This window comes from Pteronotus mesoamericanus, unplaced genomic scaffold, assembly GCF_021234165.1.
Source record: "Pteronotus mesoamericanus isolate MK-2021 breed Mesoamerican mustached bat unplaced genomic scaffold, CSHL_Meso_final contig_68, whole genome shotgun sequence".
NCBI lineage: Eukaryota > Metazoa > Chordata > Mammalia > Chiroptera > Mormoopidae > Pteronotus > Pteronotus mesoamericanus.
Genome location: NW_026555234.1, coordinates 14,453,454 through 14,525,542, shown reverse-complemented (window position 1 = coordinate 14,525,542; position 72,089 = coordinate 14,453,454). Strand labels below are relative to the sequence as shown.

At 40.9% G+C, this 72,089-nt stretch overlaps 1 protein-coding gene across 2 annotated transcripts; it reads left to right on the top strand.

The window, feature by feature from the left end:
• The first annotated feature begins 14,401 nt into the window (after positions 1-14,401).
• On the top strand, positions 14,402-49,946 carry SEPSECS (Sep (O-phosphoserine) tRNA:Sec (selenocysteine) tRNA synthase). Of its 2 annotated transcripts, none has more exons than XM_054582002.1 (11): positions 14,402-14,627; positions 15,447-15,601; positions 17,535-17,653; positions 17,999-18,157; positions 20,899-21,052; positions 23,485-23,587; positions 29,376-29,505; positions 29,636-29,727; positions 42,226-42,319; positions 43,939-44,029; positions 45,841-49,946. In XM_054582002.1, the coding sequence occupies exons 1-11, from the start codon at positions 14,514-14,516 to the stop codon at positions 46,094-46,096; spliced, it is 1,467 nt and encodes a 488-aa protein (XP_054437977.1). In that variant the 5' UTR covers positions 14,402-14,513; the 3' UTR covers positions 46,097-49,946. The 2 variants fall into 2 exon arrangements, with proteins under 2 accessions (XP_054437977.1, XP_054437979.1); XM_054582004.1 differs by lacking the exon at positions 14,402-14,627 and adding an exon at positions 15,012-15,149.
• The last annotated feature ends 22,143 nt before the right edge of the window (positions 49,947-72,089 follow it).

The following is a 72,089-nucleotide window of genomic DNA, read 5'->3' as shown; positions in this document are numbered from 1 at the left end:
TTATCCCTGCTGAAATAAGTCAAAATACCCAATGTTCTTTGTATTCAGAGGTGACACTGGTACAAGCGCGACTGTCAGCTGCTGTCAATCCCGGGCTTTGGAAGCAATGTCACGGTGCTTTAACTTGCTTTTCAGTTTGCTCAGCATGTCTTTGAAGCACTGCCTCGACTCATCTCTTCCACAGCTCACTGTTCAGCCAAATTACACTATTTCAGCAGGAACTCAGCTAAATACTTAAAAGGGAGTAGGCCAGCCTCCTCCTTGTTGAAGATTAAATGCTGTGTTTTTCAAAGAGTGATCTTTAGGTAGGCAGCGTCCACATGCCTGGGGTGGTTGTTACACTGTGTATTCCTTGACCTCATTCCCAAACCAATGGATTCAGAGGCTCTGGGAACAGGAGATTAGGTAGCCTAGATTTGCCCTGGTGATTCCTGTGCACTGATGATTAAGACCTCTGAGTTAACAGCTTTTACAGCCAATAACTATGTTTCAGTTGAGCCTGTTGTATTCTTTTACACACAGGGTCACGAACAATCTGCAGAAACTTGTTCCCAGAAAGATACCTGAATATCACAAAGGGAAGGTCTACTCATATGATTCAAGTCTTCCCAGAAAACTTTCTGTCCTTTAAATATTTTATGGCTCATATTTTGAAAACGTCCCACATCCAACAAATATAATTTTCTAAATGGCCAGGGAGAGCCTAAACAAAGGCAGAAAACAAATCAAATTCAAAACATTGACATACCTGGAAAGAAGGGAAAAAGCCCTAAGCTTGGCTGATATACAGGCAAGAGCCCTTCCACGTTTTGGTTAAGAAAATAAAAATAAGTGCAACAACACCTTGGGCTTCCTCCCCAATCAGGCATGCTACCAACCCTGCTCAGGGCAAACTGCGCTTCTTCCTCTGGCCACCTGGGGCTTAGAGCTCCATTTCTATTTGTATGGTTTCTACCCAATTTTTTAAAACTTGATTTTGAAATAATTATAGATTTGTAGAAAATTATTTTAAAAATGGATAGGGATATTCCATATACCCCGCACCCACGTTTCTCCAATGGGAACATCTTGCACAACTATAGTACAATATCACAGCCAGGAAATTGACACTGGTCATTGGTATAATTCATAGAGCTTATCCAAATTTCACCAGTTTTACATGCATTGTGTGTCTCTGTGTGTGAGCACATGCATGTGTGTGTCTGTAGTTCCATGCAATTTTATCACATGTGTAGATTAGTACAACTTCTACCGCAACTAACCTACACAATTGTCTTATCACCACAAGGCTGCCGGTGCTTTCCCTTCATAGCCATGCCCACTCCTTCCACCACCACCCCCAAACCCTAGCAACAGCTAATCTGTTTTTCATCTCTATAATTTCCCACAATTATTTTTCATAGCATTTTAATAACCTTGAGGCGACCTCCAACCATGCTGTGAGCTTCCTGCCTGAACTGTCCAAGTTGTCTCTCAAGGTACTAACTACTGTTTTTTTCAGAGCCTTAGTTACAAAGTCACATAGATTTTTAGTGCTCTGACTATAATCTCAATGTTCCTAAAAGCATTATTTTGACTGTACAGCGTTGCTGCATGTGTGGTTCTTTCAGCAATGTCTATTCCGTGTCCCAGCGGAAATAACTGTATAATGGCTCCAACATAACGGAAGTGTGTGTGTTTTGTTTTGTTTTTCCACAGAAGAGTCCAAGGAAGCTATTCTGTCTTGCAAGATCTCTTCTTCAGTTGGCAACCAAGTAACCCGGACTCCTCACTTTGTTCCTCTACCACTTTGATGGTTGATTTTATGTGTCAAATGGACTGGGGCATGGATGCCCAGAGATTTGGTAAAATATTATTTCTGAGTGTGTCTGTACAGGGGTTTTGGGGTGAGATTAACACTCGAATCAGTAGTCTGAGTAAAGCCCACCCCACCCCGCCCACCCCAGTGTCATCGGGCCTCGTCCAATCTGTTGAAGGCCTGAAGAAAATCAAAGGCTGAATAAGAAAACTTTTTCTCTCTGCCTGTCTTTGAGCTGGGACATTGGTCTTCTTCTATCTTTGGACTCCGACTCCAGCTGCAATAGTGGCTGAGAAAAGTTGAGACCAAAGGACATCTCTCCTATCTCTTCTAAAAATGGAGGCTTCCTTGGGAGGAAAAAGGGGGAGAGTAAATGGCTTCAGACTAGGCAAAAAATAGTGTCTGAAATGGATGCAAAATTTTTCATCATGGAATTATTTATAATGGTGAACATATTCTAACAGCTTAATCAGCCATTATTAGCACATTGGTTAAATGCATTATGATGGGTTCATACAACAGAATAAAATGCAATGTTAAATATGGTGTTTTAGAAGTATACATGGTTTAGAATGACGTCGAAAATGTTTACGATTCATTTTTGAATGTAAAAAGCAGGTAACAAAACATATATACATATGTCCATTTTTTTTAAACAACAAAAAAACAGTAGATATGTGTTCTGAAGACAGAGTAAATGGATATGCAGTATATCACAATTTTAATAGTGGTTATCCCTCTGGGAAATTATAAGTGATTCTCATTTTCTGTAATGTGTAGTTTCTAAATGTTTGGAAATGTAAAAATGTATCACATTTGAAATAAAAATAATAAAACATTTAAAAATAATATAGGGAATACTGATGACTATAAAGCAAGGATAAAAGGCACAAGGTTGAAAGGAGGAATTGGCGACCTAGATTTGAATCCTCACTCTACAGCTTATCAACTGTTTCAGTTTGGATAAGTTATCAACCTTCTGAGTCTTGATTTCCTTATCCATAAAATGAGAACACTGGAAATAAAAGTATTGACCTCACTGACTTGTCATGAGGCTTAAATAAAAGATTGTTCTTCTAGTTCAGGACGTGGCATGCTGCAAGTGCTCCAAGAGCTTAACCACTGTTATCATGAGCATTATTGACAGTAACAGAAGACTGTTGTAGAGCAACTTAAGGTCATGGGATGACATGGAAGTCGTTGAACATCATCTCCACTTCTGGGTCAAATTTCAATCTTCATAAATAAAGCCTTGCTTCTTCCTGCAAATCCACATTGCATTTCTTTCACCTCAGGTCTGTGCACTAGTCTTACGCATAAACTTTCAAATACGTTCTTTGTTATTAACACCATTCAGCCTAAACTCTAATCTCAATTTTTAAAAAACCCACCAATTATAACCTTTATGATTTTATTTTAACAGAAGATCATACCATCAATCAGCCATCATAAAAGATCACTTATAAAGAATTTGGCTTTTAAGAAACTTCTCAGCAATTATGAAGGCCACATTTTATAGAACACGCCTCCCTCGTTGCTACCACCCATACACCTGTCCTTGTTCCTAGTGCTTCCTTTCATGGAGAGGTAAGGCTCGTGGCTCTCTGCAGCCCCTCCCTCACTGCTTCCATGCCCCGAACACCCCCCCCCCCCCCCCCCCCCCGCCGTGTCCCCCAACCAGGCCTTTCTTCTTCCCTCTCTTTGGGGAATGCCTTCCCTGCACCAGCACTGATTATGGATAAGCCCGGTTAATTCTGGCTATTGTACAAGAAGAGATTTGACAATGTCTCTAACCTAGACTTTATCAGTGATTAAGATGAATTTTGGCCTCTGCCTCATGCTTTGTCTTATTTTCTTAACTGGTTCAAAACCGAGATAGGGAAAGCAGTTTCATTTCTGGCCCTACTCAAAGTTCCCAAGAAATGCGCGCGCACACACGCTTTTTCTTGAAAATACAACGTCAAAGGATAAAGGCGGTTTTTAAAATTATTCTTGCGACAGAATTACCTAAGGGTGTGACTACTAGGAAGAGGAAGCATTTGCAGCTGCTTTTGCAATCTGAATATTCAAGTTCAAATTGGTCTTTAACGCCTTCCTCAGAGAGGCCTTTCAGGTTTGTTTTTTTTCTCCATACTATTGCACTTTCACTTTGTTCTTCCTGGACCACATTCTACCTATCTGTGAACAGAGCCCTAGACCACATTCCAATGCTAAGTCCTGCTTAAGCTTGGTGTCTAAATTGGATGGGCTCTTCAGTCATATGGCACATCTCATTCAGATGACTCTATTTCCTTAGGGACAGGTTGCAGCCTCCACTACTAGATCAGATATTTCTAAAGGGCTTTGATTGAGGCTTGCTCGGTTTTGCATTCTTGTAACATCCAGCAAATAATATCAACTGGTTCTATTTCTTAAGTGCTACTATTTATTGAGTGCAGTTACTTTATATATTTTTTATCTCATACAAACTACATATTCTTATTGGCTCCTTTTTATAGATTAGGAGACTAAATATAGAGAAATGAAGTAAATTGTCCAGGGTCACAGAGCCAGGACACTGCAGACTCAGGACTTGAACCCATAATTAATTGAAACTCAGAACCTGGCCTTGTCAACATCTCTTTGTTGAATCAAAATAAATGGTTTTGAATAAGCCACAGGGAGATAATTAAGAATTGACTAAGGAGTGAATGTTTGTCCACTTGTTAGGAATGCAAATCAAGCTCCAGGGGGTCAAAAGAAGGTGTCAGGGTTAATGGGCTTCTCAGAGAGATGAGCTCAGATTTTTATTCAAGTCTATAGGTGCACAAATAGTTCCCACTTCTCAGTAGAACGGTTTCCAGGCTCTGTAGAACTGAACCATTGATAAAGTTATCTCAGGCTCACAAAAGACTGAAAAAAAATTAGAATGCTTACTTATTCGTGTCTTAAAGAAGTGACAACTGTACCAGCACAGACATCAGATGCTCAGTATAATTAATGCTTTATCAAAAAGGAAACAAAGTTAAGATGAGAAGGTTGCAGAGCGTGTTCACTTTCTGCCTCCTTCCAAAAAGAGTTTGAGGCCACTGCAAAGGGAATGGCTATTCTTAAGTAATACAGTCACCACTGAGGCATGGTGAGTCACTCTTGATTAAAATGCTGAACCTGCCACGCTGATGGGGAGACTCATACTGAGTCATCAACACTCCATCTCTCTTGGGCAATACTGGAGAAACTCTTTTCTCTCAATGTTTCCAATTGCAATATTCCATGAGAACATCAGTATTGATTGGGCTTCACTCTCTTGGTTTGGGATTGTGAAGTCTGCTCTGTTCTGACTCCGGTTAGTCACATCCCCAGCATTAGAGTTGCAGTTTGGGCAGCTGTCACAAGGGGATGACAATGCCTTAGGCTCAGTTATATATGGATGGGGTAATTGATCAGTCTTCCCATAGGTGTGAATAATGCAGGAAAAATAACATATTACCAGGTGGAGCAAATAATGCTTTAACATTTTCTTTACTTGTGAAAAATAAACTACACAATTGAGATTGCGAAGGAAAGAGACGTAAACACTTTGTGTAGCAGGCAGGGTTCAGTGCGGGGAGCAGATATGACCTTAGAAAGGAGTCATGTAAGGAATAACGTGCTTACAAAATCTCTGGGAAGTCTAGGGATGTGGGCTCTGGACTGGACCTCTAGAAATGACCCAGAATGCTGCCGTTCTGACACACCAGCAGAGCCATCTGCTCTGAGTCCACCACTAGGGCTACCCACATCAAGAATCCACTGCTGAGACTGTGTGTATGGTATCAGGAAGCCCCACTGCCTCTGGTCCCCCAGGAGGCTGGAGAATGGACTTTGAAAGGCTGAAAAGACCTCACGTCTCTACTGCGTAGCTTGCCAATGACGACACAGTTGCAAGAGGCAGGACATGTCCTTCACCTTTCAAGTCTCATGCAAACACATCTAATTGGCCAAACTTGCTTTCAGAATTAAGAATTACTCGTTGGGAGGGAGTCTGGAAAATAGAGTTTGTAGTTGTCCAGCCTCTCATAGGGCCCAGAGAAGGTGGCTGCCCCAGCCAGTCCACACTCTCCACACCCAGGGTCTTGTGGCTTACTCAACACCGTGGCAACAACTGGTCGCAACAGCAGAGATCATGGTCTCACCTTCGCTGAGTGCTCCCTCTGTGTCACGGGCGGCGCTGACACCTCTGCACCCGTCACTGCCACCCCCTCGCTCTTACTATGCCCCCTTGACAGTAGAGTGAGCAGGAGCCTACAGAGACGGTGCAGTGAGCTGCGCCTGCTTCTTTTGACTGTGTCGTCATTGGCAAGCTACACAGGAGAGACATGGGGTCTGCGCCTACAGAGGCTGGGTAATTTTGCACACATTCAGGCTGGAGGAAGAAAAGGAGCCAGGCTCTGAACTCCAGCTGCGTGATTCCCACCACTACTTGACCACTTCCTGTTATCACTGCTCTACTACCCGCTATCACTCCAAGTCCAAGGCCTCTGAAACTCTTCCTCACTCTCTTTCAAATGTCAGCAAGCCCCAGGCTCCGGGCCAGTTCACAGACTCCTGACAGGTCTCCTGCAGCTTTTCTCTTGCTCCTGCTTTTAACTGGGTATTGTAACTTTGTAACTATGTCTGCAGCTTTACTGCTTGGAGGAAGCTTTCTCTGCCTACCTGTCCTCCCACTGGAGGGAGAATTGCTTTACTCATCCCAGGGAAGTTCCGAAATTACTTTCTGCTACATCCACATCTACTTTTATTTCATCTTTCTCCATCTGAAATAGGGAAGATGAAGGCGAGACCATCGCCTTTCTGAATTCTCTGAGTCTCAGCAAAATGTAATTACCACATTTTTTCCTTTTTCTAATCACAGGAGACTTCTCTGAACAACCTAGTTACTGATTCTACTGCTCCCTCACTTCCTTCTTCCAACTGCTCTTTGAAGCTTGGCCTTGGTGTGGAAGTTATTTTGCTTCAGATTGCTTGAGCAGCCTCATTAATGAGGTTGGTGACAGCCAGATCCTGCCATGCCTTTTAAAAGACTTGTCATTTCCTCTACCCCAAACATTTTAGAACGCATGTGAATGGAATGACAAAGTGATACGGTCATTATTTGTCTATTTGCATCCCCATTGGAAACATTTCCTCAATTTAAAGTACCCTCCCCACATGAAGTATCACCTGTTCATCCCTCATTCCTGCTCTCTACTTCTGGGTTCATTCAACAACTGTCAAATGATACACCATCTTTGGACCCATTCTTGTCATTTATTCACTCAAGAATGTTTCTGAATGCATGCCATGTGCCACGCACATGCTAGGTGCTAGGAAGAATAGATAAAAAGTCAGGGTTCCTGTCTTCCAGAAGCTTCTAATCCAGTTGATTACCACAAGTAATAAACTCATTAAAAATTTGAAAAAAATCTATTTTTAACTTCAAATTAGGTTCCTACTTCAATAAGGTAGTCAGGGAAGGCTTCTTGGGGAAGTGACATTTAACAGTGAAGGAAAAGTAAGAGCCAGCCATACACGATGAGAAGGGGAAGGTCATTTAAGGCAGCAAGCACAGCATGTGAGAAGCTCTGGAGGTGGGAAAAGTAAAAAGTTTGTGTGTTCCATGGTCTGCAAGGAGGTTAGTAGGGCAGGAGCCCACCTGCTTGAGGGAGGATAGTGCTCAATACCAATGAGGGCCAGAACTTACAGGTCCTCACAAGTCAAGGTGAAGAGTCTGGATTGTGCGCTCAGCATGATGGGACAGTGTTGAAGTGTTCTGAGGCCGAGGGCATGCCATGCCTCTTGGTGCTGATTGTGGAGGAAAGTAGTGAAGGGTTGAGCCTCCAGAGCCAGACAGCCTGGTATGCATCCTGGCTATTTCCCTTGACTAACAGTCAAGGCTCCTCTGGGCTAAGGCCTCTTCACTTGTAAAATGGGGTGACGAAGGTCACACCTATCCAAAGCGTGGCTCACTGCAGGTGAGGTCCTTAAAGCAGCAGCTGGCACACAGGCTCAGGATTAGCTCATATTAGTATAAGCCAGAGGGACCAGGAGCTTGAGATGCCTTCCCTCTATCCCTACCTTTACAGCAGGATTTAGTGCTTTGAGGCGTCACCAAAATAGATCTAATAATCCCATAGTGGGTTAACAAGAAATCAACTATTTTACTAAGTATTTTACAGGGACATGGGGGATGAAGCTTTCCTCTAGTGTGTAACATTTCATTTTAAACCTCCTATTGAAAATCTGGCCTCTTCTCTCCCTCCCTGGACACTTGCTGCATATCTACCCACCCACTCGCCTCCTGCCCCCGAACTCACTTCCCTCTTGCAGTTTTCTGGGCCTCTGGACCCGGGCTCTCCCTCTCACTTCACCCTTAGTTTTTCACAGAAACCACAATTGCTTTTGCTAATAGTAGGGGGTGGGGAAAAACATATAGCAGAAAAGACCAAAAAAGCCAAAGCTTCTTGGGCTAAGATTTTATCTGGAGTTAGTAAAAGAACAGAAAATAAACCCAAAGAGAACAGAAGGAAAGAAATAATCAAGATAAGACCAGAAATTAGGAAAATGGAGAACAGAGAGTGGATTAGCAAGATCAATGGTGAAACAGTCTAGAAAATATCTGATAAACACCATTCAAAACTCAGAGTCATGGAAAACAAACAAACAAACATACAAAAACCCTGAGGAACAGTCATAATCCAAGGAAACTCAGCAGACATGATCATGGAAAGCAATAATGTGATATCCTGGAACGACACATCAGGAAAGGCAAGCAAAGTGGCTTCAGGTAGAATTGATGCCAAGGTCAGCACTAAAGGCAAGTGAGGGGCAAAAATTTTGTTGACTGTCCTGAGGTCTTGAAAGGAAAGGATGCCCATATCCCTTTGACCGAGGTGTTGCAAGGGGTAGTGCAGGGTCTAAAAAGACCTTTGGATATAAGGATGTCAGCCACAGCTTTGAATCCTTCCTATGTTTCTGACTTCGAGGGACATTGCGGATGTTTGGGTAATGGGATCTATGTACCCTCTAGGTTCTGTCCCCAGTTATTCTTTTTGGTGTTAGTGGACTTCGAAAGTCACAGAATGTCAGGTACGATGTTAAAAACCATTCTCTGGGTATGCATCGAATATAATGGGGAAGGCAAAGTTATATCCAGGGCAGACACAACTCAATTATGAATATAAAAGTTCTCTGGAACTTTAAGAAAAAGTTCCTCTGTAAAGCATTTAATATTGCAATTACACGTGCAGAGTAAGTCTCTCATTATTTGCAGGGGTGATGTCTCAGCGCAGGAAGAAATATTTTTCATTCAAGGGTTACAGTTAAGGGCTGGGAGACAGGAAAAATAGGTGCGTGATTTGACAAATAGAAAGAGGTTCAGCAAAAATGAGGGGTTTAATGTAGCGGGAGTAGACCCTATCTACCAGGAATTGATGAGGTTGACCATCTATATTTATTGAACTTGAGTGTTTAAGGGTAAATTGGGATATTGGGAGGTTTTCCTTCTTTGGAGCACCCACACCGATCAGATTTGAGGGATTTTCATTGTCTTGGTTTTTGTAAGATGGGACATTCTCTTTTTCAGTGTTCTTTCTGTTTACATTATCTACACTGTCCTTGTCAAATCGGGTGACTTGGGCCACCTAGCTATTTGATTTGCAAGATCATATTTTATTTTGGATTCTATCTCACTTTTATTCTAACCCCTCTGATTGTTCTGACAGGTGTTTTAGTTTAGGCAAAGGTGCTATTTCCCATTCTAATTTCTACTTTTGAATTAGGCTTCCAGTTTTAGGTTTACCTCCACTGACTGAATGAGATGAAAGAGGTGCTTTTACGCCCACACCTTCATTAACTCCTGAATGATATCTGAAGATATTTTCTAGTCTCTCATAAAAATCTCCCATATTTTCATCTTTTTCTGTTTGCATGATTGAATTATGGCCCAATCAATTTTATTGGAAATGTCTGGGAAAACTACTTTTAGGAGACTTTGCCCTATTTTTCAGGCCTTTTTATTTTTAAAAAAATATTTATTTTGTAGAGAGAGGGCAAGGGATGGAGAAAGAGAGGGGGAGAAACATCAATGTGAGAGAGAAACATCAATTAGTTGCCTCAAATCCACGACCTAGGCATGTGCCCTGACCAGGAATCAAACCAGTGACCTTTTGTTTTGCAGAATGACACCCAAGCAACTGAACCACACAGGTCTGGACCAGGCCTTTTTTTTTAAACCTAGGTTTGGTGTGGAAAGAGAGATCTTGTAGATCCCTTTCTGGGCCAGTCCAATCAGCCATCTAAGATTTAGCACCTGAGGTTCTGACCAACATGTGTACATATTAATGTAAGTTAGGTAACCCTGAATCACATGCACCCAAAAGAATTTTAAATTCTTCCTGAGATAGTTGCTGATCTGGTTGGAGGGTAGGGAGGGTCCTTAATTACAGCCCTTAATTCATCTTGGGTCCAAAGTTTAAATTCTACAGTTGCCTGCATACCTGGCTCATGCGAGGGATGTGTTTCTACAGGCAATTAGTATTTTGTGGTCTTCGCAGAGTTGTTGGGGAAAGGTAGGGGGTCTGGTCAAGAGGAAGAGAAGGGAGTGGTCGATGGAGGTGAGGAAAGAGAGAGATCAGAAGGATAAAGGGGAAGAAGGGTATTGGATATAGCGAGGCAACTGAGGAACAAGGAGAGGAAGGATATATGAGATCATGAGCCTAGTTTGTTGTTGCCTACATTTGCCAAATTACCCACTAGCTTGGCCAAAGAATTTTTTAGTAAAATAATTTTTGAACCAGAATTTCTTTTGGAGTCCTCTACATACCAATCAAAACTAGATTCTTAAAGAGAAATCTTAATTCCCCTCCTTTTCTAGACACCTATTGAATAAAACATTCATTTAAGTCAAATGTTCCCTAGAGCGGCCACTGAAGGCCCAAATCCTCATTGCTGAAGTTACACCACCTGAGAGCTAGGCTCCTGAATTAGGGTTGTAATGAGAACATATATAAGCAGCAGCAGTTTTCCCTGGAGGAGGAGGAGGGGATTAGGCTTGGAGGACCTCTGGAGAGCTAGCAGCAGGTAGTTCAAAGTGACTCTTGTACTCTTAGCGCCTCAGGCTCCCCTCCTGATGGATGGCCCCTCTGAACATAGACCTGACAATCTGTGCCCCATGGCAGGTGGAAAATTAGAGTAAATCCTTTCTCTGAATTACAGGCAAACTCTCAAGACCAAAATAATAATAATAATAATAATAATAATAATAATAAAAAAATAAAAAAAATCAAGACAGCAGGAACCTCATCTAGTTTTATTTGTTACCTCCCACAAAGTTTGCCCAAATACATGCCAGTTTGGAGAGAACTGCAAGCTCCTTGGTCTATAATGCCACTCCAAAAACAGGCTTCTATGGCCTGGGGCTGTGTTCCACCCTGTGGTTCCACTTCTTATGACAAACAACACTTCTAGGCAGCAAAGTACAAAACAGAAGTACAAAGGAGAGCCAACAGAGATGAAAAGGAATAACTTCATTCCACCAAGGATGCCCAACTAATGGGAACCAATAACAAAACCTGGGTACCAAACTTAGAATCAATAGCTGAGGAGCTTAATGCAAAGACAGGAGAGTTCACACCCAGCACTGACATGCCACAATGGCACAGACTTGACAAGCCACAAATAGCAAGGGACAAGGGGCCTCTGTGGGTACCTCATCTGGTCGAAGGCTGGGGCCCACGGTGATGGACAGTGAAGACCGTGTCTCAATGGAGTCTTCAGGAAAACTGTGGAAATAAACGAAGACCACTCGAATAACAGATTTTCAGAGCTTGCTGGAGAAAGAGAATTAGTCACCATCACTTACATTTGGAAGCCTCAAAGGCAGGCAGGGGAGTGGAAAAGCTCTATGGATAAAAACTGAGGAAACATTCAGCCTTTTCTGGTGTGGCTCAGTTGGTTGGAGCAGTGTCCTGTACACCAAAAGTCTGGGGGTTTGACTCCCGGTTAGGGCACATACCTGGGTTGTGAGTTTGAACCCCAGGTTGGGGTGCATATGGGAAACAACCAATCAATGCTTCTCTTGCACATTGATTTTTTCCTCTCTCTCCCTTTTTCTCTCTCTCTAAAAAAAAAAAAAAAAAAAATCAATAAATATATTTTAAAAATGCGGAAAAGTTCAGGAGTACTCTGGTTGGAGGTTGTTGGCAAGGGGAAGATGAAAGTTGGCTAACTAAAAATGAGCATCTTACGTCATTGGTTTGGGGAGTGTATATATTTGGCTATCTATGGTTTGTTCTGAGTTAGAAGCAGGTGGAAAAATTGGGAAACTGGCAGTCCATATTCTGTTGACCATATTCTACTGACCATATTCTAACTGTTCTGGGCAGATGGCTGCAGGGGTTTTTGTTTGGCCTCCTGGGCTTCTTGCCACTGAGACTGGGGGTCAAGGTTCTCATCTGGCCCTTATCCATTTGTACAGTCTATCAAGGTGAAGATGTCATTGAGCAGCTAGACTTCACTTAATTATCATAACTATCTCCTCCATGTCTCTACTTTACAAATGAGGAAAGCAAAGCTCAGAGACTATGAATAATGTATCCAAGGCCACACAACTAGTGACACAGGCAAAATTCAGACCCACAAAGGCTGGACCTATTTTAAACTACATTACATCTTGTAAAGACAATAGAATTATTCTGATACTGCCCTATTTGTTAGAAACAGTAGGTACTCAAAAATTTTCATTGGGTGAGTGAATGGATAAAAATAATTTTGGAACACTTCTTTTGAGATAGTCTCCGCAGACTGCGTTTTTTGAATCCTTCAATGATGGCATGTCTTGATGGATTTAGTTTTTGGAAACAAACATTTTTCCAAATTAAGACTGGTGAATAATGTGAGAGAATCTGCTGGCTCAAAACCTAGTGTATACATTCATTATTGAGATGGATCTTGGGATTTTTGCACATTTTGCATGTGATCAACAGGGCGGCTTTGAAGATGTTTCCAAAGGAAAAGTTGTCAAAATAGTTCCATATTTGGGAATAAGATTTCCACTTTTCCAAAGTTTGAAAGTTAATGCTTATTTTGAAAAAAATAAGCTAAATTTTCATTGTTTTTGCAATTTATCTTTCTGTGTAGATTTACACAGGTCTCAAATTGTCTATATCATTCAACAAATATTTGTTGAACATCTATTATGTGTTCAGTTTGCGCTTTGAACATAGATATGAACTATAGCCCTGTCAACCAGGATCTCAGAGTCTAGTTAAGGGAGACAGAAAATTAACAACTGAAATGCAATTAGACAAGTACCATGGCTCATAAATGGCAGAATACCCTGGGAACACACAGTAGGAACAGTGGTGAGTTAGTACATGTTAAACCACTGACTCCTGGTGGGGTGTGGGTAGGGAGGTAAGGCCCTGATTTCCAGCGTTTGCTGATTTCCATGGTGTAAATACTCCCACCATGGCCCATTTCAAGCTACCAACGTAATACCACTGAAAAGGAAGTTGGACAGGGATGGGTAGCAGCACCATTATATCCTATTTCCACCGTACAGATAAAATTGATGTAAATTATGTCAAAATCATAGGTAATAGTAAAACGTAGTAATTAGGAAGTGATGAGTTTGAGCATGTATTACATTTATGTTTCAATACAGTTAGCTGTAAACTTATTTGTTGTTAAAGATCAGCTGTATTTAAAAACCAGCTCACAAAATTACTGAACATTTAACAATCAACTTTTGCAAGTAAGTGTGAACTGGTGTAAATGGGCTCTAGCACAAGTGCAATGTTGGGAGCTACTGTAGATTCATCTAAGGTGAAGACTGCGAAGAAATCGAAGGCAAGGATCCTGACTTTTCATTTCTGTATCTCCGGCACCTAGCGCTAGGTTGTTGAATGGTCAACGTAAGTCAATTAATATAAATTAATATTTACATTAATATATAAATATATATTAAAATTATGTATAAATATATATTTATATATATTTAAATTAGCCCCTACTATATTCTGGGAACTATTCTAGAGGCTAGGGGTTGGGCGTGGGTGGATTTGGCAGTAAAAACCACGGCACTGCCTTTAGGGAGTTTAATTCATGGGTGTGTGCGTGCGTGTGTAACAACAAAATTCTGTCATGTAACGTGGTGGGTGATAGGGCTAAAAATTTTGTAGTGCAGAGGAGAAAAGAAGTGAAGAATTGCTATTTCATAAGGGTCTGTGAGAGGTATACAGTAAGGATGAAATGTTCTGGAATCTGAGAAACACGGTCTAAGGAAGGCTGAAACAGACTCAGCGCAAATCTCACCATTCAACAGGACCGGCACAGAGTGACTTAGGGCATTTTTTCTTCGGGGAACCCCACGCCGTTATTCTTTACTTTCCTCAGCTCTTCTGCACAAGTGCAAAGTCCTTCCTTCAAGTCTGTCTTAGAAACTCTATGAATTAACTAGACCAATCAGAGGCAGCGAGGCGAGGCTCATATTCGGTGCCCTCTGAAGCTCGCTAGACTCGCGACACCCCCGCGCATGCTCAAATTTTCCGGTTTCTGATGCACCGTCTGAGGCGGTTTGCGCATGTGCGAGAGCGAGACGTAAATTTTTGACCCGAGGTATTGCCGTACCGTCCAGGCGGCAAGTTGTATCTTCCTTCTGCCCTTTGCCCGTTTCCTGGCGACTGTTCGTTCTCCCGCCGCAGTTGCTACCGCCACCATGAACCGGGAGAGTTTCGCGGCCGGCGAGCGGCTGGTGTCGCCGGCTTACGTGCGGCAGGGCTGTGAGGCCCGCCGCTCGCATGAGCACCTCATACGGCTGCTTCTGGAGAAGGTACCGAGTTGTCGGGCCCCTCCGCAGCCGCCGCGCCCCCAGGCTCGCCCCACCCCCCTTCCCCCCGCGCCGGTGACGGCGGAGTCCGTTCCCCTCGCTCCTCTCGTTTGCTGGTTGAGAGCTGTCCCCGAGGCTGTCGTAGCTTGGCGAGCACTGTGCCGGCTTGCTGCGCTCAGCGCCTTCTCAAACCTCGCCAAAGACGGCGGAACCCAGAGAGTGTTGTTAGGCGGTGTGCGAGGGTTGAGGTTTTGAGTCCCATTTTGTGTGACTTCAGGATGTGGAAGTGAGTGGAAGTCCCACTCGGTTTACTTTCTTGTTAGCGGAAAGGGCAAAGTTCACACCTCTCACCTAGAACTGCGGGGAACACATGTTTATAAGCCACGATATACCTCCTCGAACCAAGGGCTGCCTCGGAACATCCCAGGTCTCCCTTCTGCCAACATTTTCGAGTTTTAACTTCACTCCAATTGGACAGCTTCTAGTTTTAACACTCTGGCTTGAAGAATCTGCGTTGAAGATAAGGTTTTACTGATTTTCAGTTACCGTAACTTATTGCAACTTTAAACCTGAGTAAATCTCTCATCGTGTTCCATTGATCCCTTCTTGCAATCTGTAGATAACCGTAACACAGTGTAACGTACAATGTTTTGCCTGCTGGAGGTTTCTTCATAGGACTCAATTTCTGTCCGAATTGTAGACAGCAAGGAGCATCGCAAAAATAACGCATTAAGAAGTTTTAAAATTCATTGACGTGGGTTCTTAAATATAATTAAGTTATAATTCAGTATAATTGTGCGTTTTTTGTTTGTTTGTTTGAAGGGCAAATGTCCGGAGGATGGCTGGGATGAAAGCACCCTTGAACTCTTTCTGCATGAACTCGCCATCATGGACAGCAACAATTTCCTGGGCAACTGTGGTGTGGGAGAAAGGGAGGGCAGAGTGGCCTCGGCGTTAGTTGCTCGGCGTCATTACAGGTATTTTTTTAAAATAGCATGTGAAAACATTTCTTTTTTCCTTGGCCCGCCCCCCCCCCCAAAAAAAACAATGGTGGCAGTATTTATCATATTAGATTATAAAATGTCTGGGATCTACTTCCTTACTCAAAATGGGTGTGTAAACTAGATGCAACAGTTTAATCTGAGTAGTTGCCTTTCAAGAGAGGAGGGTACAAGTGTTTGACAAGTTCTGGGTAGTTAACAATACTGGCTGTATGTTCTATTAAGAACAGATAACCTAATATACCTAGTGTTTGTAAGAATTTAAAACATGTTAAGATTATCTATAGTTTTCCATGTTTCCTTTCTACAGTTACAATTTTTGTTTTTTAAGAGAACGATGGATAGGCAGAACTTTAAAGAGTTGTTCATCTGCATCTAAACCAAATCCCATTTTTAGCCACCTTGCTTTTGTTGCAATAGACATATGAAAAGGTATATGAAATGTAATTTTAGATTATTAAGTCACTCTTTTGTATTTTTGCAAAAAGCTTTTCTTCAGTTCTAATAACCATTTCATTGACAGTCGTCATTGCGGGGAGCGCAGGGCTCCCGGATCTGAAGGTCACTGTCAGGGCCCAGCTGAGGTGGGACGCCAGACTCTGAATCCCGCAGAGCCCGTCCTGGGGTTGTCGGGGGTTGTCACGGATGGGGGAGTAAATGAGTCGTCGGTCGCAAGCACTTCTCCGTCTGCCAGGAGAGGGGACCTGGCTCTTCCCTCTAGTGGAGAAGGCCCCGAGCTCCTGTGTCCAAAGGCTTTTATCGAAAGGGTTATCAGTGGGGATAGGTAACAGGTATCCCATTACAGCAGTATGTTAACGTTTATGGAGAATAGATGATTTTGGAAGAAAATAAATGGCAGGACATTAGCTGTAAAACAGTTGATATTATCTGTAAAAAAATTCTTTGTACATGAGTGTGATGAGTTGTAAAGAAGTGTGAAACTAATGTTCTGTGATAATTCCAGTGTGTAGAATTTCTGATCTATTTTACTGTAAATTACAAATACATTTTGATTTTGAAGACTATTCAGAGGTATTTTTAAATAGCATACAACATCTAATTTAAAATGGGTGGATTTGCACACAAATTTTCAAAAAATGGATTAGAGGAACATTTGAAATATCAACTCATCCCCATTTGAACTTAGCCCCCTGCTCTGGTTAGGGGAAAAGGAAAGAAAGAAGAGAACTTAATGTAGTGTATGTTTTGTTTTTCTACTGTTGCATAACAAACCACTCAAAAACTTAGTGGCTTAAAACAATCATTTATTATCTCATAGTTCTGTGGGTAAACTGAACTCAACAGGGTGATTATCGCTTTGGGTTTCTCATGTAGTTGCAGTTAAGCTGTTGGCTGAGAATTTAGTCATCTGAAGTTTCAGCCGTGCAGTTTATCCAAATCGACGCACTTAGATTGCTGGGGAGCTCAGATGGCCTGTCCGTGTGGCTTTGGCTTCTCCCAGCGTGGCGTCTGAATCATAAGAGGGAGCACCCAAAGAGCAAGCCCTTCAAGAGGATTGGTGGAAGGCTTTAAGGCATCTTACGATCTAACTCAAAAGTTCCTGACCATTACTTCTGTTGGATTATTTCTGGGCAAACAAGTCACTAAGGCCAGGCCAGATTCAAGTGGAAGAAATTAGACTCTGTCTCTTGGTGTGGCTGTACCATGTGGGCATAGGGAGGAAAGGAATTAATGGTGGCCATCTTTGGAGACTAGATATCACAGCATAGTTGTGAATTTGTTTCACAACTTAATTTCAACTTAATAGGATATTTTTATAATAGTAATAGTTGATGAAATATATCTATAACAGTCAAGCATTGTTTCTGGTATTTTTGGGGGTATTGTAGTTGTATGTACTTAGAACACTGAGTATTTTTGTCCAGTTGTTGGCCCATCTTTTGCTTAGGTTCATTCATGGAATTGGACGATCAGGTGATATTTCTGCTGTGCAACCAAAAGCTGCAGGTTCTAGCCTTTTGAACAAAATTACCAATTCTTTGGTCCTGGACATCATAAAGATAGCTGGTAAGTACTAATACTTTTGGCTGACCAGCCACTCATGCCCTTTGCCTAATTTCTTTTATTAATGTGTCTTACAAAAAGGATATAAATAGCTTTTGAAAAGATATATATCTATATATATGCACACGTGTAGGTGTGTGTTTATCTATTTTTAGAATAAGACAGAAAATCAGAGTCATAAGCATGGAGGATGAATTTGGCAGTGAGCTTCCTGAGAGTGAGCTTTCTGAGAGAAGAAGAAGCACTAAATCTACAACTATTATTATTTGCTAGAAGTATATCATTTCTTCAAGAAGATGCTGGTTTTTCAGTGTAATAACTAATTTCTGTTTTACTACTTTTTCCTAGGTGTCCATACAGTGACCAGTTGCTTTGTAGTGCCTATGGCAACTGGTATGAGCCTAACTCTGTGTTTCTTAACATTACGACACAAAAGACCAAAGGCAAAGTATATTATTTGGCCACGAATAGACCAGAAGTCCTGCTTTAAGTCCATGATCACTGCAGGTAAAAGAAGAGAAGTGTTGTATATAATGTCTTCAGTGTCACAGTTAGACATTTCAAACTTCTTATGTAAAGATAGATAAGTGAAAAGAAACTAAACCTGGTCCTATTTCTTCTTTTTATACATACAATTCACCATTTTTAAATTACGTTCCGTGACATTCACGTTGTTGTGCAACTGTCACCACCATTCATCTCCAGAACTTTTTCATCCTCTTAAGTATAATCATGTTTCATCATTCATCATTCATACTGTTCGTCTCTATGAATTTGATTATTCTAGGTCCTTCATATGAGTATTTTTCCTTTGTGACTGATTTATTTTACTTATGTCTTTAAGATTTAATCTATGGTGTAGTGTGTGTGAGAATTTCTTTCCTTTTTAAGGCCTGTCTAATGTTCCATTCTCTGTATGTATATCCCACATCTTGTTCATTAATTATTAATTCATAAATTCATTGATGGACACTTAGGTTGCTTCTGCCTTTTGTATATTGTGAATAATGCTGCTGTGAACATGGGTGTATCAGTACCTGCTTGAGTCCCTGCTTTGAATTGTTTTGAGTATATGCTCAAAAGTGGAATTCCTGGATTGTATGTTCCTGTTCTTTAAAATGGGGTTATGATGAGCTACCTCATTAGATTGTTTTGAGGATAAAATAGGATGACATATAAAATGTCCAACAGTAATTCCTGGAACATGAAACATGATGAGAAATGTTTGTTGTATATAGATGAGTGGAGTACACATAAATTATTACCATGAATCAAAGTGCAAGGATAACAGATACCATTAAGTACAGATGAGACAAAACTTTACATTGGTACTTTAGTATTTGGCTTAAGTCAAGTTAAATTTGAATATATAAGGTCATTTTTGAATGGTTTCAGTCTCTTGTATGAAATGAATAGTATTGGGCTGTAATTAAACTGCATATCTGTAAATGATCCTAAAGAAACTCATGTAACGGGATTTATAATAAGGACATTTAGCAGAAACTGATAAACTTTTAAAAATACGCTGATTTATTTTAAGTGGCATAAAGTTGTCAAGCCTGTTAATTTACATCCTATTAACCAAGGAATTGATAACCAAACCTAGGGAAAAGATTGTTACTGAAAAACTGGAAACTTTTTTCCAAAAGATGTTATGATTTGTACTACAATTTACAGTTTATTGTTTCTCAGGATAGCCTCTATTCTTAGGAAGCAAGATAGTTGTATTAAAAAAAACAAACAAACTTGTATTTTAATTGTTTGAAAGCCAAAATAGTGTTGGGTCTAGAGAGTCTGAGAAATAGTAGAAAATTAGCTGTCCTCAGGGAGCTACTTATTTAAGTCAAGTTTTATGTGTTTGTTTTAATAGCTTTGAAGGTATGAATTAACCTGGACATCTCTAAACTACATGTTTGAAATGATGATTTTATAGTGGCAAAGGTTTTATATTTCTGTAGATAAAATGCAGACAACTTGATATGGTTTCCAAAACATAAAAGAAAACTATTTGCTCTTAACTTTGTTATAACTTGCTGTGTGAACTTGAGGAAGCCACTTAATCTTCCTGAACTTTGGCTCCCTTATCTTTGAAATGCGTGAGTTGAGCTAAATGGTTTCTAAATCCCTTTAGGCTCTTATTTATTTATTTTTAGAGAGAAGGGAAGGGAAGGAGGGAGAGAAACATCAATGTGTGGTTGCCTCTTGCATGCCTCCTACTGGGGAACTGGCCAGCAACCCAGGCATGTGCCCTGACTGGGAATTGAACTGGTGACTCTTTGGTTCATAGGCCGGCACTCAATCCACTGAGCCACACCAGCCAGGGCTCCCTTTAGGTTTTTAAATCAGTGAGGCTGACTTGCTGCTAGATTTGGTATTTGGGAAGACTGAAGATGTGACTATAATTTTATGTGCAAAATTTCCCAGGTTAATTTTCTATTCAAATTCTGAGACTTAAACATTTAAGATTTACTTTTACTCTAAGTACTTACTAGTATCACACAGTACTTAGTTATATAAGTGCTTTGTACGTTATTTAGTATATATATTGTTTATACAGCTTTTTAAGTTTATGGATACCTAAATATTTACTATGCTAGGTTACATAGTTGTTATTTGGGTGGACCTTTGATCACATGATAGTTAAGTATACTAATTCAATTGAAAATTGAAAAACAATTTTTATATTTAAGTTATAGAAGGTCCTTGTATACTCTGAGATAAGTCAGAGATCCCTAGAGTACTAAAATGCATTACCCTTTTCTTTAGAGGTAAAACATTAAGTTGGTGATTGTGACTTGTTTTCAATACTTGAGTTATTATTTTTGTTCATCTCTGAAATAAAGTGAACTTTAAAACTTAAGCATTGCCAAAGAATGTGTAGATGTACTTTCCGGTGGATTGAAATTGAGTTGGACTAAGTAATCCTTTTTGTCATCAGTGACTGTTACTACTTTTATAGGTATCTATTTAACATTTGTTTTCCTTAATTCCCAGAATTAATCTTTCTTGTCATATTAAAGTGCTAAATAGATTTGTGGTCCTAATTGTGGTCTAGTCCTTCACATTATTTTAACCTGCCTTGGACTCATCCCAGTATTGAGCCAGGTCATTATTTCTAGAGGAAGGTTCATCGACCAAAATAAATATTTAGAGTTCTTGTGTAGAATAGCACTGCTTTTTGGAGTTCCAGGATCTTCTCTTATTTTAGTTTACGCTAATATTTTGATTTCTGCCTCTGGCTTGGTCAGGTTTTGAGCCTGTGGTGATAGAAAACATTTTAGAAGGCGACGAGCTGCGCACAGACCTGAAAGCAGTGGAAGCTAAAGTCCAGGAACTTGGGCCTGATAACGTGCTGTGTGTTCATTCTACAACATCCTGCTTTGCTCCAAGGGTGCCTGACAGGTAAATGATTTGTGAATGTTGTCCTGTAGGTATTCATCAGTTTTTTAAATAAAATGTACATCTAGTAATTCTGCAAGATGCTAAAGTAACATTTGGCAGTAAATAGGTGAATGGACTGTTCTAAGAGAATAGGTTGACCTTGTGGAGAAACAGCATCATTTCTTAAGAAAATAAAAATTTGATATAAAAGAAGGAAAACCAACTAGCGCCAAGTGGAGATCTCTTTATCACCTGAGTAGGTGCAGAGCAATTGTTTTCTTGCTCTTTTTCTGTTTCTGTTCTCCCAGCATCTTTCCCCTCATTATTTAATAGAAGTTTCTAAGCTAAATATTGGGTTTTTACTTCTTTTCATTGCTATCTGCACTTCTTTGATCTTACAATTAATTTTCATATGTAGGAACTGTCAGTAGTGGCAGATTTTAAACAATTTTTTAGAATTATTTACTGCCCTTTGATTATTTTTTAATTGGAAGATTAACTTAGATGTACAGTTAGGTGTACACAGTGGTTTTCTTTGCATTCTGAGAAAAATGCAAATGTTTAAGAAAATAAAATCAAAATGAAAAAAAGCAAATGTTTACTTTGCTAAAGGATGGCCATAAATTTTTATTCTGAAAATGTAATAGACTTAGGTATAAGAGAACAGATTTCTAGGTTTTTGTTTTTTTGTTTTTTTTTTTAAAGATTTTGTTTATTTTTAGAGAGAGGGGAAGGGAGGGAGAAAGAGAGGGAGAGAAAAAGCTATGTGATGTGTGAGAGAACATCGACTGGTTGCCTCTCACATGCCCCCATCTAGGGCCCTGGCCCTCAACCCAGCCCTGTGCCCTGATGGAATTGAACCAGCAGCCTTTCAGTTCGCAGGCTGGCACTCGGTCCACTGAATCACACCAGCCAGGGCCACATTTCTAGTTTTGACAGCAAGTCTTTGTTTCCTTTTAACATTTTGCATAAAGTCCTAGTAACTTATTAGAATTATATTGACTTTTTACCGTTTTTGTAGCAGTCAAGTTATACTTTGGCTTCCATGGAATCACATAATTTGGCAGTAATGAATGTGTATTAGCTTTTACTATCTTAAAGGCAGACTTGAAAGGACAATTTTAAAATCATGCTCTTGAAAATTTACCTTGCTGCAATCATGAGTCTATGAATTCTACTTGAAGAATATCTTGAAAATAATGCAATAATTAATAAATAATAAGAATAAACTCTTGTGTTTCACATATAGCTGTAAACTACTTTACAGCTCCTTCCCACAGGAGATTTGAAATATATCCTGTGGGAAGGAGCTTTTGTTTTATAAAAATGTTTTGCTTCCAAATTCTTTATGTTGTAGAAAGAATATTTTTTAAAAATTAATTTTATTAAACCATAGAATTTAGTCTCAGCTTTATAGTGTGAAGACATTTTTGTTAAAGATAACTTCTGTCACAAGTATTATTTGATTTTGCAAAGGGATATCATCTGTTATACTCTAATTGATATTTAATTACTTTTGCATAAAGTTAGACTCTCAAATTGTCTTTATTATGTTTCTTTTATTAATTTAAATTTTATTTTTAAATTACAGTTTGCATTTGCTATTATTTTGTATTAGTTTCAGGTGTACAGCATAGTGGTCAGACAACCATATACTTTACAAAATGTTCCCTCTGATATTTCCAGTACCCATCTGGCACCATCCTTAGTTATTACAATATTATTGTCTGTATTCTCTGTGCTGTACTTTATATCCGCATGTCAGATTGTCTTAATATAAGGAGTGTCAAGTGAGAAAGTAAGAGTGAATTTAAAACTAGATCTTTAGTATCGAAGTTGTTGGAAAATGTTATTTGAAACATGTTATATGAAGCATTTTAGTGTTTTTTTATTTTTTATACATTGAAGTATATTTGAAAATGAATTTTTTACATTTTAAGATGTTTAATATGAGATTTTTAAAAAATTTTAAGATATGCTTACTATTTTGTAGATAATATTTATAGTATGATAAATAATGTGAGTTTTTTTAAAGATTGCAAGATGTGCTTATTATTTTGCAGATAATATTTTTAGTATGATAAGCAACCAAAAGTATTTAAACATGAACATACTACATTATAAGGGGTCATTATAAATAATCTGCTTCTTGCATTTTCTATAGGAAATTTTAAAGTGGCTTAAAAGCTACCATCTATACAGATTTTTATAAATACACATTTTCTTATTTATTGGTAACATTATAAATTTAAAAGCTTTTTAATGTTTATCCTAAAGTGCCTCTGTATCTTGCCAAACTGCTAAATTGTATGCTAAAATACTGCTGTAGAAATTTCAGTTTTGTCATTTTTTTCCCCTAATATACATTAACATTAACTATTAAATTAGTTTTCACACTGTAATTTGTAAAAGCACAGTAGGAGTGAGTCTTTATTGAATATTTTTGTTTGTAGGTTAGAAGAACTGGCTGTGATTTGTGCTAATTATGACATTCCACATGTAGTCAACAATGCTTATGGATTGCAGTCTTCAAAGTGTATGCACCTCATTCAGCAGGTAAGAGCGTTTTAAAAAAACATGTCAAGAAAAAAATGGATTTTAACATATAGGATTATTACTTTGTTTTTCTTGCAACCTAATATAATAAAAACAGTTATCTAACACCCTCTACTTTATGGAGTATTAGAAATTTGCATCCAATATTCACTCAATAAAAGTCTTTTTTTGAAAATTGATTTTAGAGATGAAGGCGGGGAGAGAGAAAGACATTGACATTGGTGTGAGAGAGAAACATTAATTGCTTACCTCCCGTTTGCACCCCAACAAGGATCAAACCTGCAGCCTAGGTGTGTGCCCTGACAGGGATCGAACCCACAGCCTCTTGGTGCATGGGATGAAGCTCCAGTCAACTGAGCCATCCAGCCAGGGCAGTAAAAGTCATTTTTTGGTAGTATGGTGGTAATTGGACTAATAGCTTTGGTCAGAACCAACATAGAAATATTCAGAAACATAGTTTTTAAACTTTCTGAGAATGTTTCATTACTGGGGTTCTCATTTTGCTAATATACTGGATTATAGTATTTTTAAAACTGTATTGATGATCTGTTCTTTAAGGAAATCATTTTAGCTTATCCTAGACTGGATGTGACCTCATTTATAAATACTCTAGCATGTAACTATGGAGTGGGCAAGTTTTTAAAAATTTTATGACTTTCTTTATTTTTATAAGCATCAACCAGATCCCGGTCATCTGTGTTAGAGTCTTATTTTGAAAATATGCTGGGGTTTCCCATCTCACTCAGAATGAGAGTGGCAGCCATGGCCTGCTAGGCTTTGTATATTCAGGCCTCTGCAGCTTCTCTGATTTCACTTCCTGCTGCTCTCCTACCCATTCTCTGTAGCTGCGCGTGCCTTCCTTCTGTTCCCCCATTGAGCCACATGTGCGCACAGCCTCAGGCTTTTGCTCTAGTTCATCCCTCTCACTGGGTTGCTCTTCTAGAGAGTTGCATGGCTTCCTACTCTTTTTTGGTCGATGAGACCTTCTTGGACCCTCTTACCTAATATAACACCTCCCTTTCCCTTGCCACCGTTTCTGTTCTGCTTTTCCTATTTTACCATTTTCATCAATTTTATGATGCGTGTTTTCCACTTTATAACATTTCTGAAATCAGGATGTTTTACAATCACTGGTGTCTTATAAATGTTAATTGGCAGTTTCTTCTTACCTACTGCTATGTAAAACAATGTTACTTCTTGAAATTGATGGCCTCTTGCTCTTTTTCTCTTTAGCACTTATTACCATTTAATAGGTTATTTATTTGTTGTCTACTTATTGATAGTAATTAAAATTAAGTTTCCACTAGGAAGGGACTTTGTTTTGTTCACTGTTATGTCCTCAATACTTAGGACATAGTACATGGTACATAATTGACACTCTAACTAGTTATTAAAAAAAGGGAATAAATAAATGAAGTATTATATTTACTTACAATGATTAATTATTCATACTATATTAGGATATGGTTAGGTATTATCCCTGAATGATGAGTTATATAATTTGAGTACATAATGATGTTAATCACATATTCAGTTTTCAAATACATGTGATTTATGTCATGTAGACACAGATTATTCACAGATTATCTGTGGTCTTCTCCAACGTGGTGGTGAATGCTTGTTAGCCCAGTAAATCTTATCTAGTAAATTTTTTTTGTTTTTCATCATTTGAATATACTAGTGTCATCTCTGATATAAATGTGGTTTATACAATAGTAATAGCTGATTTACTAATTTCTTTACTCAATAGTTGTACTTGTTAGGTTGTAATTGGTATCAAGTGACAGAAATTCCAACTCAAATTAGTTTAACCAGTAAGGAAATAGATTTGTTTATATAACATAAGAAGTCTAGGGGTGGAGTACACTATAGGCATGATATGTCAGCATTTCTTAAGATCTTTGGAGGAAAACTACCATTACCTTGATATCCTTTTCTGCTATTCCTTAACTTATGAAGGCTTCCTCACAATTCTAAACCAGGTTTTATTTACTTTGAGTAGTAGCAGAAGGTTGTATAATTCTCTGTGCTGGAAATATTAAAAATAACTTTAATTCAGTGATTTATTTTTATTTCTCCTCCCTTTTTCCCCTTCTCCTCTTCCTAAACTTTTAGCAGCCTCAATTCTTTTAAAAGTCAAATACATGAACATCAAGGAAGGAGGAGAAGCTCATTCATAACCCTATTGCCCTAATACTTATAATAATTTATGTATCTACTTTTTCTTATTTTATATACATTTATTGCTTTTTATATATTGTCATTGTGTACATTTAGAATTAACCTTTAAAAACAGTGAAAAAATATATTTTTAAAAGATTTTATTTATTTATTTTTTTAGAGAGAGGGGAAGGGAGGGAGAGAGAGAGGAAGAGAAACATCAATGTGTGGTTGCCTCTTGAACACCCCCTACTGGGAACCTGGCCCACAACCTAGGCATGTGCCCTGACTGGGAATTGAACTGGTGACCCTTTGGTTCATAGCTCAGCACTCAATCCACTGAGCTACATCAGCTAGGGCAAAAATATATTTAATTTTTAAACTTAAATATAAACTTAGAGTTTTATACTCTACATGTGCATATAAAGTTTTATAATGATCATTTTAATGGTTCCTTAAAGTTTACTTAAATATTGCTTACTTAATCTGGAAGTGCTCCATGTTTTGGTGCTCATACGTATTTTTTGAATACTAGAAATCTGGTGGCATACTTGAAGAGATTAATACTAAAAGAAAGTGAGCTCCAGGATAGGATGTGCAGTGTGCCCTTAGAGTTGTGAGGCAGGAACACCCTGCTCTGTCATCACCTCTCTTCATTCAGGAGGTGGTTTTACCAAAATTTTAACCAGAAAATACCACTGCAAGATAGGTGAGTGAATTTTTCAAATGTAGCTATTCTGTTGTTGAAGATACTGCATTACCTTCTAAAATTGTCATTTATTCAAAATTTTTAAAAAGCAGTATCGAGACATTCCATTTTTCCCAAATTGCCCCTTACAAATAGAGGTGGTAAATCCACTGCTTTAAATCATAAGTACTTGGGTAAAATTGGGTGCTGATTGCTGTTTCTGACATTCTAAAAAGATTGGTTACTTTTAATTCTTCCCAATAGTTCTTGTTAGTAATATATGCCATTTACTGAGTACCTGTTATGTGCCAGGTATCTTGGTAGATTTTCAAAGTTTATAACTTAATCCTAACAATTTAGGTTTATTTCTTATTGTTTCCATTCTACAAATGAAGGAACAAACTCAGTGGGATTAAGTGACTTGCCCAAGATCTGAAGCTACAAAATGGCCCATGTAATTTATTGTGATCACAAAGCCCCATATTTTATTCTAAAAGACAAAGTACTAAAACCGCAAATACGTTCTTGGGAAGCTCATATTGTAATAATGAGGCAATCAGTGAAGAACTAAAAGGTGTCAGGATTCCTTTTTTTTTGTTTTTAGGACAGTGCCCCAAAATGACTTAATGTAGGACATATAGAACATTCTATATGCACATGTAGTCCCCAGGAAGTTAGTTCTAAAGACCCTACACTTCCATTTATATACTGAACTGACTAATTTAGGAGACTCATGGAATATGGATATTAGGACGGCTTAATGGAGGGGGATATAGTAGAATTGTAAAAATACATAGAATTAATTATTTTAGAGTCAGAATGGTTTGTAAAGATCCAAAGTGTAGGAAGCAGCAACTTTGCTTATTAAGAATTTGAGAGAAGTAAGTGTTATACTACTTATTCACAGTCTTAATTTTCAGTTCATTTAACAAATATTTACAGGGTTCCCACTGATGAGCCAAGCACCAGGATAGGTGTTGGGGATGCAGTAGTGAGTACAACAAAAGCCTGTCCTTATGGAGCAGAAGCAGGCAGTAAACAATAAGTGTGACAGGTCTTGGTTGATGATAACATATTTTGGAGGGGAGGGGTGTTGGAGTAGATGGAGTCATCCAGAATCCTCTCCTGGAATCAGGGGATTGGGAGTCTGCCTGTACGGAGGACCCACAAAAGTTATGCATGGATTTTTGACTGTGCAGGCGCTCCGGGACCCCTAATCCCCCACATTGTTCAAGGGTCATCTGTGTTATTCACTACTTCCAGCTCCAGAACCTAGAACAATCTTTGACAACTGATAAGTATCCACATATTCTATGGATAAATGAGTAAATGAGTGAATTTATAAATGGCAATTTTTTACTTCATAGAACATGCTTCTCTGTTTCCTGTTTAAATGCTTCTAACCTTCAGGTGTTTTTTTTTCTGCTCTGTAATAGCCTCTGACTTTAGTGTGGAGAATGAGGTCCATATACAATATATATCCTTCCTGAGATGGGTCCAGCCCTGTTTTCTTGCCGCAGGATATGCTGCCCTTCCAGTGCTTCCTGTGTTTTAGTGATGAAGGAGTTTAGCAAAGTCTGGGGCACTGATTGTTCTCTTAGTGATCCTGCTCCCAAATGAGATTCAAGTTTCTCTCGGGAAGCCTTGGCCAGTACTGAAATGCTAATAAAAGGCAACTATAACTGTTCCGCTTTATTTTTATGTGCTACTATTTTGCATGTTTTTCAGTTATTTAGTCTATCAGTCTTATATGCTTCTGTTTTCCTGTGCTATGGTGAGATTTTTCTAGGATCACAGTTTATGAGGAAATTAGAAAAGTAACGGGAAGGTTGAGATTTAAACAATCCTGTGATAGCCTCCAGCTTTTGATGCTTCTACCTGTTGCTGGGATCCGTTCTCTTAGATTAGGCCAGCTATCTGCTGCTCCTGTTTTTCTTGAGATATGGACGTGGAGAGAAAGTGTGAAGCTGAAGGTCAAATGTGGTTATAATATTAATAGGAATGTAGATTCTGAATACAGATTGAAAATCTGTCACCACAGATAAAGAAAAAAACTCTCTTAGTTGAAATTTAGATAGTATCTCTGTTTTTAAGAGGAGAAAATTGAAGCACATTAGACAGAAGGTCATAGACTATGTCGGATTGGAACTAGAACTTGGTTTTATATTTATGTTAAGTAACTATTCAGTTTTTCACCAGAATATTAGATTTTCCCTGGAAGTTCATTTGCAGTAGAATGAGATCATCTAAGATGATAACATTAGGAAACATGAGTTAATGTAAGAAACATTGCCAAGAGTTAAAAAGAATTTCCATTAGTTGATGTTAAAAATAAAAATTTTCTTTTTCTCTTTTGTTATCTGAGTGGTGGTAGGAGCAGACTTATTGCTTTAAGTGGTCATGCAGGTAGCAGATTATCCAAGAATCAAAGAGAGGCACTTAAATGTATAACTAATTGATTGGCAGCGTGGGTGGCTACAGTCCATTAGAATATGGTGGCCACTCTTAACCTCACAGAGGGTGTTTAAAATTACTTAATAGTTTTAGGGCCCACTGTTGACATTTATTGTCAAATAGAAGATCACAGATGATAGGCACAGGAGGAATCCACTCTCTCTCACCCAATTTTAAGGTGAAAAGCCCTGTTTCAATATAGTTCCCACCTGAATTGCTATTGAAACCCTGCCCTTCTCACAGGGTTGTTGTGAGGATTAAGTGATTTTTGTGTGAAAGCAGTTAGTAAACTATAAAGTGCTCTTGCACATGTAAGGAGCAGCATTTAAAAACTCAGTTTAATATTTAAAAATATTTTACTGGCACTGTTGCAAAGAATAAAAACATTTTATCTGTTTTTGATTTTCATGCATTATTTTAATGTATTTATTTGTTGTCTCTTCTTCTAGAAACTAATGTGTGATACTACATGTTATTTCATTCTAGGGGGTTCGGGTTGGTAGAATAGATGCTTTCGTTCAGAGCTTGGACAAAAATTTTATGGTTCCAGTAGGTGGCGCTATAATTGCTGGCTTTAATGATTCCTTCATTCAGGAAATCAGCAAGATGTATCCAGGTAAATAAATTAGTTGCTCTTCAGAAAAAGTAACTAACAAACAAAAATCCATTTGTACATTGGCTACTATAATAAATCTTAATCTCCAAAGCTTTTTTACCCTTCTGAATGTAACCCGTTCTTATTTCAGGAAGAGCTTCAGCTTCACCTTCTTTAGATGTCCTTATTACTTTGTTATCACTTGGATCAAATGGCTATAAGAAGCTATTAAAAGAAAGAAAGGTAAGATTTCCCTTTAGGGGTAGAATAATAATCCTATCTAGAACGGCACTCCAAATCCTTGGTGTTTTGCCTATTGGTTTATCGTTTTGGATTATATTTAGATATCCAGTACGGTCCCACAGGATTTTGTTTGATCTGGAACCACCCTAGGTGGTTTGCAATTAATCATTGTCATGTTGTTTATCCAGATATTCTGAGGAATCTTGGACAGGTGATTTAGCTTTTTCCTTTTTTTGTGAGAAACTCTTTCATCAGAGGTTCTTATTGGTTCAGTAAAATTCAACTCATTTATCCCTTAGAGGTTCTTGAAAGACAAATGGAAAAGGCTTTTCTTTTTAGTTTTTGGAAGCCTGGAGACTTGTTTAGAGATGAAGCGTTAGTTGGAGAAGGAAGACCCAGGTCAGAAGTTGGCCAGATTCTCATTCTAAAATAATAAATTTATCCTTTGCTATTATTAGAATATTGAACTCATTGATTATAATGACTGTGGAAAGAAAAGTGACATTTATGCTTGAAAACCATGGGCTTTGTCTCTAATGCTAAAAACTAGCTTAATTCAGGACAGCTCCAAAATTGTAAACAGAGACAGTGTTAGCAAGGTGAGTCAGACTAAGATGTTTTATTCATCTCTCTTCTCAGAGAGCTGGAGGCCCCTGGTGCAGTTTTTGCATCAGTATAACTTTTGAATGCTTAGTAGCAATTACAGCACCTTGGATTTTCTAATAGTACTTTACATATTTTTAAATATTTCCATCTATGTTATCAGATAGATCCCCTCAACAGCTTTATGAATATGAATGAATTTAAAAAATTTTGTGTCCTATTTTACTTTAGTCTCTCTTCCCCTGCTTATTCAGTCCATAGGAAAGTAGTTATTTACATTTTTTAGAATTTATTGATTTTAGAGAGAGACAGAGGAATGGAGAGAGACAGAGGCAGAGAGAAACATCAATTTGTTGTTCCACTTATTTATTCATTCACTGGTTGCTTCTTATATGTGCCCTGACCAGCGATCGAACCTTCAACCTTGGCATATAGGGATGATGCCCTAACCAACTGAGCTATCCCACCAGGGTTAGTAATTATTTATTTTTTATTGTGAAGATATCTATTAAGATTTACATGATATGGGAAAAAATGCTCAACATTATTAGTCAAATTAAACATACAATGAGATATCACTATATACACACCTATGAGAAGGGCTAATTTAAAAAAAAACACAAAAAAATGACAATGTTAAGTGTTGGCCTACATCTCAAGCAAGTAGAACTCAGACATTGCTGATAGGAATGCAAATAGTACAGCAACGTTGGAAAACACTTAGGCAAATTCTTATGAAGTTAAACATACACTTATTAACTAGCCACCCCACCTCTTACTGCCTACTCAAGAGATATGAGGATTTATGCCTATACAAAAACCTGGACATTAATGTTTGTAATGATTTTATTTGTAATTGTCAAAACCTGAAAACAACTCAAATGTCCATCATTTGGTGCATAAACAAACTGTGGTACATACATACTCAACAATAAAAAGGAACAAGCTACTAATACATGCACCAACATAATGACTCTTAACTGCATTATGCTAAATGAAATACACCAGATTCAAAAGATCTACATATTTATTATCTGGTTTCATTTGTATGTCATGCTGGAAAAGGCAAAAAATATCAGGACAGAAGAAAAGTAGTTTCATGACTGTATATATTTGTCAAAATTCATAAAAGTGGACATCTGCAAAGTAGACACTTGAAATTTTACTGTATGTAAATTATGCCTTGACAAACCTGAGAATTTAAAAAAAATGATTAGAATAAAACTCTAGTTTGATAAACTCTCATGGTCTTAGATTATTGTAGCCAAGAGAAGACCTCAGAAAATCTTCCATGGAATCTTCTCCAAAGGGCAGATGAAGGCTCTGTTTATGGATGAGGAAAACTGCCATCTATTTCTGTGAGCACTTAGTTACAGCAGACACCAGTGGGTCTTAGCTCTCTCCTAATGAGTTATTTCACTATGGAAAAGTACTTGAATTCACAGATTTTATTTCCTCATTTGTAAAGAAAATTTATATCTCAGGCCACTTCTAGAAGACTGTAGGATATTTTTTAAAATAATACAATTACTTCCTGAGCCAGGGGCAGCATGATCAATGTAATTGGCCTGTAATTAGTAATCCAGCACAAATCAGACATTTTATAAGATTGAACATTTTAAGATGATGGTCTCTTCAATTTTATGGTACCTCACATCCATTTCTACCCCTACTAGTCTCTCTTGGCCCTCCACCTTAACAATGTCAAGTTCACATAAAATAGCATGGTCTAAAGTATGGACCAGGGTTTCTATGAAATTCACAGTAGAGTTGAGTGTGGGATAAGTTTCCTGGAGTAAATATTTAATTTATCAAGTATTTATTGAGCATATATTATGTTTCAGGCACATTATATTGATATAGCAATCAATAAAATAGACGAAGATACGTACTCCTGTGGAGCTTACATTGCCTATGGGGGAGACCAGTAATGAACAAGTACCATAAAACATAAATTATAAAGTTTGCTTAATACATAAATTAGAAAGGTGAAAAGTGGTCTGAAAAAAAGGAAGAAGAGAGTAAAATAAGGGAAATTGGGGATGATGATGTAGTGATGGTGATGGAAATTGTTTTTTAAATACAGTGGTTAGGGCAGTCCTCACTGAGAAGGTGGCATTTGAGTTGACGTGAAGAAGTTTGAGTGACTATGTGTGTATGATGGACAAGAGTGTTTTAGGTACAAAGGCAAACACGGTATGTTTAAGAAGCAGCAAAGAGGCAAGTGTGGCTGGAGCAAAATGACCAAGAGAGTTGTGGGGGCTAAGGTCAGGGTGGTACTGCGGGGGATGCGGGCTGACCATGTAGGGCTTTCTCGGCCACAGTGAGGTCTTTGCCTCATATTTTGAGTGAAAAGGGGAGTTACTGGAAGGTTTTGAATAGATAGGCACCGTGATCTGACTTATTCTGAAGGACTGCTCTGATTGCTGTGTTGAGAACAAATTAAAGGGGCAAGGGTAGAAGCTGGGACCCGGTTAGGAGGTTTTTACAATAGTCTAGAAGTGACGTTAGCCTGGATCTAGATAGTGATAGTGGAGGTGATGAGAAGTGGTTGGATTCTAGGTTTGTTTTGAGCTCATAGGAGTTCCTCATGGATGTATTGTATGACAGAAAAAGAGAAGTCGGGAATAGTCCTGAGATTTTTGACCTGAGCAATTGAAATGATGGAGAAGACATTAACTGAGATATAGGCTTACCTGTGGATTTCAGTAGAAGGCCAAGAGTTCAGCTTTTGACAAAATTGAAATCAGAACATTTGTTGATACCTAGGTAGAGATGTCAGATAGAGAGTGAATCTTGTGTTAAGAGGTAGAGCTGGGCAGGAGATAAAAATTTGGGGAGTTAATTGGCCAAGAGACTAGATGAAATGCAAGAGAGTGAGTCTGGACAGAAAAGAAGTGCTGGAACTGAACATTAAGAAGTCTGGGAGAAGAAAAGATACCAGCAAAGGAATTTCAAATAACGGCCCTTACTGGTGTAGCTCAGTGGGTTGGGCGTTGTCCTGCAAACCGAAAGGCCATTGGTTCAAATCCTAGGCAGGGCACATGCTTGAGTTGAGGGCCAGGTCCCTGGTTGGGGGTGCATGAGAGACAACCAGTCGATGTTTCTCTCCCTCTCTTTCTCCCTTCCTCTCCCTCTCTCTAAAAATAAATAAAGAAAATCTTTAAAAATAAAGGAGTTTCAAATAACAAAAATTTGAAGAGGAAACATAACTTTTCATTTTTCAATTATAGTTGACATGAAATATTATATTAGTTTCAGGTGTACAGCCCAGTGATTAGACATTATGTAACCTACTAAGTAATCACTCTGATAAATCTAGTACCCATCTGACACCATACATAGTTATTGCAATATTATTTACTATATTCCATATTCTGTACTTCGCATCCTTGTGACTATTCTGTAACTACCAGTTCGTGCTATTTAATCTTTTCACCCATTTCTCCAACCCTGTTCCCATCTGGCAACCATCAAAATGTTCTCTGTATCTATGATTGTTTTTCAGCTTTTATTGTTTACTTCGTTTTTTAGATTCCATGTAGAAGTGAAATCATATGGTACTTGTCTTCATTTGTCTGACTTATTTTATTTTTTATGGCTGAGTCACATTCCATTGTATATGTGCACCACTTCTTTATCCACTCATTTATTGATGGACACTTAGGTTGCCTCCATATCTTGGCTATTGTAAATAATGTTTCAGTGAACATATGGATGTATGTTTTTTCGATTTAATGTTTTGTGTTTCTTTGGCTAAATACCCAGAAGTGGAATTGCTAAATCCTTCTTTGTCGCTTGTTGTATAGCCTTTGTTTTAAATTCTATTTTGTCTGGTATAAGTATTGCTACCCCAGGTTTTTTGTTTGTTTTCATTTTCATGAAATATCTTTCTCTATCACTCTACTTTCAGTCTGTGTGTGTCTTTTGATTGGGAGTGAGTCTCTTGTAGGCAGCATATGTGAGGGTCTTGTTTCATTATCCTTCAGTCTCCTAATGTCTTTTCATTAGAGCATTTAATCTATTTGCATTTCACGTAATGTTGATAAATACATATTTATTGTCATTTTATTATTTGTACTTTCTTTCTTTCTCTCTCTCTCTTTCTTTCTTTTCTTTCCTTCCTTTCCTTTCTTTCCTTCTTTCTTCTTAAAGAAGACCACTTAACAATTTTGGTAATACTGGTTTGGTGGTCATGAACTCCTTTAGCTTTTTCTTTTCTGGGAAGCTCTTATCTGTCTTTTGATTCTAAATGATAGCTTTGCAGGATAGAGTAATCTTGGTTGTAGGTCCTTACTTTTCATCACTTTGAATATTTCTTGCCAGTCCCCTCTGGCTTGCAAAATATCTGTTGAAAAATCAGCTGACAGTCTTATAGGAACTCCCTTGTACATAACTAACTGCTTTTCTCTTGCTGCTTTTAAGATTCTCTCTGTTTTTAATTTCTTGCATTTTAATTATGATGTGTCTTGGTGTGGACCTCTTTGGGTTTATCTTGTTTAGGACTCTCTGTGCTTCCTGGACTTGTATGTCCATTTCCTTCACCCAGGTTAGGAATGTTTTCTGTCATTATTTTTTCACATAAGTTTTGAGTTATTCCTTGTTCTCTCTCCTCTCCCACTGACACCTCCATAATGTGAATGTTGGTATGCTTGAAGTTGTCCCAGAGGTTCCTTATACTACTTAGTCTAAAGCTCTCCACCAGGTGTGCTAGCTCTGCGGCCTCCTGGATAGTGCAGCCCAAGGTCAGCAACTACCTGTGCCCTGCCCAGGGCCACCCAGCATGAGCTACAGTGTTATCTGCAGATGACTACTACTTGTGCTGGGCTTGGAGGTACCCCGGTGAGGCCAGGCTGTGAACCACGGCCAGCTGCTGCTAGTGTTGGGCCTGGTTGTGGAAGGATGTGAGTACTGTACTTATCTATGCTACCATCTTGACCAGAACCTTTTCGTAGCATTTTAATACTTATACATAGGTAGATAATATTTTATGGAGTTTGAGAGAGACTGCATACATATCCCAGATATCAAAGCTTTGAAATATAATTCATTAGTTGTCTGTTTATTTTTTATTTTTCATAGTTGTAGTTGCTTTTTGCCCTATGTTGATCGTTATGGAATATATAATAGCTGTGACAATAAGACTGTTTCACAAAATTAGACATTTAAAGAGTATAATTTATTACATATTGATACATAGAAACTAAAAAAAAATTTATATGCTGTTATAACAAATAAGTGTGATATTTAGTATTTTCCATTTTCTTGAATTGAAACTAAATTGCTAATAATATTAAGTATTTGCTATAAATAAATTAATACAAGTCTTGAAGTGATTTTGTAATTACACTTACTTAACTAGCAAATTAAACTGATTATTTTAGTGCATGCCCCTAAAAATTACCATCAGGTGTCTAAAATGAAACTTGGTCCTTGATTATAGGAAGTCGAGTAGAGTAGTGCCCACCTTGGAGTTTGCCATTGATCTTTCTATTCTTGGCATCTTTGCTTGATATATAGTAGATGCTCATCAGATGTTTGTTGAATGAACCAGTAAGGGTATTGGGCACACATAGGTTCACTGTTGTGTAGTCACCTCTTATTCTGGATTTATAGTCATCCAGAAAGAATAAATATTTCTGGAAAATTAGTTAAAAAGCAAATAACCTTTTGATACTGACTGCATTAAATTAGAAATTCTTATGGAAACATTCCCCTATATGAATATAGTTGAAAATTTAAGAAAAGGAATGAGTTAAAATGGTGATTACCTGTTATGTATAACAGGTACTGTACTTGTGGGAGTAGGTCCTCTTCCCTAGCAGGTACTCCTCTTCCAAAGCACTTTTCTGTGTCTGGGTCATGGAATTGTTGATTTTAGGGGTGTTCTATCATCGCTTTAGAATCTAAGCATTTCTGTTATGCCATGGTTCTTCTAACTTACAACATTTGGGGTTTGACTTTAAATTTCCAGCTACTTTTAGATGATTCAGATGCCCGTGCTTGTGTACCTTTTCCTTAGCATGAGTGAAATGCACCTGCTTTGAGAATGACCTGCAGGAACACATAGCTCAGCTGGTGAATGGCTCCAGCAGACAGCTCAGCTCTGCTTTTCTTTGGGACATTGTTCTTTATTAAACACTGGATAAGTATTTCATGGGAGAAATTTTATGTTCTAGTGATATTTATGAAATCAGTGGCTCTATCTCAGGTGTCAAGAGGTAACTGTCTTTGTAATATCCAGAACTTTGTTCTTTTCCTTCTACCTAGGTAGAGAAGTATGGAATAAATAGGCACAGGATGAGAATAGGGTTATAGCCACCAGGTATTAGCACGAGCCTATAGGAGTCCTAATATTAGTTATTTTAGCCAGAAAACTCTTTTAGGCTATGGGAAAGGTAAATGAGTGGGGAACATTTTTATAAATGTGTGCTGTATTCCAGGAACTCTGCTAAGTTTATTATATTAATTATTTCATATTACTCAGAGTAACTTTGTGAGGTAGTTGTTATTCCCGTTTTTCAGGTGGAACTGGGGCTCAGAAAAGCTAAGTCCTTACCCAGGGCCCACATGTCAGTGCCAGAAATGCCACTGAAACTTAGGTTGGTGTAGTGCTAAAGCCCCTGCTTTCTGTCTTAACCACTCTGCTCTCGCTGCTGCCAGCCTTGAGGGAGTGCTTACCTGCTCTGTGCTGGGCATGGGAGCCATAAAAGTGATGGTCTCGTGAATACCCCTGCATTCTCATCTAGTGGAGGTATGTAAAACCCCATGGACTATTGGATTAACTGGTTTTATTTAAAATTCTTTGTATAGAATATATTTAGAAAAGAGACTATCTGCAGTAGTAACCTTCAAAGTTTTATAATGCTCATTTGAGAACTCCGTAACTGTAAGTGAATAAAATTGTTCTTTAACAACTTCATTCATCAGGCAGGCCTTTTCATTGAAAAATGTCGATGTCCTCCATAAACCATAATTGCATACATGGAGCATAAATATTGGTTTTTTTTTAATATTGGATTTGTTGCAGAAGTGAGGGCCCCTTTTGTTTAAATGGACTTGCTTTTGAACTGTGAAAATTTAATCGTAATAGTTTATTGGTTCAGCTCTGGAGAAGCTAAGGCAATGCTATTTTGCTCCATCCAGAGCTATTTATATACCATCACCGAGAGCTCCTTTTTATATTATTGGTGTTATTGCGTACTAAAAAAGGAGTGTTAAAAGAAAACTTAGGATTTTTTATTCTGTGCCCTTATTCACCACAATGATATTTTTAGAGGTTATTTCATCTCATATATCCCTTCAGAAAAGACTATCTTTTTTCAAAATAGAGGCAGACAGGAACTCAGCTTGAAGCCATTCCTTCTCAAGCCATCTTTTTTGAAGGCTGAAAGGATCAGAGAAAGTGGAACTGTGTGTGTGAATTGAACCTCTTTGCCCTTAGCCCCTTCCTGATCAACACATCTGCTTCATTGAGGGAGGAATTGACCATGAATTTAACTGAAGCAGCCTTGAAGAAAAGGGGTTAAACTTTAAGAGACTGTTTCTTTGAGTTTCTCTAAGCAAAAAGAAAGATCAGTCTCAGAAATTTATCCTCACTTCTGTTTTGCTTTCCGCAAAAACCATTATTCTGCTTACCTTTCCTTTTAGAAGAGTGCTTTGTTGAACAGGGTCGGCAGGCAATCCTGGCTGCAAATAGCTGTGAACTGGACAAGAGCAGAAGAGGAATGACAGGGGAACAGCCGCTCCAGTGGCTGGCCTTTCGTAGCTGAGGCTTGGAGGACAGGCTAAGTTCTAAAAGAACATCAGACGTGTACTTGAAGCAATGTCCTATACCAGAGCTGAGTTTGGCGACATTGGTTTATCTGTAACCCTAAAAGTGGAGTAATTGAACCTCAAGAAAAGCATGAGATTTCAAGCCTGGCTGTGGGGCCTCAACAGAAGAGTTTGAAAGCAGTGCTTTAGCCTGCGTTGCAAAGACTGCCAAGTGTGCCTGGCTCCTTTAATCTGGCCACGATCATAGAGAGCAGCATATTGTATCTGTACTATTATCTTCAGATACGGACATCTGTGCATGGATATGTACCTACAGCCTGCTGCCCATTCATTCTTTCATGTTGTCATTGAAATATTAGATTACTTGTTATGTTTCTCTTTTGATTTATTATCCACCTTATGAGGCGTACTGTAATAATACATGGAGTTCTTTTTACACCTCATTCTGTAACATGAAACAGTATGTTTCAAAAAACATGATTACATAAGACCTTTTTCTTTAAAATTTAGTGAATTATGCACATCTTTGGGTTATGGGGAGGTATAGGCTGAATGTTGGGATTCATGACTGCAAATTAGTTTGCAAAAGGCCATATGAAAGGTAATGCTTAATATAATTCAACTTCTCTTCCATTAACATCTTGAACTGTGGTGTAAAGTTTTGTATTTTTAGTCTGGAAATATAGCTGACATTAGCATTCAGGTATACAGCTCAGTTTATCTCTAGTGAAGAGTCTTTTAAAATTAAGTTAAATACAGCAAAAAAGACATAGAAAATCAATAATATTTCATTTCTTTTAAGTAAGATCTTTCTATATACATTTGCTTGGGGTGCTAATAAATTTCTCCCTTTATAGAAGTATTTTATAATAAATGTCAGATATAGATTTAACTGTAGCAAAAAAAAAATAATGTAGGTTCTGTAGTGCCTTTAATATATCAGGTAAAAAACTGCTTTGCTAAGTATTAGTGTAGGAAATAGTGGTACGGTCTCCCAAATGAAATATTTTAAATGTAGTGATATTAATGGGAGAGCATTTAGGACCTTAATATCTGGAATATTATAAGATAATTTAAGCTTCTTTGCTTATTGGATTACCTATCATAACCCTTCACACAGAGTAGAGATACTATAAATATTTGCAAGTGGATGTGAACTTGACTCACAACTATTTTCTTTTTTGTCTAATTATTCCCACAGTAGTTACATGAGATTTAGTTACCTTAGTGTTATGTTTATTGTCCAAACATTTTAAGCCCAGTGTTAGCTGCCATTAAAACTGAATCTTAGTGCCATTATCAAGTGATTGATAGAACTAATTTGTTTAAAATTAATTTGTTTAAGTATTAGAAATTGAACAGTGGGGAAAAAAACTCAGTTTTTTCATAGACATGTATGCAGTAGTAAATTTAAAAGCACTGCTAGGACTATTACTAAGGATATATTTTTCTTTTTAGAAATAGCTAAGTACAAATTAAGTACATTTCACTCAAACAACATGCGATCGAAAATCCACATACAACTTTTGACTTCCCTGGAACTTAACTGCAGTGAGCCCTGGCTATCTATGGGGGATTGATTGGTGCTAGGTCCATCCCCTGCCCCTGTAGATATCAAAATCTGCAGATTCCCAAGTCCCTATATAAAATGGCATAAAGCAATGTATACTTAGGCCTTCTATATCCATGGATTCCAAGCCATGCATCAAAATAACATAAACCTGTGCTGTTCAAGGGTCAACTGTACTCTACAAGTGTGACCACATTGGTGACTGTTGTGGCACCTGTACTAGATAGAATAATATTTTAAATTGGTCCTCACCTCTGGGGAAAAAAATTTTTTTGTTACATTGGAGGGAAAAAGTAGGAGTTTATAAAGGGCATTTCTGGGCTATTAAATTTATTTCTGTTTATGAGAGGTTGATGGATAGGAGAGTAAGAAAGATGCAGATTAAGACTTTGGTTTATAATATAGGTGAAGGAAAATCAACAATTAATATCTAAATTAAAATACAACTTTTTTTTTTTTAGAAAAACAATACTTTATAGTAGATTAAAAAAATATAAAAGAAAGCCAGGACGCTGCTCTTCATTAACACTGGTGTGGTACTAAAAGAGTGTGAATTGTTCCAGTTGCTGGAAAAACTCTTAATTTCTTTATTCCATTTGATTATCTTTTCACCTTCTGAAGTGTATATTGAAATATAAATTTAAGAAGGAGGGATCAGAAATCTTTATATGTTTAAGAAAAGATGCCTGCCACAACTCCCCCCACCCCCCATTTCTGGTGATAACACATGTCTCCTTAAATATTTCTCTACACTTTTTTTAAATGACAAAATAAAAAGACATCACATATATCAGTAGATTCAATAGATATGACGTATATGAATGTTGACTTTTTAAATAGAAAAAATCAATTTCTTTTAATCTAAGATTTCATAATTCTGATATGTTGAGATCGATCTTATAAAATATCCTAAGAATTTAAGAACAACAGTTAGTTAAAAAATTCAGGTCAGAATAAAAAGTATATGGTGTATCAACAGGGTAAAAATGTTTGTGGTCTTCAGTAGACTCATTAACAATTCATAAACTTGGTAGGAGTTTTCCTCTTCTTTTAATCTTTACCTAACAAAAGATGGAGGTAGTCATCTATGTGCTTTAGACATGAAAAAGCTGTTCAGAGTCCCAGTGTGGGATCAGACTCTGCAACCCTTACCTTACAGCAACTGAAGCAGCTTTCGTGGCCTTGGAAGTTAGAGAAGCATCCTTTCCTGCCGTCTCAACAACAGGGTTGGCCCTTGGCTCTTAGGTGCCTCTTTAGAGTTTATCAGTTTTGGCTGGAGGAGGTCAGTACAAATGGGTAGTTCAAGGGCAGACTTTTGTGGGCAGATTTTCATTTCAGTACTTTTGAAACAGCTTACTAGGAGAAGAAAGTATAATTTTAGGTCAAACAGTTGCCAACTTAATATTTATTTGTAACTTTTTACATGTGCACATGAAATTTTATACTTATAAAATATACGTATTTTTATTTTCTACATTGTTTTCTAGAGTTGGATCATGAATACAGTTTTTAGTTTTTAGTTGCTGTGTTTTTTAATTGAGTTTAGAGAATTGTTGATTTTCAGTTTATTGTTTTAAAAGAAATACATTTTTAAAATACCTCTTCCTAAGTTACTTACATTCTAAAGCCTGGCACATTTTTCTTGGTGGTGAGAAAACAGTGGTGAAGAAGACAAAGTCCCTTCTTTCAAGGAGTTTTTCCATTCTACTAGGTTGTCATAGGCAATATTCATTTTAGCAAATAAATGAGATAACATTAAAATTGTGTTAAGTATAGTGAAAGAACCAAAACAAGTAATGGTGTTGGAATGAGATTAAGAGCTGGGAATGGGCAGAGCCGGAGAGCTACTTTTACAGGGATGTAATGAAGGAATGTCTTACTAGTCTGTGTCAGAAGGAGCCACGCATGGCATGACCTGGGAGAAGAGCTTCTGAGTCTAGGGGAAGCAAGTATGTTCACTTTTGGCAAGAGGGCTGGTGCGGCTGGCGTTGTAGTAAGTGTGGGGTGGGGGGGAGTGCAGTTGCCAAGTTGGGCTTGTTGGCTAGGCCGGATCATTTTGGGCCTTACAGATGAAGAGTTTGTTTTTTTATGCTTACAAGTGGAAGTCATTGGGAGGGACATGTCTGATTTATGGTTCTGAAAGGCCACTCTAGCCTCTGTGTGTAGAACGGATTGTAGAGGGGTGGGAAAGGGCGCAGAGGGGTCATTTAGAATGTATTGCTGTGGTCCAGGGCAGAGGTTGACAGCCACTTGGATGAGAGCAGTAGCCCTGGTGGTTCTGAAAAGAGGATCGATCTGTGATAGAAAAGTAATAGCCCCAAGTCCAGTTTATTGCCTTCTTTACTTAAATCCTGTGGTTTCTGATAACTGTGGCAGCTTTGAATCTCACTATATTGCAGTAAAGGAAAGAATTGCTCCTAGGCACATGCATGAGTTTTACTTAATTTACATCACAGACTTTCACCAGTCAGATTTTGTCTTTCTAAATTTGGCAGGTTGCAATACATATTTATTTGATTTTCTTTAAGTGTGACATTTTGTTATTGCAGGAAATGTTTTCATATTTGTCCATCCAACTAAAGAAGCTGTCAGAAGCCTATAATGAAAGACTGTTGCATACACCTCAAAATCCCATATCTTTAGGTAATTTTTTTTCCTTTAAAAAAAAAATCAGCACTTCTGCACCATCCCCAGGAGGAAGCTGGTATTTCTAGAAAGAGTATAAATTCTTTCTGGTTACAGTGTTATTTCTAAATTTATTACAGTATTAACTTGTAAATTGAAAAAGTTTAGTTAGCCTTCAGAAATGCTTTAATATATTTCTAAGATAAAAAACTATATACTGAAAGGATCCAAATCAATACTAAGTATTATAATGAATAGATAGAAAAGTAATACTTTAACTCTTGTTTCTAATGAAAATCATTTGGTCACTAGTAAGGACTCTGTATAAAAAATTTCTACCAGTTAACAAAACACCGTAATACTAGAAATTTGTTTTCTTGAGCCTCTCTGTGTTAGAGAATTTTGTATTTATGATAATTTCCTTTGTTTGTATAAGCACTATGTATTTTTGTCATGTGGTACAAGAACTACTAAACAGTATAATATGAATGTTGACTTTAATGCATTAACTTTTAAGCTTCATAATTATCCCTTTTAATTTGTGAATACATGCAGTGTAATATGTTTTGTATTTCATTTGTATCTGAGGAAAGTAAGGAAACAGTCATGTGTTACTGAAACCTCTTTCTGGAATGGGCTTCTGTGGAAAACTCTGTGGCTATTAATATATAATAAACCTCATCCAGCCAATCCTTTGCTAGTCTGTAATCTATGTAGATGTTATAGAAGGTGATATAGTATGGTTTGAATCCCTATTCTGTCATATACTGTCCCCTAACTTCCTTTCTCCTATCTATAAAATAGAGATGATGACATCTCACATGTAAAATTGTTAAAGAATGGTTGAGATTATATTTGTAAACTATCTAGTATGGTAAGTCTATCCTCAGGAAATGGTACCTGGTATCAGTGATTGGTGGTATAAATTGAGTATAGTTTAGCCATATAACCTCAGAAAGAATTTTTATATCCATATGCAGAAGTTGGTATTACTTAGTCATATATATGCTGAAATATATCCCACATTCTCATTTTACAAGTTCTTAAAACATGTTTGAATTTGAATAAACTGCCATATTGATCATGTCATAGTTCCATCTGTTTAATTGGAAAATTCACTCTTTAGAGGGGTGAAATGGAAAATCTCTCTGATTCTGAGTATGTTAATTTATATTAACATATTTTTGTCTGATATGCAAACAAATTCTTACTATAATTTATTAAGTGCATTCAAGTAAAATCATGCCACTTGACAATGAATAAAAAGTAATGCCTCTGTGAAATAAGCCAGTTACAAAAAGACAAATACTGCATTATTTCATTTATATGAGGTACTTAGCGCAGTCAAAATCATAGAGACAGGAAGTATAATGGTGGTTGCCAGGAGGGGAGAAGCGGGAGTTATTTTTTTAATAGGTATACAGTTTTAGTTTTACAAGATGATAAGAATTATGGGGATGGATGGTGATAATGGTTACACAGCATTGTGAATGTATTTAATACCGCTGAACATACACTTAAAAATGGTTAAGATGGTAAATTTTATGTTCTGTGTGTTTTTACACACAAAAAAGTAATTTCTCCATTATTATGTGTTATTTTTTGAGGCTCATTGGGATACTTTTTTTTCTTTTCAGCTGTGACACTTAAGACACTAGATGAACACTGTGACAAAGCTGTCACTCAGCTCGGCTCCATGCTTTTTACCAGACAGGTTTCAGGAGCCAGGTATGTTTAAAAGATGCATGGATTTATTTAGCTTTTCAAAGTTAATTTTAATAAGAGTCCCCCAAGTAAATGCTGAACTTCCCCTGAGAATTCATTGTGCAGTAAATAATGACGAGGTAGAGAGTGTATAACATATGTGCACCTGTGGACTGCCTACACTTGAAATAGTCACAGAAAGATATGAATCTTGTTGGTTTTAGTAGACATACAGAAACAAAAGTCCATTACCTCTCTGTACAAATGTTTGTCTTTATTTTCTTTTGTTAGGTAATCTTCAATCGTGTCACTTAATGGTGTTAGAAATAAGTCATCTTCATTATTAACTTTAAGTGAAAATGTTTTTAAGGGAAGGCACATTTTCTAAACTAAAAAAGTATACAGTTTTTTTAAAATTATTTTTTATTAAAATATTTTACTTACTTATTTTTAGAGAGAGGGGTAAAAAGGGAGAGAAACATCAATGTGTGAGAGTAACATCGATTGGTAGCCTCTCACACATGCCCTGTCTGGGGACCTGGCCTGCAACCCACGCATGTGCCTTGACTGGGAATCGAACCAGCAACCTTTTGCTGTGCAGGATAACAGTGAACCAACTGAGCCATGCTGGTCAGGCCAGGTTATACAATTCTTGTCTAAGTACTGTCTTTGAAAAATGTACTGTTTGCTTTTTGATGTACATGGCTTAAAAATGAATTTGTTTTCTAATTTGATGATGTCAGAGAAAAATGACTTGAAAAGAAATATCTTGTTGTATTATTCTTTACATTCTTCTATTATTTTTCTCTGATTTCCAGAGGTTAGAGATTTTATATCAAAGAACAACTTTTTAAAAGAAAAAAATTTGCCCTGGCTGGTGAGGCTCAGTGGATTAAGTGCTGGCCTGGGAACCAAAGGGTCGCCAGTTTGATTCCCAGTCAGGGCACATGTCTGGGTTGCAGACCAGGTCCCCAGTAAGTAGAGGGTACGCGAGAGGCAACCACACATTGATGTTTCTCTCTCTCTCTTTCTCCCTTCTCCTGTTTCTAACAAGAAATAAATAAAATCTTTAAAAAAGAAAAAAAGATTAGTTGATCTTTTTTCCTTGATGAGCTATGTCTGTATAACACAGCATAGTTGGACACTTCTAAAATGCTTTCCTTGGCCTTGTTTTTAATGTTGCCACTATTTTTTCTTTATGTTTAAGTTGATCTTAATTGACTTATTTGGAAAAAAAATGGACTCTCAGAAATCTGCTTATATCAAGTATGCCAGTGAAATCAAGCTTAAAAAATACATGTGTTATTGCCGAATATTATTGATTGCTGAGTATCACCCCACTGCAAACAGTCACATAATTTCTTCTAGATCCTTGCTTTAAAACCTTTATTGCATAGCACTGATTAGAAGGTATAATTTTTGTTTGTTGATTATTTGAGATGACACATGGCAATTAATCAAAATGGTTTTGGCTTAGTAGTTTCACCATTCCATTAAAGTTTGTGTATGTGAAGTCACATTCCATATTTGGTACAAAAACAAGTGATTTTCTTTTTACCTCTTTGAAGAAGATGTGCAGGTGTTTGTGATTCCGAGAGCTTGTACCTCTTTAATAGAAGATGAGTACATGGTAATCACTTTTCCATGTAAAATTGAGTGTATCGTATGCTTTTTAGTTTAAGGCTGACACAAGTCTTTTTTCATAGGCCATGATTTATGGCTGTTTATAAACCTCTTAAGTAGATGTAAGGCTTACTAATATGGATATCTTTTGTTTATGGATGGTATACTGATGTCACCAGACATGTTAAATTAGTAAATTTTTTCCATTTTAGGGTTGTGCCTCTTGGGTCTGTGCAAACTGTGAGTGGCTACACTTTCCGAGGCTTTATGTCACACACAGATAATTATCCGTGTGCTTACCTCAATGCTGCATCAGCCATTGGAATGAAGACACAGGATGTGGACTTGTTCATACAGAGACTTGACAAATGTTTAAAGACAATAAGAAAAGAACAAAATAGAGAGAGCGATGTATCTGGAATTGACAGTTGTGACAAAACTGAAGATGGGGATATTGAAGAACTCTGAACATGGGAAGGGTTTCTTTTTGATAATTTGAAAGAAATGATGAGGCAACAGTACAAGCAAGCAGTTTAAAGACAAGACTTGAGATATTTGAATTGAGAATGTCATGGAGCATGTTTGGTTAGGGACTGGAATATGCTCTGATTTGGCCATTGATAGTTGTTACACTTTTTGATTCTTACAATGCCTGAATCATTATGATCCTTAACAGATTATAATATACAATTAGCATTTTTCTAATTGTAAGAATATTTGTCAATTAAGCATTATGATTCAGATAATTCTTACTAATATAAGGGCAGAATAATTACCACAACATGCTTTGAAATGTATAGACTGCTTCTTCCTAACCATTCTCTACCATTCACAAATTGCTGATGTTTCTGATCACGCTGAATTTAGAAGATCTCTAATGCTACTAATTACTAGCTGTTTGTTGATACGTGTAAGTCATGTTATGCCTGTAAAATGGGAAGCAGGGTCAAGGTGTGAGCTGTAATTTTCTCTCAATAGCAGCAGCTCTCAACGGGGGATGATTTGCTTATATCTAAGCACCATCTGGGACATTTCTGGTTGTTAGGACTGGTGGGATATTATTGACATTTAACATCTTACAGTGGACAACACAACTTCCCAAATCAAAGAATTATCCAGCCCCAAGTCTCATCCTTGCTGAGGTTGAGAAACACTACCCTAAAGTAAATGAACTCCTTAAGTAATGAGTTTTCCATAGCAACTTTAATTATTCACAGAGCTTCAAAGAAGATAGCTCTGTAATGTTATCTCAGTATATGGTATAGATTGTTAAGTAATAACCAGGGTTACCAGTTCTAAATATGTAATTATAAATTGTTTTATATGGCACTTGTGCATTTTTCCATTTGGGCAAGTGAAAACTTTATTCCACTTTAGAGTTTTTGCTTTAAGCAGACTTTGTGTATTGATTAGTTTGTTCAGGTGTTGTATACAGCCATCAGCAAGAGTGGTTAACCATGGGTATCTTTGAACATATTTTTCTAGGGAGGTGAAAATAATGTATGATAAACAGGTATATTCCCTCTCCCTGCCCACATGCTCACTTTTTGACTCTGAAATTCCAGAACTATTGGCTGTAACAATTATTTTGTGGTTAATTTTAAGAAATAGACTGATGTCTCATAGTCTGAGGAATTGGTGAAGCCTCCGAATGTATGAAACGGTGAACCTGTGTTTCTTAAGACCTGCTCCATAAAGCATTGTTCCTAAGAAGTGCTCATACAGATAAAAGATTCTGTGGACAAATAGTTTGGGGACTTTGCAAACCTGCCTATTGGCGCATTAAAGGCTCTAAGAATTCCTTTGAAACAAGTTCAAGTGTATCCTTATCTGAAGACTTACATCCATTGAACATACTTTTGAAAACACTACAGTAGAGAATGCTGCCTTAATTTCTGGGTCATATTTTTCTCTACTGACTTGGCAGTGTAAACTGCTAAACGTGAGCTCAGACAGATGCCATTCCCACTCGTAGGTAAGTTAGAATGCTTCAGACACTGGCCTGACGACCTTGGATGTCAAGGCTGTTCAGATAAAGTACTTCATTATAAATGCCGTGAAAGCTACTTTTAAATGAATCTTTGGAGTTCAAATATTTTAAATACCTGTTTTCTTAAAGTAGCTTTAATAACTCATTTTAAAGGAGTGAGTCCTGGATTAAATGGTTGTGTAATGTTTTCCATGTGAATTTGGGACTGAATTGTAGAACCAATAAAGCTGAAGAGTCTCCACAGAACCTCTAGAGTCAATGAAAGGGGATGAAGGGATGCTGCCAGTGTAAACGCTGGCAGTGCATTGCCTCTCCACGTAAGCCAGGATTGGTTTATGGAGCAAGTGATCTATACTGTGTGATCACCGTTCAGCTCAACAAAGGCCAGAGCCGGGAGACTAGCAGCAGTGTATCAGCAGTTCTTGGGTTTCAGCTGCTGAATAGATAATAATTCTAATTGAAGATAAATTACATGAACCCACATGTGAATGATTGATATGTTATAATGTCTCATAACTGGTGCATAAAATCGGCTGCAGTTTTTTTTATTAGCATTCTCTTTTCAGAGGTTTTGGAATTTCAGTTCTGTTCCTGCTGGTTTAAATTTGACCTTGAGGTTATAGAATTCCTAAGAGTTTTTGAAGGGATGTTATGGGTTCTGTATATTCAGGCTTTCCTTTGCCCCCACCCTAATGTTTTTCCCTGTTCACTCCCATTTCCACATATAAATATAAAAAAGTATGTACAGACAATTGTTTATTTTAAGTTGCTAGTACTGATTGGTAACCCTCATAATTGGCCTTAGTTATCCTGGCACTGTGGCAGAGGGGCGGTGGATGATGCATTTCCCAATCATTGACTAAGATGGCCTCTTCCATCTTTATGATCCAACTGCTCTTCCCTCAGGCTATCAGGTAGAATTTTGGAGTTTGGTTTTTAAAGTCATTGGGCTGTGGTAGTCTGCCCAGAAAAGAAAATTGAATAACACAAAATATTCTTTAGGTCATTACACAATGTGTTCCTTATACGCACAGCAGGGAAAGGAATTTTAAATCCAGCTCTCAGTTTGGCTCTTAGGTTCTCTGCTGATGAATTCTCACTCTGTCAGGGAATGATATGTGATACCAGCCTTAGGAACTCAGTGTTCAGCGATAAATCTTTCTATTTAGCTTTTTCTATTAGTTGAATAAAATTATAGAATGTGAATTATTGAATACAGTTCTGTTCAACCAATAGGCACTTGATATACAGAAACTAAATTTTTTCAATATTTTGCGTCAGCACATAACTCTGCTGTGGTTGTTTCTTTAACCACCCCATAATAAGAACTTTAACGAGGCCTAAGCTATAGGATGTGCTTTTACTTTTATATTATATGCCTAGGGTAGGTTTTAGCAAAATTTAAATTAAACAAAGGTAAACTGAAAAAAAAATAAATTAAGCAAAGGTAATTTTTTAAACCAGTGACATTGCTTTAATATTGAATTAGTAGCTCGCCATGAGATTTCAATTCTTCTGTTCTTTCATGGAGGAGAGTAGCCAACAACTGACAAAAGCAACAAACACCGATGAATCTCATTCTTGTTACACTCAGAAAATTTTTTTGAATATATGTCCACTTGGTGCATGTAATAGTTGGGTTTTCTTTTCCCATTTTCTAAGATGTACTGATTTCTGCCAAGCCCTTAAATGGTTTTGTTATCTTGTGCTTTTCATAAGGTCAACCTTATTTTGTAATTAAAAAAATAATCCAATTTATTTACACAGATGTTTGATATCCTCTGAATAATTTGATAAGAATGATACAATTTGCTTTGTTAGCAGGGAAAAACAAACAAACAAAAAACCTTCTGTACACTGTTTTTTCCTTGTCTGTCACATTGTGTTGGTGACGTGTCTTTTATGGCCACTCATAATATACAGGGCTAAGACTTACCCACTGTATTCTTTTGTGCTTTTTTTTTTTTAACTTTCCTGTTCCTTTTAGCTATTATGGTATATACACATATAAGGTGATGAGTTCAAGGCTCATGAATATATCTTTATAATTTTCCAACTAATATTCTTCAGTTCAATGTAAGGCCTTAGGCAAAATGGAAATGTTTATACTAATTGTTTTTATCAAGTGGTATGAACTTGAACTTTTAGAGAAATGTGAAGAAAAGCTATATTTAACTGTGTAATTGTGGGGATTTTAGTCATTTGAATTGAAGCTGACGTTCGCCTGCTAACCTATTTGTTTTACCAAAAAAGAAAGATATTTCTAAAAATATTTTTTGGTGTAGATTGTTTAAAAATAAAAATGATATAATTTATTACATGAAATAATTTTTAATAAATCATTGACAGCACATTACATTTTATCTAATCATTGCTGTAGATAAAATCTGAAAGTACAAACAACAGAATTACTTGCCCATTTTTGATTCAGTCATCAGTATCACCTTGCTTAGATATCAGCAAGAAAAGTCATACCTAATGAGAATCATGAGTCACAGGGGACTGGGAGGGAGAGGGGAGGATAGTTACATTATTTTATTAAAAAAAAAAAAAAAAGGAAAGATGACATTCTATTGACCATTTTGTAAAGGGCCTATTGACTATAGAAAGTTCGATGCTTAGAAGTTACTATTTTCTAAAAGAAGCACTTTATCTTTTATTTGAAAATAAAATAGATTAGTATCACTTCCTTCTGCAGCAGGTTTCATTTCTCAGTTGTGTTGTTTGAATTTTGTAGGTAGTTTTCATTTCATTTGGAGTTAGATTCCTGCACTGATCCTTGTTAACCATGGGAGCTCATACATTTAACCTCTGAATCTCAGTCTTATCATAAGTGAAATGGGTACAGCCTTACAGTAGGACTGAGAACTAAGTGAGATGATAGCAGGTGAAAATGATTAACTCAGGGTCTCAAACATAGCATGTACTGTTAATAACTGCTGTAATGCGCTGCGCAAAGCTTTACTGTACTAGGTGGTGCTAGATTTTTTTAACGTATTCATTATCTAGTAGAATTTTTAGTAAAATTTTTTTTTTTTTTTAACGAGGGAGTCATCAATGAGTTTTCTCCATTCTCCAATGTAAATTAAAAAGTATATAGTTGATTTTAGATGACCATCTTTTTATTTTCAGAGTTCTTCAGTTTTGGTTTCTATGAGTTACCTTTTGTTTTGCATTTATATTTGAGGATATTTTTTTAAAACATATTTAAACTATGTTAACTTTTCTGCACCTGAAATTTCAGATCACAGCCCAGGAGGGATGCACAGAAAAAGTTTTGTCATGATGACTTCCACATCGATTGTATTATCTGACCAGAGTTTTTGGAATAATGAGCAGATCTGCAAGCGTAGCAGTAATTCATTATATGTACCCCTGTTCTTAGATGACGGTAGTGGAATGATTGATCATGGCTCCCAAATTTACATTTTTAGCAGACAGACCTGTTTTTTGAACTCCACACTTGCCTGCCTGATCATTTCTTGGATGTCCAACAGATATCTCAACTTCTACATGATTCCTTGATCTCTTCTCCCCACCCTGACGCCACCAAAAAAAAAACTTCTACCCACAGCCTTTCCCACTTGAGCTCTTTCACACTTCCGTTCTTTCAACTGCTTAGGCCAAAAACCTTGGACTTAACCTCAACTCCTCTCGTTCTCACATCCTACATCTAATCCATCAACAAAGCATGTTGGATATACATTAAAAACATATCCAGAATCAAACCACTTCTCAACTCTGCCTCTGCTACCAGCCAGCTCTGAGCGACTGATGTTTCGTACCTAGATGACTATAGTAGCTCCCTCCCCTCATCTTGGGTTCCAGCACTGAGGGCATTTTTTGCCTTAGAGCCTTGATTCCGGCTATTCCCTCTGCCTGGGAACATCCCTAATTGGATGGTTGGCTAACCCTACCACCTCCTCCAGGTTTTTACTCAAAAGTTTCCATTTTCAATGAGGTAGACCTAGACTACATTTTTAAAATACTGTAGCCATCTCCCCCACTTTCACATTGTCTAAGAGTCTTAAAATTGAGAGTGGAATCTCAGTTTTACTCTGCATAAGAATCACTTGGGGTTCTCAGTAAAATGCAGATTCGAATTCAGTGGGTCTAGGATGAGGCCAACATTTCTAGGAAGCCCCTGTGCAATGCTGTTGGTCCATGGACCACACTGAGGAGCAAAAGTCCAAGATACTATGTAATTGACATATGTATTATGTCCTCTAGTTTGTCTCTCCCTCATCTGTAGAACATAAGCTTTACCAGGGCAGGATCTTAGTTCTGTCCACTCACGTGTCCCAAGCACCTAGACACCAGGCACGTGACAGACATTCAACTATTCATTGTGTGAATGATTCAGTAGGCATTATTAAATATTTATGTAACTATGAAACCCCAGCTTGTCTGATTGAAATTACTCAGTGGTTTTCCATTACTTTTAGGACAGAACTCTAAAAATTCTATTTGGCGTGGCCAACACAAAAGATACTGCTCTGCTCTCCCTTCTAGGAAAGACTTGCTTCCTGCTGCAAGTAGTGTGCTTAGCTGACTGCCTCCCTGCTGTTACTTCCTTCAAGGTGAGCTCAAAATTCATTTTTTGAGCTAAAGTTAAGCTCTTTGTCTGATTTCAGAGCAAGGTGGTATTATAGGGGCCTGGCTGTTTGACCCAATACAACTTTTCTAACAGGCAGCCTTTGCTTCAGAGCTGCCCCAAGGGCTGGCTGGACTTCGTGGGGTCTACATCTCTGGCTGATGGCTCCCCCTGCCCAGCCGGCTTCCCCCTTTTCTTTTATAGGGCGTTATTCCCCCATAAACCTTTTGTACTCTTCTTAGCTTTAAAAAATTATTTTTAAAGTGTAGTCGACCTACAATATTATATCAGTTTCAGGTATACAACAGAGTGATCATGCATTTGTATGGCTTACGAAGTTATCATCACAATTAGTCTAGTAACCTTGTGTCATAAAACAGTTACTATGTTTTTGACTATATTCCCTTTGCTATACATTACATCCCCTGACTTAACTAAAAAGCTGAGTGTTATTTTTTACTCCCCCCTCCAAAACATTTGGTCATAAGGCAATAAAAGGGTCCTTTTATACCACAGTGGCAGAAAGTACTTACAGTTAGCTGTCAGGAAAAGAAAAAGAAAAAAAAAAAAAGCAAAAACAAACCTCTGCTTGGAGAAGTGAACCTGGCACTGTGCCATCCAAAAAGCTCCTGTGATAGATTGGTCTAATGAAACCCCCTCTTTGAAGCTGTCCCCAGTAAGAAAACATTCTGAGAATGACTACCCAAAGTCACACGGCTAATTCCCGGACAAACTGAGGCAGACCTCGGAGTCAGGAGCCACCAAGAAAACATTTTCACACCTCTTAGGTAAATTTCCTTTGTTTCCTTGTAAAACGCACCAGTTCCTCTTGGTTCCTTCACTTTCCCTTGCCTGCTCTCACCAGGGCCATTGATCATCCCCAACTTTTCACTGCCAGTGACTCAAACCCTCCAGGGTGGGAGTGGGTGGGGTGGGGCTGTGAGGGATCTGGGGCAGGAGATAGAGCCCTTTGCACAGCAACCCCTGCTAACTTTTCTTAAAGGCCGGTAAAAATACTCTTCAGTTTTATCTACTAATAATAAGTAAATGGACCTTTTAACATTGGGAAATGCAGCAATTTTTGTTTGCATTTATGATCATTGTCTTTTTTCCATTTATTCCCATCTATTTGCAATAAGTGTATATTTGAGCCAACTTGGTTTATGCTTTTCCCCAGGAAAAAAAAGAAAACGAAAAGCCGGCAACCAACCACACTGCTTATATGGCCATCCCCACGGAGCCCGGGCTTCCTAGGCATGAAATTGACTGACGCACACAAAGGCAGCAGGTGCGGGGCCACATGCCACTTGACGCCTTTTTTTAGTGTGTGTTTATAATCAGTAAATGGCTGTGGATGTTTAAATGGTTCCCTAATACTGATGGAGAGCGGATGCCATTATAACTTGAACTTGGATTGCCACGCAGATGGTGGAAATAAACATCCAGCTCTGCACACAGTTTTGTTTGTCTCTCACTTGTAAAAGATCGGCTGAGTGTCAGGCCTGCACGGGGCCAGCGGGGGGACTCGGGCATGGCCAGGGGAGAGCAGGGCCGCTGTCAGGTTCCAGACTGGCTGTTGTGTTGAGAGCCCTCAGGGCTGCAGGCTCCCGGTCCGGGGGGGAGGAGGTTCTGCGGCAGCGGACTCCGCTCTGGAGCTGCCAGCCAGGCGCCCCAAGTGTCCCTTCATGCTCAAGATGTGCCGTACACCCTTGACCTTCTCTACTCAAAACTATGCCAAACGTAGTCATACCTCCAGGAGCTCTCCCTGCACCTTGGTCTCCACCTTGCACTTTTTTAGACACCTTGAAAAATGGGATTGGCTCAGCAGAGGGGTGACGGCACCAGGTTTCATGGCACCCACTTAGCTTCCCTGGCCTGTCCCTCGGATTGTCTCCTTTCTGGGGACCATTGATCTACTTACATTTAGCTCCTTTTCCTCAGCATGTTGGAGAGCCTTAGCAAATATTTGTTGATCAAATGAACAACTAATTTGTTCACACTGTGGAAATAACCAGTAGGGTTTAATGTTAGCCTATTCTAGAAACATTTGTTTTAACAAATTCAGAATAAAGATAGAAATGAATCCGGGTGGTTTTGGGGAAGGGAAGCCTTCCGAGCACCTTAAAGTTTCTCAGGTGCAGGGGCGGGGATGGGGGGTGACGACGACTACTCCGGAAGCACCCAAGCCTCGGAGCGCTGTGAGCCATTCTCTGGGGCAGCGGCACGGGCCCCAGATCTGAAGGGACGATTCCAGTCTTCAGGGCCAGAGAAACTGCTACGTGAGCGAGGGGCCTGGGGCGTATGACAAAGGCCCTGCCTAGCAGGTGTGGTCTGTTTTATTAGTGAATCACACAAGAGCAAGGCAGAAAGCTCCCCTCCCCCAGTGGGCTTGTTTCCCTGCTCTCATCCTCCTTTCTCCGAATCAAATCATGCAGTAATCCTTCCCGTTGCTAGAGAGTGCTTCCTGGATTCCAAAGTGCTTTCACATACATTATCTGGTTTTCGTCTCCTGACAGGCTTTGGAGCCCGGCAGGACCTGATGATGCCTCGTACTCTGCAGTTAAGCCCCAGAGAAGTTGGGCAACTGAGATGGCTTATCTGGCCTCGTTCCAGGGGAAGGATCTAGAAACCCTGGTGCTCAGGGCTCTGATGCAGGCCTTAGAGCTTTTTTGGAAACTTTGGAATAAGGGTTAAGATCCTGCACTTCGGAGCAGGGATAGGTAAGTTTTTTTTGTTGTTCTTAAAGGCCAGGCAGGTAGTAAATAGTTTAGGCTTTGCGGGCCACACGGCCTCTGTTGCAACTACTCGAAAGCAGCCACAGGCCGTATGGAAAGGAATGGGCATGGCCGTGGCCCAATAACACTTTATTTTTGGACACTGACATTTGAATTTCATTATAATTTTCATGAGTTGTGAACTATTTCCGTTTGATTTTTTTTTCAATCATTTAAAAGTGTAATAACTATTCTTAGTTCGTGGGCCGTACAAAAATAGGAGGCTGGTTGGCTTTTGCTCACAGGCTGTTACGTGCTGATCCTCATGTACAGCTGGTTACCGTTAGTTAAGTATGTAATTGGGGCACATTACCTGGGTAAGTCTCAGTGCCCACAGAAGGGAAGATAATGGTGATTTCTACCTTCAGGGACTGGAGAATGAAGTGCGGTGACTATACAGTGTCTAGCATAGTACCTGTTCTACCCATGGCCCTCAGTAGATGGGAGGTGTCGTGATTCGATGACGCTGAGTTTAGGGAATGGCCTGTCCTCCCTAAATACACAGGAAGGGGATTCTGATCTTTTGAAAACAACCTCAGCCTTTTCCGCACCTGGAGCTAATGAAAAACTGTGTGTTGCAGTAAAATCCAGGCCTGCCTATAGAAATACTTCTTTTTTTTTTTTTTTTTTAAGCCAAAGGTATATCTTTATGAAGTAATAACCTGTCAGTGACAGAAAGGCCCAAACGAAATGAAAACAGGCTGCCTGTTTGGCCTGCCGACAGGAACTCAGGAGAAGGAGTTTCTGCTTTCTGGCGTTAGTGTCCTCATCTGTAAAATGGGGATGATGATGATAGTCTCTACCTTGCAGGGCTGAGGAGAAGATGAATAGGATGAGGAGCATCAAGTGCACAGCGCAGTGCTAGCATATCATGGGCACAGTGCCCGAGCAGGCGAAGAGCTCCCTGTCTGCCCCACACCAGGCCTGTGTTCTGAAGAGACCAACGTTGGTGTTAATGGTGGCGTGTGTTAGGGGCGGGGAGGGGGTAGACAGAGGCTTGTCTGTTTGCCAAATATGCACCTTTTATACCTGAGGACTAAAACTGTGACATTTGGAAGCCCCCTACTCCTGGCACCCGGAGGATCCGGCCCAGGCCAGGGTCAAGGTCTGTGGGGTTCCAGCATCAGCAGAGAGGGCGGGAAGGGGGAGCAGGCAGGCGACGTCTGCGAGCACAGAAGGCTGCGGAGGAGCCGGATCCAGGAACAAGTCCTGAGTCTGTCCACTCAGCATGTGGGAACCTGGCCTAGATTTGCCCAGATTGGGCTCCCTGCTCTCCCCTCACAGAAGCAGGAGCTTGTGACTTGGCACCTGTTCCCGAAGCCTCTATAGACCAACCTTCCCAGATGAGCCTACACCCTGGAGCCGGGAAGATGCGGTCCAGGGGAGAGAGTAGGGCTCCTGGGACCCGAGAGGCCGAGTGGGGTGTGCGCCTACCAGGCCTGAAGTTCACTCGTCAGCTGGAATCTCTGCACCTGCCCACAGGACTGCTGACGCTCACGCTGCCAGGGCCGAAGGTGACATTTTGCACTGTGAGGTGGTAGGTAGTGAGAAGCGTCACTGAGGAAGCACGTGAAGTCCTGGGGTGAAGTGCAAAGGAAAGAAGGTCAGGCCTGTCCTTGGTCATCTCCACTCCATCAGACAGCGGCCGGTCAGTCATCCCTCTGTGCCCAGGGACAGCTCTGGCGGTGATTTGGGGGCCTTCTCTATGCGATGGCGGGGGCACGGCAGGGGCTGAAGTGCGGCTGCTTCCGCCTCCGCTGTCCCCCTCCCCTGAGGCAGCCTCCAGACCTTCGGACTTGCACACACTCGGGCAGCAGCCACAGCCTCATAGAGGCAGGGCTGGCACAAACCACAGGTCAGCTGGCCTTCAGTTCAGTGGGACCCCCCAGGGCACGGTTGAAAAGGACTGAAGCTGCTGGACCACTTACCTATCTGACCAAGTTTGCTGAGCCCTGGCCAAAGACTGCTAGTTTCTTCCCAACCCCAGCTGGGGATAATGGCACCCTTCCAATGGATTAAATTTCCCAGCTCACCTTGGAGTTAGGTGTAGCCACCTAGCAAGGTCAGGCCAGCGAGATATAAGCTGAGTCATTTTGTGGGATTGCTGGAAAGTTTCCTTAAAAGAGGATCAATAAACATTTTTGTGCTTCTTTGTTCCTAACGCTGGATTTAGATATGATGGCTGGTGCTCAAGCACCTACATTGGGCCATGAGGTGGACATGCCCAGCGCGGTGGAGGAGCTCGTAAAAGTATTTTGGGCCTCTGACAATGGCAGCTCCACAGAACTTTCCAGGGGCTGCACCCCTCCAAATATGTTTCATGGGAGGCAAATACACTGCTATTTTTTAAACTACTATTGTCATGAGTTCATGTGTTACATACAGTCAAACCCACCCTAAACTGATACAAGTCCCCACTGTGTGCCAGACATTCTTCTGGGTGGTGAGGATGGTATACGTGGTGTCTGCCCTGTGCACTTCCATTCTCGTGGAGAGAGAGCTGCAAAGGAGGAAACCCAGTTGTTCCAAGAAATAACTGGCACCATGAAGTGAAGCAAACAAGGTAATATTGAATGAGACATGATTCTAAGCTGTCACATGTTTTAATCAATAGAGTGTTCATGTCAGTCCTGTGATACAAGGGCTGTTGTTGTCCCCGTTGTACAGATGGAGGAAACAGAGGCACAGAGAGGTGAAGTATTTTGCGAGGCTGCGAGGCTGGTGGGTGGCTAAAGTGGCACCTGAATCAACAGCATAAGCCTCAGGAGCCTGCAACTCTAACGGTTTGTCCCTGCTCTCCCTCAACAGGCTAGAGAGAAGAAGGAGCGCTCAGGGACTGCCACCCAGCTGGCACTGGGCCCTCTGAGTCCCATCCAGTGGTCTCTGTACCAGGGCTGTTCCTCCGCGGGTGTCGCAGCCCTGGGGTGTGATATTCCTGAGGTGGTGCCTGCGCTCCAAAAGCAAGTGTCTCTTGAGTACCGGCTAGAAGCTGCATGACCTTTCTGATCTGAGTCGTGCTGCCTCTCCTCCCTTGCATTGTATTGGTAACAGGCGGGTCACAGAGGTTGGCCGAGATTCAGAGAGAGGGGACACAGGTCTCCTCTGCCTTTCCGTGTAAGAATAGCAAAGAATTTGTGGACATGTTTTAAACCACCACACATATCAATAAATTGTCTCAGTAATGGTAACTGTAGATGGGGAGGCCCCTGGGGAACAAGGGGAGCACAGATGTAACGGCTGGAGCTCAAGCAACCGTTTTGGACCATGAAGATCTCACAGAGACGTCAGGAGCCAAGAATGTGGCACAGATGATAAAGACCATGTGTAGCCAGTCTTTCCAGACCTAACTGAACATGGGTGTGTTCTGAGATCCGGGAAGCCGGGGAGGACTTTGTGCTGCCCTGGGCATCAATATCAGTAGTCAGTGCTGGCCAGTCCCTTCCCTGTGTCTGAGGGCCCTGGGAGCGGCCAATCATTGCACCAACTGACTTGCTAAGAACTGAGGAGCAGCGCCTAGTGCAAATTTGCCCAGGCACAGGGGAGTGCCTGTGCTGAGGCAGGGCCAGCCCTGAGGTGGGGGTGGGGATCTACCAGTCCCCAGGGAGGCCAGGCTGCTCAGAGACAAGCTGATGGGAGCATCAATGGGCTGCTTCTAAGCCCCGACTTTATGGAAGAGAGGTTTTGAAGTCAGCCTACCTTTACAGGAACTAGCCGCAACTCCAGGACAACCTTCTCAGGGGAATCCACAGAGGGTTCCCAAAGCTGTGGAACTGTCTGAGGTTTGGGGCGCATGGACCAGGGCAAGGGAAACCTGGGCCTTGCTCCAAAAGTCTTCTGTGTTCCCCATCCCATCAGCCCTACCTAGGACACAGTGGGCCACTGGCTCCAAGAAGCATCAAGGGGTGGTTCATGGATCAGTAAACATAGGAAGGGCTGCTATTTATGAAGGGCCTAGGCTTTTCGCATACTATCATATGTTATCTGGCTTAGTCCTCACGACAATCGTGCAAAAGGAAATCATCACTCTCCTTCTGAAGAGGGGATACTAAAATCGAGAAAGGTCCCACATGCCTAAGGTCCCAAGGCAAGCGGTGAGGACACAACCGAAGGCCAGGCCTGCCTGGCTGTGCATCTCATTTTCCTCCCTCTGCTCCAGTCTAATGCTCACCCCCTAGTGTGATAGAGGGAGTTGGGCTCGCACAAGTTTTGGGACCCTTGAGTGACAGCAAATACATGTCTGCAGCTGTCTTGCATCATTCGAGAATAAGCTCAGCCAGGCCCAAGGACAAACCCTGTAGGAAGGGAGCATTCCTGGTGCTCAGCAGGGTTCGGGAGACCCCCGGGGCCCTGCCCAGACACCGCCCAGGCGTCTGCAGCGGACAGCTGGGCTCCGGGCAGCTGGGCGGATGACTGTGGAACTGTTTCCCAGAAAAGGAGAACAACGGGAAATTAAGTTTATTAGGGGGGAAAGGTGGGGAGGAATCTGGAACCAAAGGAAGGGTCTGATTTTCAACAAGAAGTCTTGCCTCCGGCCTCTCATTCTTCAACTTGCTTTGAGAACAAAGCACTATTCATACATTGAACAAGTGGTTTGTCCCCAACAGTTTCTTGGGAACCCCCTTCCCAAACTCCCCCTGGCTGAGACCTTAGAGCACAACGCAGGGGACGGGCTCTCTGCCTGGAGCGTTTCCCTTCTTGGAAATGGAAAGTGTGAGCAGAGACGGCCTCAGCTTGGCTTTGCCCCGGCACGGAGCCCCACTCTGTTACCATGATCTGAAAACCTGCAGTTTAAAGCCATCTGACTTGACAAACTGGTGCAAGGCTCTTTTTAGTCTTCACTGATCCTACTTTGTATAATTAGTCCTCCGTTGTTGCTGCCTGAAATATCAATGTGTTTGTGTACAAGAGGCTCCGCCATAGGCGCCATGCCCCCCAGTACCTTAAAAGCCCCAACATTCTGAAGATGGAACTATCTGGTTCCAAGGTATCAGATCAGGAACTGTGATTAGAAAACACATTAAAAAAGCAGCTGAACATCATTCTTCTTACCTTTCTCTCATTCTTTCTTTGTCTTTCTTGTTCTCCCCTTTTTTACCTCCTCATTAAAAAAAAAAATCTGTTTTTAAAAATATCCTGTTTCTTCTTTTTCATCTAGTTCTTTGGCTCTCCCCACCTCCCTAATCGTAAATACATGCCCCCACCTACCCGCCCATCTGTCCACCTAGCAGAGAGGCGCAGTGGGCCAGGCACACGGTTAGCCACGCAGGTCCAACGGTGACCAAGTGGGTGCAGCCCCGACCTCAGTTCGGTCCTAAGAGTTCAGTCTAGTCGGGGAGCTGACAAGCCAAGGGGTGATCAGCAAGCCCCGTGGTGAGGTGGAGGCTGGGAAGTGTAAGGTGCTATGGAGCACGTGGGAAGAATATCTCTCCCAGGCTCCGTGGGGGGGCAGGATGGGGCCCGGGGGGAGCCTGTGGGTGGCTTTACTTCCTCCCAGTTTCACGACGCATCCTCCCAAAGTCACTGCAGTAAACAGAGTAGCACATTACCTTTGTGACACCAGCTCAGCAACGGCCCCAGACATCCTCTTCACAGGCGAGCCGCCCCAGCCCCCTCCTGTGGAACACTGAGGGGCTCAGGGAGGCTTCCTGAGAGGGGGGCACCTAAGGGAGGAGTCCAGGGATTTCCTTCACTGGGATTCCCTTCTTTCCTCTTTATTATTTCATACCCAGTGTGTTCATTTGCTAGGGCTGCGGTAGCAAAGTACTCGCATTCAGCTAAAACAATGGAAATGTATGGTCTCCCAGTTCAGGAGGCTGGGAGGCAAGTCAAGGTGTCAGCTGGGCTGGCTGCTTGTGTGGGCAGCGAGGGAGCCGCTTCCCGGCGTCTGCTGTCGCCCCCGGGGTGTGCCAGCCACCCTCCCCGTTCCCGAACTGCTGCTGCATCGCCCTGACCCCCGCCTTCCTCTTCCCGCCCCCTCGCGGCCTTCTCCCCGTGTGTGTCTGTGTCCAAATCCCCTCCTTTCATAAGGGCTCCAGTCCTTTTGGATTAGGGCCCACCTTATCCAGTTTGACCTCATCCTAATTAGTACCTCTGCATTTAACCTGTTTCCAATAAGGTCCCATTCTGAGATACTGGGGTTAGGACTTCAACCTATGAATTTTGGCGGGGGGCGGGGGAAGCGGAGATGCAATTCAGTCTATCACATCAGGTCTTTCCCTGTGGAGGAGGCATCCAGGGGACAGACTGTTGTCACCACCGCTGACAGTCTGGGCCTGAAAGGACCGAGGGCAAGTGAGTCAAGAGGCAGCAAAGGAGCCGACTGGCTGTCCCGGTAAACAATGGGGAAGGGCAGCAGCCCTTCCTGTGAGGGGCTGAGATGGGCCAAGCAGGGAGGGGCTCTGAACCAGGAGCTCGGGAGGCAGGAAACCAGGGGGCTGCTGGGAAAAAAGCCAGACCCCATAAACGCGGGGCTGGTCAGCAGAGCCCGAGCCACCTACAAGGACTTTAAAACACTACTCCTCTGAGGCAAAGAAATTTAACAGAAAACCCAAAATTGCCTCCCATAATTCTATTACACTACAAAGGGCTTTTTAAGCTAAGTTCATGAAAGTGACAAATATAGACAGATCAGTGTAGCATAGTGGGATTGAATGGCAGCCTTGCTATGTATTAGCTGTGTGACCTTGGGTAAGTCACTCATGCTCTCTGTGCTTCAGTTCTTCACCTGCACAAGGAGCTGAATGGCTATATTTACCTCACTGAGCTGTTGTTGCAAGAGTCACTGGTGAGTCTGGGAGTAAAGCCCTCAGAACAATGCTCCACATACTGTATGCTCTTCAGTGAATGTCACGGTTATTATGCTGAATGTGAGCAGATGAACGTGCAGCCCAGAACACACCTGACCACATTCACTTTGCCTCTAGCTCCTTCAGAGAGGTTTGCCTTTAATCAATAGCGCAGGGAGCGTGAACTGATTCTGAAGACCAGGAGAATCATGAAAGCCTACCAAGCTACTCTAGGTTGGTGCCACGCCTCAGGCTCGGCTACCTTGCACCCCAGAGCACCGAAAAACTTGCCGACGTGGCCCAGACCTGACATCAGTGTCCCGTGAGGACTCAAGAGGTAGGGGAGTGGTAGGAGAGAGAGATGCAAAGAGCTTTTCTAGTTCTTTTTTAAAGAGCAAAGGGGAAATTGTAGAAACCCCAGACTAGTGTGATGACAATCCTTTATGAAGATATGAGGCAGTTTGGGCGTACATGTTCTATCTAGTTCTGTCACGGGTTCACTATGAACAAGTCATGCCAAACCTACTCTGTCTCTTTTGGTGATGGCTTAATATAAATTTGGAAAATGCTAAAGACCTGGTGGACCATGATCTTGTGAGGTATTTATCAAAGACACAATAGCTTTTTGAACAGAAAGGAGAAATATAGTCTGGCTACATAGCACAGAGAAGTCAATTCATCTTCGATTATAGCCAAAGAATGTTGAACAATGACCTGTTTGAGAGGAAGGTTTGAAAAGCTGAGTCCTGGGCCCAAACGTCTCCAGTCTGGTGTCTCTGTTGCCTTTTAGAAATGGATACCATCCTCCTCAGCACTGGACCTATTACTCTGTTTTCCTCCCCCTCTGACTATTAAAGGTTTTTTTATTTGTTTGTAGAAGTACCTTAACACTAACAACAAGCGTGGGATAGTTTTTTATTGGCATTTTTGTCTTAAATTCTCTCCCCATGGTGAAATGTTTCATCAAAATTCAAACAGTTTGGTTACTCATTTCACGGTTCATTAATACTGAAGTCCCTGCAGAATCTGGCTGATGACAAAGGAAACCACTTGGTCAATAGGCATTCTTTGCTGCTGTTCTTTCAAAAAAAATTTTTTTTGGCCTAATACCAACTATGTGCCAGGCACTGTGCTAGATGTGAGCGAGTCACAGGATCACGAGGAAACTGGAGACTTTTCAGAGCAAGTGCAAAGGCGCCTTCCCGGGGCATAGGAGCTGCAGAAGCATTTTAACGAAGACCTGCACTATCCAGCCACCCTCCAAGGTCTGCAAGCTTCCTTACCCTTTGTGCTGGGGTTTTATTTTTGAAATAAAAGCTGATCTCAAGGGAGAGGCCATAAAAACAAAATTGCAGTCCAGGCATTTTTTTTTTTTTTAAACAAAGAAGAATGTTCAGAAAGGAACTTCTGAATGATTGTATTTGGCCAACCATGGAAAACCAATAAGCAACCCCCACCCCCAGTCCCATTGCTCCAACCACTGGAAAACCAAATAAAAAAACCCAGACGTGGTGTGCGCCCCGGCCCTGTCTCAGCCCTCGCGGACTCTCTGCGCTGCGGGACCGTCGCGCAGACCCGCTCCCTGCACATCACAGGGGTGTGCGCTCGTAAGTGCTGTGGCACAGAACATGCATCATGGCGGTGGCAAGCCAGGAGCCGCTGTCCCCCGAGTTCCTCACTGCAGCTGTGTTTTGTCACTGCCTAGTGCTATAAAGCGTGTTTTCTAAAAATGACAGGCCAAATAAAAAAGAGAAGGCGTGCTCTCCTCTTTTTGCCTGGCCCATCTCCCACCCCTCACTTAGACCCTCCAGATCAGATGGCAGTTCTATCAGTCAGGGGCAGACTGGACCCATGTGATCCAGATGAAGGTGGTAAGTCAAACTTAGGGTGGCCCTGAGCTGCCGAGAGTTTGGAGGCATGTGGTTTTGCACGGGAGGCTAACGCTCCTCCATGACCTCTGGCTCCCCAACCTGGCTGCCCATGGGGAGTGTGGGGGAGCTTTGAAAAAATGTCACTCCAGACCAAGTGCCCCATGTCTCTAGATTTCTGTAGTTTCTTAACATCTTCCCAGGTGTTTCTGTTCCACCGAGGTGGCAGGGGCTTTGGGTTCAACATCAGGGAGACCTGGGTTCGAAACTTGATTTTGCTGCTGCCTTTTGAGGGGGTCTTGGAGGAAGTTTCTTAAAGTCTTTGCGGCTGTTCCTCAGCTGTAAAATAGAGGCTAATAGAAACTGCCTTGCAAGACTGACAGAGGCAAAATCAGTCAGTGCCTGACTCGCTGTGAGCGCTCAATAAATGGCTGTGGTTAATGTTATTATCAGCGTTTTAATCGTCATTAGATGCCTGTGGATCTGGGGCTCACATTCTGCCTCAGTGCAGGCTCCTCTGTGTTCTGTGATTGTGTGTGAAAGTACCAGGACCCAGCTTCTCTCCCTTCTCTGAAGCCCAGCGAGGTGTGGGCTTCAGTCTCAGACTCCATGGGGACATGAGCTCTCCTTCTATCACCTCTCATATTCATGGTGAGAGTAAAAGAGTGAAAATCCAGCTCACAGGGTATAATTGACCCCAGTGGTGTCACATGTCCATCCTTGGCCGATCACTCTAACAGTGTAAGTGTGAGGCTCTGATTGGCTCAGGACTGGGTCACAAGGTCCACCTCAGAGCCAGTGGTGGCGAGCAAACTGGAGAGTATGGGCTGGAGTTGGGGAGGGAGTGGTTTCCCCAAGAAAAACCATGGGTGGAGTTTAGTGGGTGCTGGGAAAAACACAGTGGGTGCCTGCCCCCACAACCTGCCTTACTCATAGTTAACTATAACCGTGCAAAGAAATAAGTCAGACTACAGAAAACAGAAAGGTGGAATAGGACAAGGAATATCGGGTGTTATGAACTTCTTAGCAGCCTCCTGAACTGATTCTCGCCTCTCTTTGCTCTTGCTCTTCCATCTCCCTTGTGTCATGTTTTTTCCTTTATTTGCACCCATCCAAATTCTATCAATTTTTCAAGATCCCACTTCAAATTCTCCTCCTTCAAAAAGCCTTATTGCTCCTTCACCTCCTCCCCATGGTCAAAGGAAATGCATTCAGATTTTCAGCACACTGTGTCTCTTTCATAGTACACGTCACTTCCTGTGTTGGACTACACTTCTAATACACACTATTGTTTCTAGTACTAGTCTGTGATCTTCTTGGGGGTTGGGTTTATTCACCTCAGTCCCTTTGTTATTATTGTAGTTAATTTTGTATGTCAATTTGGCTAGACACAGTGTCCAGATCTTGGTCAATTATTATTCTGAATGTTTGTCTGAGGTGTTTTTGGATGAGATTAACATTTTAATTGACATTGAATAATGCAGATTGCTCTCCACAGTGTGGGTGGGCCTCATCCAATCAGCTGAAGGCCTGAATAGAACAAAAACTCACCTCCCCCCAGCAAGAGGGAATTCTGCCAGCAGACAGCTTTCAGGCTTGAAATGCAACATGAGCTCTTCCTGGGTCTTCAGCGTGCTGGCCCACCCTGCAGATTTTAGATTCGCCAGCCTCTGCAGCCACTTGAGTAAATTCCTTACAATAAATCTCTCCCTTTATATCCATACATCCTATCAGTTTTGTTTTTCTGGAGAACCCTGGTTAACCCAATTACTTAGCAGGTTGCCTGGAAAAAGTAAGAGCTCTGTGTTTGAGAATCTGTGAATGAACAAATGAATAAATGGATGGGTGGCTCCTTGGATGGGTGGATGCTTGGCCCTTAGGCCCTATGTATCCAAAGAAAGGCCTTTTCAACTGCAGCCAATGGGATTATATGAGGCAACACACTTGCAAAGGGTCAACCTCTCCTCAAACGTTTGTCATTATAATTATTACTCCTGTTACCACTTACCACCACCACTGTGGCTTCTGGTTCTAGGAGTTGTGCCAAATAATACCCTCTACTCTTTCTCCAACTGCCTAGTACTGAGTCAATCAACTGGTGCTTAATTTCCAGTCTCCTTCTTGCATCTGGGCCACGTTGGCTCAATTGGATGGAAGGAAGCCATGGTGGGGGTGTGACGCGGGGCCGGAAGGTGGCTGTGCACTGTCGTCCCTTTTTCTCTGTCATGAGCTAATCATGTGCAAATCATGTTGTCATGAAGAACCAAACTGTGTTAGCAGATAGAAGCGGCCTCTTTTGCCAGGATATCTGGTGGTAGGAGAAAGCCTACTGCCATGCCAAACTCATGATGTTGCCCAGGTGTGTTACTCTCTCTACTGAAAAGCCTTGGCTGAAACTATGGAGACAATGAAAACATCTGTGAGTGGCAGGGGTGGGGTGGGGGCGGTGTCTAGGCAGAGCACAAAGGATTTTTATGGCAGTGAAAATACCTATAAGACATTGTACTGATGGCTACATGTGATTATACTTTCTTCCAAAGCCACTACAACACCAAGAGCGAACCCTAAGGTAAGTGATGGACTTTGGGTGATTATGTATCAACGTGGGTTTATCCTTGGTGAAAAACATACCAATCTGGTGAGCGATGTTGATAATGGGGGAGGCCGTGCGTGTGTGGGGACAGAGGGGACATAGGAAATCTCTGTGCCTTCCTCTCAATTTTATTGTAAACCTAAAATTGCTCTAACAAAATATAATCTTTGTAAAAAGCTTTTGCTGAATGAGGCTGGTTTCTGAAACCAATGACAAGCCCCAGATGAAAAATCACCCCGATTTATTGCAAGTCCAAACAGCTTGGCTCAGATGAGGGGGCTGGCAGCCCGCTGGAAGAACAGCTGTGAGATCAGTGTGGGTATGGGTTTATTAGCCGTGAGTTGGGCTTGGAAGGGTATCTTTGGGAGAAGGGGTCTTGGGCAGGGGACTCATGCTACTGTGAATAATCCCGACAGCACATGCAGTTGCTGGGGAAGATTTTACTGCCTCAGCTGTGCCTTACCCATCAGCCAGTTCCACGGAGCCTCGGCAGCTAAGAAACAACAAGCCAGGGCCAGGGTCAGCCGGCCAACTCCCAGCCTGATGCAGGGCCTGGATTGGTTTCACTTGTCTGATGGCTGCCTCAGCCTCTTGGAGCCTCAGAGTTGGAGGAGGCGCAGGAAGGTCATGGAGTCCAATGGTTATTGGATAAAGGAGACCCATGAGGCTTTCTGAGCTCGAATCCTCCTGGGGCAGATGTGAGAGAGAGTACCAGGTCTTTTGTGAAGGCTGTTTTGCCTCCCCAGGCAGTTAGCAGTTAGTTCCTTGGTTGAATTTTGATGCTATTTTGCTTTTTCCTCATTCATTCTGTTTACAAAGATAATATTCACATTTTGTGTATATGCTCTTGTAGAAAATTTAAAATACAAAGGTAGAAAGAATGTACAACTCTCCACCAATGAGAAACAACTCCTTGAACATTCTGACATATGACAGTGAAATTTTCGACATTTTTCCCTCTCTATATGCTCATGTTGACATTTGCGTGTCACTCAACATGAGACTTTTTCTGTTTCCCAATTTGTATTTTTTATTCAACAATGTCACAGAACGCTTCCTCTAACAGTGACTATAGAGGTACAGAAACATTTTAAATGAGTGTTTTGGATTGTGTTACATGGGTTTATCAAAACATAGTCTCTGCCGTTCCCGGATGCACGTTCAGGTTGCTACCGGCCTTTTGCTCTGGGAAACCTGCCGCGGTGCTCCTCCTGGGACCCTGCGTGATCAGACACCCCTGTCCCTCTGAGTCACAATGGCCAGCCCCTAGCTCCATGCCTTGTGTAGAGTAGGTTCTTAGTTGGTGTTTGGGGAATGAATAATCCAAGCAAAGTGTTTTATATCCTCATTCTATTACCTCCTTAGGGCAAGACCCCTCCTTAGAATTTTGGGATCAGATGGAAGAGACATTTTGACGTTAGTCACATATTGCCAGATTGACCCCCGAACAGTCCATGCACATCGTCAGAGCTTCTCCTCGCCTCTGACAAAGCTGGGTGTCTCCTTTTTTTTTAACCTTCCCCAATCTAATAGGTTTCATGCTTTATACCCTGAGCACCATTTATCAATTTGCATTAAAATTATTTGTCTACCTTTTTTCTTCTTCCCAGTAGCTAGTTTAGGGTCTGAAGCGAGGTTAGTGTTACTGCATATGTAATGCAGTTGCTCAAGCATATTTATAAAGCTCGTCAGCATGCTGGGCCCCCTCAGACGTGAAGGGGAATATGGCATTGTTTCTGCCATTGCCCATGGGGAGCCCAGCATGCGACCTGGTGTGTGTGGGCGGCCACCCACCTTTGGAGGGAAACAAGCAATGCCGTGGGAGGGAAATAAACCCGGAAGTGAGGGGTGTCCCATGTGGCCGGTTGCAGAGGATATGTTCTGGGAGCCGACTCAAGGTCGAGGAGATGGAGAGGGGGATGCAGGGAACATCCGAGAGTGTCACCCGAAAGGAAAATTTCAATGCAGGAGGGAGGGACTGACTATGTGTAGCAACCATGTCTCTTGAACGGCAGTGGAGAACCGCCTACAAGAGAACCCTGCTTAGTGCTTGTTCAAGATGCTTTTCCCTGAGTCCATCTCGAAGCAACAGAGTCAGAGCCTCTAGAGACTGGGCAGATCTTGACACACCTACCAAGACATTCCTTTATGCACCAAAACTCAGGAGCCATCACTCAGGGCCATACCCACCCCACGAGTGTTAGAGTGAAATAGGCAGAGAAAGAAGATTTCCACAAAAGCGCCTGGCTGGCTTTTCTGGCCCCTCCTGTCACCTGCACACCCTCTGCCAGCCCGTTGTTCCAGTGTCAGGCAGATGCTATGGGTGAACGTTCTTTCCTCTGAGGGATTTAGAGAACTGGCCAAGTGCGCGTGCTAATGTGTCTTCCCCACAGCCTCGCTCACTGTGACGCCCCGGGAGCTGTGTGTGCCTACGCACATCAACAAACTGGGAAGTTCTCAGGGCAAAGTACTCAGGGCAGCACATCTGTCTACCTCTCAGTGACCACAGTGAGGAGCACCCTCTTACCTCCCCGACTGTCCCCAGAGCCAAGCTTCCCTACCTGGGTGGGGACAGTCCCTCCCTACCCAGGGGAGTTGGCCAGGGCAAGCGGGCGGCGGGGGGGCAGTAACAGCTGCTGGAATTTTCCCAGGTAGCTGCCTGCAGAACTGAGGAATGAGCCTTTCAGATGAGCGCACTGTGGAAAATTCAATTTCTGCTTGTTGCCTCCTGCAGCTCTCAACTGGCCGGCTGCAGAGGTAGAGCCAGGAAGAGCTATGGAAATGTCAGAAAGCAATTGACGCAGCTAAATCATGGCTGTCATCGCCGGGGCGTCCATACGTCCTGATCTTGCTTTACCCACAGTCTTGGCTCAGGACCCCACTCCTGACGGAGGATGGGGTGGGGGACGGTGCAGAGGGAGCTGTGCTTTCACAGAGGCTGCCAGATGGCGGTGAGAGGCCCAGTGCACACATGTCATGCCGGCTGACAGTGCTGAGAATTATGCAGACGGAGGAGCCCATTAGCTGCAGTGGACGGCATTTCTGCAATCCACTGAACACCTATGCTGGAAGTAATGCACCTTGATAACTGATCGTGAACTCTTACTAAAGGTCTGATATGCCGAGACCAGGGCGTAATGATGGCTGGTACAGTCAGCATTATCAGGATAATGTTTGTGGAACCATCTTTCCCCGTAACCAATGAAAGCAGTTGCTCTTTCACGTTTGCTGACTTAAGGCCAGTGAGTGAGGAAAAAGGGCAAACGCCTTTGCCTGTGAACTTTCTATTCCTTCTTGGTTTTCTCTGTCTGCTCCCACCGAGAAAACATTCTTCCTGTCCTTTAAATACCATGGAATCTACCCGCCATCTTCAAGAAGCCTTCCTGGATTTACCAAGCTCAACTGGCCAATACCCTTTCCTTAGAATGCACTTTTTAAAAGCCAGTCTTGAGTACTAGATTTTCAACTTTTTCTTGTATGAACTGCGTGCCCTCAGGTAACCCTCAGAGCTGTTCAGAAAGGAATGAGTTAATATGCAAAGAACATGGAACTGCGCCTGGAACAGAGGAAGTCTAATTTCTTGTAAGTAGTACATATAATATACACAACACATATTATAGGTAAAACATAACATTTCATATATAGATTATATACAACATATGTTTATATATAATATAACTATTATTAGTATTAGTTCAACAAATATTGAGTAAGTGCCTGCTCTGTGCCAAGCATGGTGCTGGCCCCTGGGAATGGGGGCAGAACTGTAGAACACAGTAAACTGTCTCCTGTCCCCATCGATGGGAACACACACCTAGGACAGGAACAGGATGCACATGCCACTTGCTCTAACATGAAGCTGAGCAAAATCCTTCCTAAGCAGAGGAGGCGGGGATGGGGCTCAGGGAGGGGCGGGAGGAAGAAAGAAGGAGCTCACCGAGTCAGCCTGACAGCTGGGGAGCGTGGGAGGGCTTCCTGGAGGATGTGAGTGTGTGCAGGACCCGGAAGGGTAGTAGGGTTGGGGGTACGGGAGGGGAAGGGGCCAGGCACCCAGGCACAGAGTGAGGTCGGGGGACAGAGGCATTCACCCACTCAGAGTCACTAGGCGAGCACCACTGCGTGCTGGGTCCAGTATACAGCAGGCACCGACTCAGATCCCGAAGGCTTAGCTGGAGTTAGGAAGAAGCGGGTATAGCAAAAAGGAGGTGAAAAATTCCTTCCCTACTCTCTGGCCCCAAGGAGTTGTGAAGAATAATGGCACTAGAATGAAACTGAGTAGGTCATGAACAGGTCTTTGCTTTCCTGTTCCCTGCTGGCCATGGGTGGAGTGGGCAGCTTTAGAAATATCCAGATAGGCAGGGGTACGCTAGGGAACATGGAGTTTGGACCTTCTGTACTGCGGGGGGGGGGGGGGGGGGCATGGTCAGGGGCGGCTGCAGGCCCCCAGGGGACACCCAGCCCTCAGTCTGTCTCTATAGGACATGGCCGTGGGCGGTGGTGGAGAGGCAGGGAGGGTGGGAGCCGCAGCCAGATAAGCTGAGGTGGCATTCCCTGGCACCTGGGACTGTAGGAGAGCAGTCTCCCAAAGCAAGGTGCTGTTAAACGAGAAAACATTTTTCTAAATTCCTTTATTTCCCTGTTGACCGTCGGCAGGCCAGGGAATGAATGGGCAGTAGTGGGAAGAAGGGGGCAGCAGGGCTCTGGTTGGGACGCTGAGCTTTTTAAGGCCTGAGCCTCTCTTTTGAAGGGGACTTTGGCCACACAGCCCAGGGTGTATGTGGACGGAGTAGACCTGCGGGGAGAGAGATATGTGTCCTGTTAGCTGGCCGGAAAGGGAGCCCTCAGCTAGGAGTATGGAAGCCCAGGCAGCAGGAGAGGCGTGACCTCAGGCTGGTGTAGCCTTCTGCACTGTTAGCTATGTGAAGGCGGGAGTCTGTTTCTCGAATTTTCTTTTCTGTCTGCATGGTGGGCCCAGAGGCGGCAGCAAGACCTGGATTAGGAGACTTGGAACGGAGTTGAGTGCAGCGAACCTGCCGGGGCAGGGGCGACAGTCAAGGCCAGGAGCTGGGCAGAGGACTGTTTTCCCTGCAGCGTCCCCCCCCCCCAACTCTTCCCTACCACCCACTGAGAACTGAGCCCTGGTTTTTTTTCAGGCAGTAAGTGGAGCCCTAGGTGGGGACTAATGGTTGACCCCAGCTTCATGGAGTAACCCCATCTTCCTTTGCTAGATAGTTTATTTACCAGCCTCCCCTGCAATTAGGGGTAGACCACTGTCCTAGTTTGGGGTCTATGAAATGTAGGGGGAAGCCTGTTAGAGAAATTTTAAGAGAGGGAAAGAAGGGGAAAGGGAGAGAAAGAGGGACTGAGTTGAGAATGTTCTTTCTCACCACCCTGAGAGGCTGCCTCCCTGCTTTCTGCCTGTGCATGTAGCCACAACATCTGGAGCGGCAGCTACCACCTTGCTATACTGAGTGGTAATAGGCATGAACATGAAAAGACAACTTCCCCCAGATGAAAGAGTAGGAAGATAGAACCTGAGTCCTTTGCAATGTTGTTGAGAAATGGAGCCAGCTTTCAGACTATCAACCTCTAGACGTTTCCCTGAGTAAATCATAAATGCCCTTATGGTTTAATCCCACAATAGTTGGGTGTCTGATACTTACAGCAGAACACATTTTAGCTGACAGATAGAGTGTTACTCAGGAAATCAGAAACTACATCCAGTACTTTTAGCAGAGATAGTTTAATATAGGAAATTGGCTGAAGAGAGTACTGAAAAGGCAAAAAAGGACCACGGAGGTATCAAACAGGTGGTAACTCAGGGATGCAGGAAGAAGTGGGAGTTACTGGGAATCAC

What these genes read in the sequence shown, in the direction of transcription:
- SEPSECS (XM_054582002.1), top strand. Translation starts at nt 14,514, where the DNA reads ATGAACCGGGAGAGTTTCGCGGCCGGCGAGCGGCTGGTGTCGCCGGCT. An exon ending in TACGGCTGCTTCTGGAGAAG is followed by an intron (nt 14,628 to 15,446) that starts GTACCGAGTTGT and finishes GTTTGTTTGAAG; the next exon opens with GGCAAATGTCCGGAGGATGG. An exon ending in GTTGCTCGGCGTCATTACAG is followed by an intron (nt 15,602 to 17,534) that starts GTATTTTTTTAA and finishes TCTTTTGCTTAG; the next exon opens with GTTCATTCATGGAATTGGAC.